This window comes from Micromys minutus (assembly GCF_963924665.1).
Source record: "Micromys minutus genome assembly, chromosome: 9".
NCBI classification, from domain to species: domain Eukaryota; kingdom Metazoa; phylum Chordata; class Mammalia; order Rodentia; family Muridae; genus Micromys; species Micromys minutus.
In genome coordinates, this window is record NC_137978.1 from 59,611,485 (window position 1) to 59,683,573 (window position 72,089).

General features: G+C 36.0%; 1 pseudogene across 1 annotated transcript; it reads right to left on the reverse strand.

Annotated features, from left to right (window-relative positions):
• Nucleotides 1-27,133: 27,133 nt before the first annotated feature.
• LOC308424405 (large ribosomal subunit protein uL29m-like) lies at nt 27,134-27,885 on the reverse strand (annotated as a pseudogene). The gene has a single exon. The product of its transcript is annotated as a large ribosomal subunit protein uL29m-like (transcript).
• Nucleotides 27,886-72,089: the final 44,204 nt, after the last annotated feature.

Sequence of the window (72,089 nt, forward strand, 5' to 3'; positions counted from 1 at the left end):
CATGTAATGGCAAAAAGAATTTTCAATGTTCTCTCATTGTAGGGGACCACCAAGAAACTGAGGTGGGAGAAGATAGTTGGAAAAGGGAGCAGCTTCATAGAAGAAAGTAAAGTGGGAATGGAATAATATTTGAGACGTAAATAAATAATATGACCAATAAATCAAGAAATAAAAGAAATTGGAAATGAAAGAAAATACATACCTAACTATGGATACTGAGGAAATTCAAAGAATCATTATTGGGATGAGAATTGTGTACAGCACTGAGTTCCTGAAATTTTCATGGAACAATTTATGAAGGATGACTTACACCACCAATAAGGAACAAGAATTGACAGAGTATACAATGTTCCCTTCTCCTCTGGGGATCACAGTTTTCTCTGTGACTTGTAAATTCATTCTCACAATTCTTAGACACTTGCAGAGGAGTTCCTCAAAAATCAGAAAAACGATCAAGACATAAAACAAGATAATTCTCACCCATGAAAACCACAAACCTGCAGTTCTTCAGCACACAGTCTCAGAACAAAGCAAGATGGACAGGTTCTAAGTATTCACCCTGCACTTAAGAAGTGTCTATCGTCACAGCCATGACTCCCAATAAATCTTGATCATCAACAAGAGAAAAGAATGTCTGTGACAGAAGTTTAACCCCAGTACTGAGATGCAGAATCTGATAGATGTTTCTTGAAACCTGACTTGGTGGACAAGGTGGATTCTGACTGAGACAGGAAAAAGAAATATATTCAACAAAATATATCAAAGCAATCATCACTGTACCATTTTACCACGTCTGTATGGGGAAATATCATGGAATCTTTCTCATAGTTACCTGATAAGGATTCTTTAAATATTAATTTTGTTATTTTCTTATTTTAAAATGTATTTTCAAAGTATAAAAATATTATTGCCACTTATCATCATACAACATCATACATTGTGTTTTTTTCAGACTCTAAGGTCTAACATTAATGAATCAGTGTGTGAGGACCAATTTCTGAATGTTCTCTTTATGTCTGACAGTTCATACATTTCAGATGAAAATATAACATGTGTTCTGTTACTTAAAAATGTTTATACGGACATATCATTAAAGACACATAAAATTGCTCAAATATTGCTTACGATTCAATAAAAATTCCAGTGGTTCTTAAGAGACTAATATCTAAAAAGCTCCCTGGGAATTAATGTTCAACGGTAAAATTCCTAACTAGGACAGTGATAAAACAGCAGAGTTAAAATATGGACAGATGTAATTAAACCAGCTTTGTACCTATCACCAGAGAAATACAGCAATGTTTTCAGGCAAAGGAAAATAAATTCTTTCATAAATTATTGTGTAACTGTCTTGGAAATAAGAAAATGATTTAAAAAAAAAAAACAGGATAAGTCACATTTAAATACTCAGCAATTTATGAGCATCAGAGTAGGTGGGCTTCTTCATGTTATGTTAGCCTAGGTCAGTAGCCCCTTTCACTTGGGAGTTCCCATGCCTTCTTGGTTGCATTTCCTGTCACTGCTTTGGTGGCTGAAATTTTTCCCCAGTCCTAAGTTTCAAACAACTGCAGATGAAGGGAATTTTTCATTGCTGTGAGACCCAAGACAGTGTCCTCCACTCCGAGTTCCACACCACACAGCTTTCAGACTCTTCCTGACAAGGAGGGAATTCTGATCCCACTCTCTTCTCTCGGTCCCCCTTCTATGATTTCCAGTTACAAAACAAGTTTCAATCAAGGAACCAATCATCCCACCTACTCCAATGTTTCCCTTCCACAGACTGTCCCAACAGTTGTCTCCAGCTGAAAAGCAGTTTCCTTTCCCTGTAAGGCACTGCATTAATCCTGGGGGTTCCTCAAAAAGAGCCAGTGCAAGTTCTTTGAGCGATGCCAATCAGGCTTCTGTAGCATGGCTCTTACTGTGCATCTTACAATGCTTTTTAAAAATACTGAATATTCCAAATCCAAAGAGCGTCCTTTTAATGGTTTTCTAACATGATATGGTTAATTTCCCTGAGCCAATGGCTTGTATCTTCCTCAATTTCCATATGCTTTCTTTACATAACTCCAAGACTGTGTCTACCTGGACCTACTTTATTTACAATCAACATGATTCCTGATTTGATGAAGCTTTCTAAATTTTGTATAAATATTCTAACATAATGCTTAAGCTTACAGTAAACATTTTTCTTCCATTATTCCCAATGTACTCCCAGGATGTTTAGAGTTATAAACTTTGCATGAGTATATGCCTCATATACTATACGAAGCATCTTTATTTAAAGATTTACAGATTCATAATTGTATGGACTCACAAAAAACATTCATATGAAGATAGTATCTTAATAGTGAGTGGAGTTTTTCTTCAGAATCTAACTTCTAATATGTTTAAAATTTTAGCATTCTGTAAATGATTTAAGAATGGAAATTGAAATGTTTCCTTGTGGTATAGTGTTATATTAAGGCACAACAGGGCACGGTACCATAATGATCTGTACTATGTTTGAATGAGTAGCTCTGTTCTGAGTGTTACTGCACTTTTGTTCACTTAAAGGGTATTAATGACTACAGAGCCATGCAGAAAAAGAGCACAGTCTGAATGGATATCTCTGAAATGATGTCATGCTTTCATTTATTTTCTTGTTGACTTTTCTCTCATTCTCCTTTGTATACAGAGAGAGAGAGGGAGAGAGAGAGAGAGAGACAGAGAGAGAGAGAGAGAGAGAGAGAGAGAGAGAGAGAGAGAGAGAGCGCAGACCAATTGCTAAGGATCTGAAAGCCTCTAAAACTTTCTGATTCCAGCCTTTTTTCTCATTTTTATAAGATACTCTGTATTTACATTTGAGATGTTATCCCTTCTACCCCCCTTCTTCCATCCCCACATCCTCCATTTTTTCCCCACAAAGGTACACTCTCTCTTATTCACCCTCTCCACCCCCACTGCCTTCGAATTCCCCTACATTGGGAAAACATGCCCTCCCTGGACCAAAAGCCACTTCTCACATTGATGCCAGACACTGGTATCTTCACTTACATATGCAACTGGATAAACAGTTCTCTCAATGTGTGCTCAAAGGTTGGTGTGTTAGTAAGCCTAGACCCTGAACAAAATCTTCCTATTTTAGTTAACACAAATGAACATCTGTAATACAGTGTGTCTTATGTTTGTGATATTAAACACTGATTTATGATTCAAATTATAATAATGTGGGCAGATTAACTCTGAATGTGAATGAATGTTTCCTGAGTTCTAAGAACAGTGGAATTATATGTTTTCCTATACTCTTAAGCATGCCTATGACAGGGCCATTTCGGGCCCAAGGGGTTGTTACCCAACCATTCAAAATCATTACTAAAAAGTTTATGCTAGAAACTTGCAGAAAATATTCATGACATCCGTATATATTTTATGAGAGACATTACCTGGGAAGTGGAAAATATATTCATATTAGTATCTTAAATGCAAATTGAACACAATTAAGTCAATCTTGTTGAGTCAGTCATTTTTACTTACAGAACAAAGGGAAAGGACTTATTTACCACAGCACAAAGGACTCATAAATAGATGTTTACTAAAGCAGGAAACTGGCATGTGAAAAGAATTATGAATTCTGGATTACCCAAGAAGATTTTATATCTATATATATATATCTATATTTATATCTATCTATATATATATAGATATACTATGAAGAAATGCAGTCATGGTGGATCAGTGAGTCAAATCCATTTTTTAAAGTATAATTTGTCTGAATTGATCCTTGGAATTCTATATAATGCAGTCAGTTAGTTATATTAGGTTTGTTGAGCTGTGTTTTATGTTTGATGTCGGTAGATTCCGTTGCTATGAAAGTGTTACACAAAAAAATATATTCTTGTGGCTTACTGATTGTTTTCATCTTGGAATATCTGAGGCTGAAGTATAAGATATAGAAAACATTTCTGACTCAGAACATCCACCACCAGGAAAAGCAGAGACCCAGACAACACAGGACTGGGAAGAACCAGGTGAGAACGGATTCCGACTAGCCTGGGGGCAGAGAGATCTCAGCGGAGCACAGGGAAAGTGTGCGCCTGCCCGCCCAGCTTGATCCAGGGATCCAGGAACCCAGGGATTCGGGCTCTCTGTTCCCAGCCGACAGCTTCCGGGGTGCACAACAGGCACTCAGAACATCCACCACCAGTAACAGCGGAGATCCAGGAACACAGGACAGGTACAAGGGAAAGACAAGAACCAATCACTGACAACAAGATGGCAAGAGGAAAGCGAAAAAACATACCCCAGGGAAACCAAGACAACCTGGCAACACTAGAACCCAGCTTTCCCATCACAACAAACAGTGGAATGCCAAACACTCCTGAAAAAGAAGACTCAGACACAAAATCCTACCTCAAGATGATGATAGAGATCCTTAAACAAGAACGGGAGGAAAAGCATAAAGAATTAGAAGCTTTTAAAGAGGAAACAAGAAAAGCACTCAAAGAACTCAAAGAACTAGAAGAAAACATAATCAAAAAAATGAAGGAATGGAAGAAGGAATTTAAAATGGAAATGGACACAATAATGAAAAGACTAAAAGAGACAATCCTAGAGGTAGAAATCCTAAAAAAGAAATCAGGAGTCACAGATGCAAACATCTCCAACAGACTACAAGAGATGGAAGAGAGAATCTCAGGGGCAGACAACACATTGAAAACATAGACAAAACAGTCAGAGAAGATGCAAAAACCAAAAAAGCTCCTAACCCAAAATGTGCAGGAGATCCAGGACACAATGAGAAGACCAAACCTAAGGATAATAGGAATAGAAGCGGGGGAAGAATATCAACTAAGAGGTACAGTAAATATCTTCAACAAAATCCTGGAAGAAAACTTCCCTACCCTTAAGAATGAGATGACCACGAGCATAAAAGAAGCCTACAGAACTCCAAATAGGTTGGACCAGAAAAAAAATTCCTAACAACATATAATAGTCGAAACACCAAGTGTCCAAAGCAAAGAAAGAATACTAAAAGCAGTAAGGAGAAAAGGTCATGTAACATATAAAGGCAGAGCAATCAGAATCACACCCGATTTCTCAACAGAGATTATGAAAGCTAGAAGAGCCTGGACAGACATCATGCAGATCCTAAGAGAGCACAGTTGCCAGCCCAAGCTGCTATACCCAGCAAAACTATCAATCACCATAGGTGGCGAGACAAATATATTCTAAGACAAAACTAAATTCACACAATATATGACCACAAACCCAGCATTACAACAAATTATAGGTGGAAAACTCAATACCATGATGGGAACCACCCCATAGTAAAAACAAGAAAACTTATAAGAAAGAAAACCAAAAGAAGAAAGACACACAGGCACAATTCAACCTACTAAAGCAATAATAGCAGGAAACAGCAACCACTATTCCTTGATATCTATTAACATAAATGGACTCAACGCCCCATAAAAAGACATAGGATATCAGAATGGATACATAAACAAAATCCAGCATTTTGCTGCATACAGGAAACTCATCTCAGAGACAAAGACAGACACTATCTCAGAATAAAAGGTTGGGAAAAAACCTCCCAAGCAAATGGCCCTAAGAAGCAAGCTGGAGTAGCCATTCTAATATCGAAAAAGGTAGATTTTCAACCAAAAGTTATCAAAAAAGATAAGGAATGACAGTTTTTACTCATTACAGGGGAAATCTGTCAGGAGGAACTCCCAATCCTTAACATATATGCTCCAAATACAAAAGCACCCACAAAAGAAACCCTACTAAAGCTCAAAAAATACATTGCGCCCCACACAATAATAGTGGGAGACCTCAATACCCCACTCTCACCAATGGACAGATCAGGGAAACAAAAACTGAACAAGGATGCTGTAAAACTAGCAGAGGTTATAAATCAACTGGAATTAATAGATATCTACAGAACATATGATCCTAAAAAAAAAAAAAAAATACACCTTCTTCTCAGAACCTCATGGCACCTTCTCAAAAACTGACCACATAATTGGTCACAAAACGAGCCTTAATAGAGCAAGAACATTGAAATACTCCCATGCATCCTTTCAGATCACCATGTTCTAAGACTGGTCTTTAACAACAATAAAGACAACAAAAAGACCACATACACATGGAAACTAAACAACGCTCTATTAAATGATAAGAGGGTCAAAGAAGAAATAAAGAAAGAAATTATGAATTTTTGAGAATTCAATGAAAGCGAAAACACAACATACCCAAACCTATGGGATGCAATGAAAGCAATACTGAGAGGAAAACTCATAGCTCTGAGTGCTTCCAAACAGAAATTGGAGAGAGCCTACATCAGCAACTTGACAGCACAGCTGAAAGCTCTAGAACAAAAGGAAGCAGATATACCCAAGATGAGTAGATGGCAAGAAATAATCAACTGAAAGGAAGTAAGCAAGAGGCTTTGGAATTCCATAAAAAAAAAACATGATCTTTAAAAAAAAAAAAAGGTTAAAGAAAGAATTCTCTATTGTCAGAAACCAGCTCAGACAATCAATGGGGGTCCTCCAAGACCAGAGCAAGGATTGAAAGAAAAAGAGACATGGTTAGTAAAAGTTGCAACATGACTTCAGCCAGCTTTGAGGTTCAAACCTCGAGGCTAAAGCAAGGCCTTGTTTATTAGTCCTCTTATAAACCACTTTAATTACATGCAGAAAGTTAACATCAGTTCTAAGACAGGGAACAAGCAAGTTAACAATCAAAGATCCTGTAAGTGTCTTTTAGGAGACCAGGTGTAAAGATCAGAGGGAAATGGTAATCAGCGGCTGAGAAAGCATTCAACAAAATTCAACACCCCTTCCTGATAAAAGTCTTGGAAAGACAGGAATCCAAGGCCCATACCTTAACATAGTAAAAATGATATACAGCAAACCAGTAGCAAACATCAACCTAAATGGACAGAAACTTCAAGCAATCCCAATCTCATTAAAATCAGGAACTAGACAAGGCTGATCACCGTACCCCTACCTATTCAATATAGTACTGGAAGTCCTGGCTAGAGCAATCAGACAACAAAAGAATCAAAAGGGACTCACATTGGAAAGGAAGAGGTCAAAACATCACTATTTGAAGATGACATGATAGTATACTTAAGTGACCCTAAAAATTTGACAAGAGAACGTTTACAGCTAAAAAACAACTTCAGCAAAGTGGCTGGCTATAAAATTAACTCAAACAAATCAACCACTTTCCTGTATGCAATGGATAAACAGGCTGAGAAAAAATTAGGGAATCAACACCCTTCACAATAGTCACAAAGAATATAAATAACTTGGGGTGACACTAAGGAAGCAAGTGAAGGATCTGAATGACAAAAACTTCAAGACTTTGAAGAAGGAAATTGAAGAAGATCTCAGAAGATGGAAAGATCTCCCATGCTCATGAATTGGCAGGATCAACTTTGTAAAAATGGCCTTTCTGGCAAAAGTAATCTACATATTCAACGCAATCCCTATCAATATACCAATCAATTCTTCATAGAGTTGGAAAAAGCAATTTGCAAATTCATCTGGAATAACAAAAACTTAGAATAGCAAATGTATTCTCAAGAATAAAAACACTTCTGGGGGAATCACCATCCCTGATCTCAAGCTATGTTACAAGAAAAATTGTGATTAAAAACTGGATAGCATTGTTACAGAGATTGGCAGGTAGATCAATGGAACAGAATTGAAGATCCAGGAATGAATCCACACACCTTCAGGCACTAGATCTTTGACAAAGTAGCTAAAAAGAAACAATGGGAAAAGGACAGCCTCTTCAACAAATGGTGTTAATTCAACTGGCAGTCAGCATGCCTAAGAATGCAAACTGATCTTTTCTTATCTCCTTGTACAAAGCTCAAGTGCATGCGGATCAAAGACCTCCAGATAAAACCAGATACACTGAAACTATTAGAAAAGAAAGTAGGAAAGAGCTTAGAACACATAGGCACAGGGGGGAAATTCTGAACAGAATACAAATGGCATATGCTCTGAGACCAAGAATTGATAAATGGGACCTCATGAAATTATGTAACTCTTTTGGAAATAAGGAGATGATTTAGAAAAAAGGATGAAAGTCACAGTTAAAGACTCATCAATTTATGAGCAGCAGAGTAGGTGGTCTTGTTCAAGTTATATTACCACTAGGCCAGCATTTCATTCCCCTTAGAAGTTCCCACATCTTCTTGGTTACAGTTCCTGACACTGCTCTGGTGACTGAAAATTTTCCGCAGTCCTAAATTGGCAACAACTGCAGATGAAGGGAATTTTTCCATTGCAGTGATACCCAAGGCAGTGTCCTCAACTCCTAGTTCTACACCATGACGCTCTCAGACTCCTTCTGACAAGGAGGGAATTCTGATCCCACTCTCTTCCTGAGGCTCTCAGTCACTCTTCAGAGTTTTCCAGTAAAACACCAGTTTCAATCTAGGAATGATAATCCCAACCTACTCCAAATGTTTCCTTTCCATAGACCGTCCCCTCAGTTGTCCTGAAGCTGAAATGAAGTTTCATTTCCCTTCAAAGCACTGCCTTAATCCTCGTGAAGTCCTCAAAATGTAGCCACTGGAGGTTCTTTGAGGACTGTCAATCAAGCTTCTGTGGCATGGCTCTTACTGTGCATCTTACAATGCTCTTCCAAAAACACTAAATATTCCAGATCCAGCAAGCCTCAGTTTCCATAGTTGTCTAACATGATATGGTTAATTTCCCTGAGACCATGACTTGCATCTTCCCCAATTTCTGTACACTTTCTTTACATAACTCCAAGAGTGTGTCTACCAGGATCTATTTTATCACCATCAACATGATTCCTGATTTGATGAAGCTTTCTGAATTTTGTATAAATATTCTAACATAATGCTTTAACTTGGAGTAAATGTTTTTTTCCATTTTTTTCTATAGCTCCACAATGTATACCAAGGATGTGGAAATTTATAAACTTTGCAAGATATATGCCTCTTATAGTACACAAAACATCTTTATTTAAAGATTACAGGTTTATGACATTTGTATGAACTCACTCAAAACATTAAAATTAAGAGAATATCTTTGCAAAGTTTCTGTAAGGCTAAGGACATCGTCAAGAAAACAAAACGGCAACCAACAGAATGGGAAAAGATCTTTACCAACACCACATCAGATAGAGGCCTAATATCCAAGTTGTACAAGGAACTCAAAAAGCTAGACACCAGAGAATCAAATAACCCTATTAAAAAATGGGGTACAGAGCTAAACAAAACGTTCTCAGTTGAGGAACACCGAATGGCCAAGAAACATCTGAGAAAGTGCTCGACATCCTTAGCCATCAGGAAAATGCAAATCAAAACAACCCTGAGATTCTACCTCACACTTTGGATCTTAGTCAGATTGGCTAAGATCCAAAACTCAGAGGCAGCAGATGCTGGCGAGGCTGCAAAGAAAGAGGAACACTTCTCCACTGTTGGTGGGTTTGCAAGCTAATATTCTGGAAATCTGTCTGGCGATACCTCAGAAAATTGGATATAGTACTACCACTATTATATATAGCTATTCCACTTCTGGGCATATACCCCAGAGACACTTTAATACACAAAAAAGATATATGCACCACAATGTTCATAGCGGCTCTATTTATAATAGCCAGAAGCTGGAAGGAACCCAGATGTCCTTCAGAAGATGAATGGATATAAAAATTGTGGTACATATACACAATGGAATACTACTCAGCCACCAGAAACAATGACTTAACCAAATTCTTAAGAAAATGGCTGCATCTAGAGAATATCATCCTGAGTGAGATAACCCAGTCACAAAAGAACAGACATAATATGCAGTCACTGATATTGGGATGCTAACCCCAGAGGCTTGCACTCCCCCAGAAACAATTCACAGACTGTATGAAGTCCAAGAAATAAAGAAAACAAAACAAAACAAAGAAAATTTACAAAACAAGAAAACTTTATTTCCATGTTACATTTAGTTTTACATGTACTTTAGCTCATTGTAACTATTAAGTTTTCAAGGCATACAATCAAACCTTGAAAAATATCAAGTACTGACTAAAAAATATATTCATATAGTTTTATGTAAAAATTATGTTAAAATATGAAAAAAGTTCTGACAAAAAATGTATAATTTTAAGCAAAAATGTTTAAAATCTGTACATTTATCTTTGTTTAGTAAAATAAAGTTGTTTTAAAAAAAATCTTAACAATGAGTTGTTCAGTTTTTCTTCAGAATCTAAATTCTGATTTGTGTACAATTTTAGCATTCTATAAATGATTTAAGAATGGAGACCTAACTTGTTCCTTGTGGTGAAATGGAAAATTAAGGCACAACAGGGCAGGATATCATAATGATCTGTAATACGTTTGAATGGGTATCATTGTCTGAAAGTTATTTCATTTTTGTTTAATTAATGGGTATTAATGACTTAAGAGCCATTCCAAAAAACGGCACAGTCTGAATGGATATCTCTGAAATGATGTCATGTTTTCATTTATTTTCATGTAGACTTTTCTCTCATTCTCCTTTGTATTCAAGTAAGAGAGAAAGCAGACCAATTGCTGAGGATCTGAAATCCTCAACAAGTTTTCTGTTTCCAGACTTTATATCTCATTTTTATTACATAATCTGTATTTACACTTGAAATGTTATACTTTCAACACCCCCTTCTCCCATGCTCCCTCACCCTACATTTGTCTTCACAAAAGCTCACTCCTTCCTAATCACCATCTTCGCATCATTGCCTTGGCATTCTCTACATTGGGAAAACATGCCCTCCCTGGACCAAAGCCTCTTCTCAAATTAATGCCAGACACTACATATAAAAATGGATCAATAGGTCTCTCAATGTGTGTTCAAAGATTGATGTTTTACTACGCCTGGAACCTGAACAAAATCTTCCCAATTTAGGTAACATATATCATCTCTAATACAGTGTGTATAACTTTTGTGAAGCTAAACACTGACATACAACCCAAATTAATATAATGTGGGAAGACTGAACCTGGAGATGAATGAATGTATTCTGAGTTCTGATACCAGCAGTATTATATGTTTTCCTATACTCTTATGAATGCCTATGACAGGAACATTTCTGGTCCAAGAGGTTGTTACCCAACCATTTCAAATTATTACTAAAAAGTTTATGCTACCGCTTTGAAGAAAATATTCATGACATCAGCATGTTTGATAAGAGACATTCGCTGAGAGGTTGAACATATATTCATATTAGTATCCTTAATGCAAATTTAAAACAATAAAGTTTTTCTTGTTGGATCAGTCATTTTTATTTACAGGACAATGGAGAAGTTGCTCACCACAGCACATGTGACTCAATTGTATCCTAAAACAGGAAACCAGCATGTGAAAATAAATATGGCTTCTGGATTATACAAGGAGACATTATATCTGGAGACATATAAATAAATGAAGTCCTGGTGGCTCAGTGAGTGAAATACACTATTTAAAGTATAATTTGTCTGAATTATTGGAATTCTACGTAATGCGGTCAGTTGTATTACATATGTTGAGCTGTGTTTCCATTTGAAATTGTAATTTCTGTTGCCATGAAAGTGTTACATAAACAATATATTCTTCTGGCTTCCCACTTATGTTAATCTTGGAATATCTGAGAGTAAAGAAGTACAAGTTATAGAAAATGTTCCTATACTGTCACATTTTCAGCATTTCTGCCAGCATTAATAATTGACTTTCTCTAAGATTTGAACACTGAAAGAAGGTTTTGAAAAGTTTTTTTATAATCCAAATGAAAAGAATTCACACCTTTAATACATTTAAAAGTTTTCTATCTTGGTAATATGCTCAAACGAATTTTAAGAAGATATTAATTAGTAAATATTGCCTCACTCACTTAATTTATGTTACTTTATTGTGTGTAACCAATCGGACTGACATTGTAGGAAACCCATGTGTCATGTATGGCATTTAAAAGAATTATCACATGTATGAATTCTATAATGTTTATCAGATTACCTTTTTGAGAAAACCGTTGTTCACATTCACTACATTTGTAAGATTTTTCTTCTATATGAATTCTGTCACGATTGCAAAGATGGCATGGTTAGAAAAAGCATTTGCCTTATTAACGGCATTTGTTAGGTTTCTCTCCTCTATGAATTTTCTGATGAACTCTGAGACAGCTTTGTCTGAAAAATATTTTTTACCATCACTGCATTTGTAAGGTTTCTCTCTTGTATGAATTCTCTAATGAACAAATAGACTATATTTGTGGGTAAATGATTTTTCACATTCATTACATTTGTAATGTTGTTCTCCTGTACAAATTCCATGATGAGTTGTCAGGCACCTTTCATCTACAAAACACTAGTGACATTCGCTACAACTGTGAAGTTTCTCTACTATATGAATTCTCTAATGAACAATTGAGACAGCATTTGTAAGCAAAAAATTTTTACATGCACTGCATTTGTAGGGTTTCTCTCCTATATGAAATCTCTGATGAATATTAAGATAGGCTTAATTGCCAATGCATTTGCCACATCTACTGCATTTGTAAAGTTTCTATCCTGTATGAATTCTCTAATGAATTCTCAGAAAGATTTGTCAGGAAAACATTTGTTATAATCACTGCATTTGTAAGGTCTCTCTCCTGTATGAATTCTCTGATGAATATTAAGATGGGATTGTTGTTGAAAGAATATGCCACATAAACTGAATTTGTAAAGTTTCCCTCCAGTATGGATGGATTCTCTGGTTAATTTTCAGACACCTTTTGTAGGCAAAACAATTTTCATATTCAGAATATTTCTAGGATTTTTCTCCATTATGAATTCTCTGATCAGTAGTATTATGGGATTGTTGACCAAAGCATTTGCTACATTCACTGCATTTGTAAGGTTTCGTTCCTGTATGAATTCTATGAGGAATATTTAGATGTGATGGTTTGACAAAGCATTTGTCACATTCAGTGCATTTGTATGGTTTCTCTCCTGTATGAATTCTATGATTAATTCTCAGCTTTTATCAGCAAAAGATTTGTTACAATCACTGCATTTGTAAGGTTTCTTTCCTGTATGAATTCTCTAATGAATATTAAAATGGGATTTTTTGATAAAGCATTTGTCACATTCACTGCAATTGTAAGGTTTCTCTCCTATATAAATTCTCTGATGAATTCTCAGAAAGCTTTTACCAGCAAAGGAGTTGTTACAATCACTGCATTTGTAAGGTTAATCTCCTGTATGAATTTTCCAATGAATACTAAAATGGGATGGTCGACGAAAACATTTGTCACATTCACTGCATTTGTAAGGTTTCTTTCCTGTATGAATCCTCTGATGAATATTAAGTTTAGATTTTGTGACAAAGCATTTGTCACATTCACTGCATTTGTAAGGTTTCTCTCCTGTATGAATTCTCTGATGAATTCTCAGACGGCTTTTATCAGCAAAGGATTTGTTACAATCACTGCATTTGTAAGGTTTCTCTCCTGTATGAATTCTCTGATGAACACTAAGATGGTATTGCCGGCTAAAGCATTTTTTACATTCATTGCATTTGAAAGGTTTCTCTCCTGTATGAATTCTCTGATGAATTCTCAGACAGCTTTTCTCAGCAAAGGATTTGTTACAATCACTGCATTTGTAAGGTTTCTCTCCTGTATGAATTCTCTGATGAACACTAAGATGGTATTGCTGGTTAAAGCATTTTTTACATTCATTGCATTTGAAAGGTTTCTCTCCTGTATGAATTCTCTGATGAATATTAAGATGGGATTTTTTGACAAAGCATTTGTCACATTCACTGCATTTGTAAGGTTTCTCTCCTGTATGAATTCTCTGATGAATTCTCAGATAGCTTTTATTCACAAAAGATTTGTTACAATCACTGCATTTGTAAAGTTTCTCTCCTGTATGAATTCTCTGATGAATTCTCAGACAGCTTTTATCAGCAAAGTATTTGTTACAATCACTGCATTTGTAGGGTTTCTCTCCTGTATGAATTCTCTGATGAACACTAAGATGGTATTGCCGGCTAAAGCATTTTTTACATTCATTGCATTTGAAAGGTTTCTCTCCTGTATGAATTCTCTGATGAATTCTCAGATAGCTTTTATAAGCAAAGGATTTGTTACAATCACTGCATTTGTAAGGTTTCTCTCCTGTATGAATTCTCTGATGAATATTAAGATTAGATTTTTTGACAAAGCATTTGTCACATTCACTGCATTTGTAAGGTTTCTTTCCTGTATGAATTCTCTAATGAATTCTCAGATAGCTTTTATTAACAAAAGATTTGTTACAATCACTGCATTTGTAAAGTTTCTCTCCTATATGAATTCTCTGATGAATATTAAGATGGTATTTTCTGACAAAGCATTTGTCACATTCACTGCATTTGTAAGGTTTCTCTCCTGTATGACTTCTCTGATGAACACTAAGATGGTATTGCTGGCTAAAGCATTTTTTACATTCATTGCATTTGAAAGGTTTCTCTCCTGTATAAATTTTCTGATGAATATTAAGATGGGATTTTTTGACAAAGCATTTGTCACATTCACTGCATTTGTAAGGTTTCTCTCCTGTATGAATTCTCTGATGAATTCTCAGATAGCTTTTATCAGCAAAGGATTTGTTACAATCACTACATTTGTAAGGTTTCTCTCCCGTATGAATTCTCTGATGAATACTAAGATGGGATTGATAGCTAAAGCATTTTTTACATTCATTGCATTTGAAAGGTTTCTCTCCTGTATGAATTATGTGATGAGTATTAAAATGAGATTGTTGGCCAAAGCATTTGTCACATTCACTGCCTTTGGAAAGTTTCTGTTTTGGATAAAATCTTTGATGCACAGGAAGATTCCACATTTTGTTAAAATATATCTCACATTCATAGCATTTGTAAAGTTTTTCACCATTACTGTATTCTTTCAGAATAAATTCATCATTAGAGAAAAAACTGTTATCAAATTCTGTATTTCTGAGTTTTTTGTTTTCTAAGTGGACTCTTGAATTTACACTAGTGATTGTGCATTCATTTGAAATCTTTATACAGTCTTTATATTTACAAACTTCTCTGGTTTTCCTGGTTTTATGTCTTTTCAGGTTTGAAGAATGCAGAGAGGCATCTTTGTGACTGGTTTTATAAGGTGTTCTTTGGGTGGATTCTAATGTCATTTTGCTAATTTCATCCCATTTAGAAAACTGTTCTTGGATATTCACATGATCACAAAATTTATCTAAGACCTTCCCATATTTTCCAGATACAAGATAATGTTCTGAAAAAAAAGTGTAATTAAAAATGACAGATTAGTGCACTGAGGAAAAAGAGATTCAATAATGGATGTTTGCACAACGTTCAGGTAAACTACACATTCTTAAAACTTTATGTTCTCAAAAGCAGCTTTACTTTTTTATATTTATTATATGGATCCTCAGGAAAACCTTAACTTTGATCCCCATCAACTGAAAGAAATAATATACATTATAATAGTACCTTCAAAACTGTACCTTGCACAAATTATGAAAATAAGTGATGAATCAGTATTGAACATACACAAAGTAGATCTCAGAATAAGATATCTCTACTTTTTTTATTACATGTTGTTCCACAGTGGCACTGAATTGCTAGGATCAGCTAGAAATTCATAATCATAAATGAATCCTATGCATTTGCTTATTTCAGCATTCAAAAAGCTGAAGATAAACTACATGCTTTACCAGTACTAAAATCAGTGACCATGTATTAAAATTTAAATAAATAAGCAAAATTAAACTTTTCAAAAACAACAGATCTATATCCACTTAAAATCTTTTGAATTATAAAAAGTCGTAAGTAAAAAGTTTAATGCTATATTAAAATTAACGTGACCCAACTATTATGTGTCCAGAAGTTTATATAAACACAATGTAGAAAAATTCAATGAAAGACTCAGGAATTCCACAAGAAGTGCATTCTTACCTACAAACAGTAGATTGTTGTAAATCTCTGCCATCACATCCATGTACAATGTCCTCTGAGCAGAACTGAGACATTCCCATTCCTCTTGTGTGAAGTCCACAGCCACATCCTTGAAGGTTAAGGAACCCTGTGATGGAAAAACTACCTGTTGGTTACTGTACAAAATTGCTTTTGTATATTTATAAAATGTGCCAAAGAATAGTATATACTTTGTAATATCTATTAGGATAGGAAAATATAGAAAGACAAATAATTTCTCAGAGTTACATGGATAAGTGTCTAACGTTATGTATTGCTGTCTTCTATAGACAATCTATAGAATGAATTATTATAATGCTCTCATTTATCAAGGCTCTCACTATTACAAATTTTCTATGAATTTCTGAGATATTACCAGCAAATGAAAAATTGCCACCATAACTATATTTGATTTTTTTTTCTTTTTTTCCATACTTTGGATTGTGTAATATCTTTAAAAGTATGCTATTATGAAATTTATTTGCCTACAACCTCATGGTTCTATACAATGGATTGTTATACCGAGTTCTTTAAAATTTAACACTCTTAGGTGAATACTTTTTAGCAGCAGGAATAAACATCACCTATGCATAATTTCAGAGAAATGCTACCAACATTCATTATACAGCAAAAGACACTAACTCTAACAAAATACACTTACTAAAATCATAATTATCACCTTCTACTTACATCTATGAGAATGAATGGTATAATCATCTCAAAAGCTGTAATCCTTTATAAAATGTAACATGCACGTTTGATTTCTGAATACAGTAATGTACCTGTATGTAGTAGTATGATTTGATATCAAACAGAATCCTAGTGTCACATCATAGATGATCAAGTTTTGATCAGGAAAAAATATGCCATCAATTCTACATTGTCTAACTCACTCATATATGGTTAATACCTCAACCATGTAATCAGCTGGGCCTCATAAGACATTATTATATCGTATGTATTTGACATTCTGGGGTCTAGGAAAATGGTAGATCCTTTCCAAAAAAGAAGTAAAATATCAATTGTAGAATTAATAGATGGACCAAATGTTAGAGTTTTTCTTAAAATAGAAAAAGAGTGCAATGTCAGAACATACATTAAACATTCCAAGTAACATATAAACACAAATATGTAGAAAAATTATGTTATTTCAATATATTCACACCAAAGAAGTAAAAAAAAAGTCACTATTAAAGAGAATTAAATTATTTAAGGTTCTATAAAAGCTGGCACCAGCAATACATACATACATAAAACAAAAATTTTATAAGTAACATAATCATTCACAAAAGAATCCTTAGATATGTATTTTAAATGAAGGGCATATGATTATACATTTCAATGAAGCAAAATCAGTTTTTTGATTAAATCTCTTATTAATTGTATGATAATTTTGCCATTTCTTCATAAATATAAAATTTATTATTCCTCATGATATTGACATAACTGAAAATTTCAATGTTTTAATTTTAGCTTTATTATCTTTTCTTTTTTATACGAAAAGATTTGAGGATGAGATGGTCATGTGAACAAATAAGTATTATACACAATTTTTCTGTTTTTCAAGAATTATACTATTCAGGGTATATAGTATTTTTATTAGAAACTGGAATCAAATCAACCTGGGGCAGGAAAAAATTAGTTTAAGACATTTGCTGTGACTTCAATCTCAAGGGTTTGGTGCTCAGCTCAGGAAGCTAGGAGCATAATGTACAGTGTACAGAAAAACCTGCAAATGAACACTTACATACTAAATTATAAAACAATATTCTAAAGAATAATAACAACAATGACAAAAACATGGACACAATCCTTTAGTTTTCTTTCCAATGTACAACATTTTAGAAAAAAGGAAAAAGCAGATGAATCGCACTTTCTTCTAAAGACAAGAAGAAAACAAAATGGGAAAGAAAACTTTCCTAGCCAAAAATACCACAAAACAATCTGGTGTAGCCATTCTAATATCAAAGAAAATTGACTTTCAACCAAAAGTTATTAAAATAGAAATAAAAAAAGAAATCAAAACCTTTTTAGAATTTAATGAAAATGAAAGTACAACATACCCAAACCCAACATACCCAAATTTAATGAAATGAAAGCAGTACTAAGAGGAATACTCATAGTTCTGAGTGCCTCCAAAATGAAAGTGGAGAGAGCATACACTAGTACTTGATAGCATGGCTGAAAGTTCTAGAACAAAAAGAATTACATATTCACAAGAGGAATAGACTGCAGAAAATAATCAAACACAGAGTAAAAATAAACCAAGTAAAAACCAAAAGAACCATTAAAAAAAAAAATCAAAAAAAACGGAAATTGGTTCTTGGAGAAAATCAACAAGATCCATAAACCCTTAGCCAGACTAACTAAAGGGCACAAAGAGAGTATCCAAAATAACAAAATCAGAAATGAAAGGGGAGAAATAACAACAGAAAGTGAGGAAATTCAAGAAATCATCAGATTCCACTACAAAAGCCTATATTCAACAAAACTGAAAAATGGAGGAAATGGACAAATTATTAGACAGATTCCAGATACCAACATTAAATCAGGATGGGATAAACCATCTAAACTATGCCACAACAGCTAAAGAAATAGAAACATCCTCCCAAATAAAAAAAGGGCAGCACCAGAAGGGTTCAGTGTAGAATTCTATCAGACTTCATAGAAGAATGAATACCAATACTCTCCAAACTATTCCAGAAAATAGAAACAGAGAAAATAATACCTGTCTAATTCTTCAAAGCCACAATTACTCTCATTCCCAAAACCACACAAAGACCCTAAAAATGAGAAGTTTAACCAATCTCACTCATGAACATTGATGCACAAATACTCCCTAAAATTCTTGCAAACCAAATCCAAGAATACATCAAAACAATCATTCACCATTATCAATTAGGATTCAACCCTGGGATGCATGGACGGTTCAACATACAGAAATACATCAACATAATTCAACATATAAAAATATCAAGGAAAAAAATCATGATCATCAAATAGACGCTGTAAAAGCATTTGACAAAATTCAGCACCTTCATTTTAAAAGTCTTGGAAAGAGCAGCAATCTAAGGCTCATACTAGACATAGTAAAAGCAATATACAGCAAACCAGTAGCCAACATCAAACTAAACAATAAGAAACTTGAAGCAATACCACTACTATCAGGGACCAGACAAGGCTGCCTACTCTTTTGCTACCTAATCAATATAGTACTGGAAGTCCTGGCCAGAGCAATTACACAACAAAAGAAAGTCAAAGAAAGACAAATTGGAAAGGAAGAAGTCAAACTATCACTATTTACCGATAACATGATAATATACTTATCCTGAGTGAGGTAACCCAGTCAGAAAAGAACAGACATAATAAAAAAAAATACACTGATAATTGGATACTAGCCCCAGAAAGCTATGAATACTCAAGAAACAACTCACAGATTTTATGAAGCTCAAAAAAGAGGAAGGCCTCAGTCCTTCTTTGAAAAGAAAAAAGAAAAAGAATGTGTATTCATCATATGTTGTTATGTAACAAATTTTGTACATTATACTAATATTTTATAAATTAAATAAATTAACAAAGCTAATGACAAAAAATAAATTGGCCATCCATAAAGATTTTGAGCATCATTTACAACAGATCCTCTTTGAGACTTGCAAGTCTTCAGTCCTTGAAAGTTGTATGTCCACACAGTGGAAAGTCCAGTGAAAATATAATGGTGTTATATATGTGAGAGACCTAAACCTTACATTTTCATCATATCACAAGAAAATGAAGATCATAGAAAATAAGCCTTAGGCTGCAGAGATAGCTCAGTGGTTAAAAGCACTGACTCCTTTTCCAGAGGTCCTGAATTCAAATAACAGCAACCACAGGAGGACTCTCAACCATCTTGAATGAGATCCCATGCCCTCTTCTGGTGTGTCCCAAGACAGTTACAGAGTACTTACATATAATTAATAAATGAATGCTTTTTTAAAAAGCCCTTGAGATAACTTTACTAATTATAGTTAATAAAACTATTGAATGCTTTGAAGACAAAGAGATTTTTTTTCAAACAAAAGGGAACAGCACACTGACCTGTTGAGTTTTTACAAGCCTCACACTCATTCTTTTTGATGTTCTTCTCCCAGATTCAAAGATTGGCAGTCTTCTAAATTTCAAAGCAGGGTCTGCGCAGTACAAAGATTAAATTAATAAAGCTTGATTATGGAGTATGCTAAACCACAAAAAATGACATTAATAAAAGAATATGAGGAAACTTGTTAACACTTCTGTAGATATGAAAGCATGGAATCAAATATTTAGCGTGGTAAGGATTATGAGTATAATCTGTCAGCAGGCACCAGGAATTTAAACAGAGCTCATGATTACCTTCTGTTAAACATAATTATTCAGGGTTATTACTGTGAACTTCTCTCCCTGGACATAGAGAAAAGACAAATGACTAGTGGCTACCATGCATGATGCCTGGAATTGAATGGTGACTCATTGGCCATCAAACGAGAATACATTATCTGACCCTTTGACGAGATTCCACTTCATTCTACAAGGTAGATACGGTGTATTGACTTTCCATGTCTGTCCTGTTGTCTTGGAGTACAATGACTCTATGTGCCAATTATCATGTTATTTGAAAAATAATATGTTGTCAAAAGAATTAGTTACAGCAATTTTCATCATCATCTAAGGAGGTTTACAGCCTATCGTATTTCTAAATAAGTCTCCTATCAACATGGCCTTGATTTCTAACTGGCATGCAGATACGGATGCTTTCACCTTAACCCCTTAACATCCACATGAATGCATTAATATGTATAATATTACAATTATAGATTTAATGTCTTTAAATGGAATTTACTGTAAGCCAGTTGTACTCCACATTTCTAATGGTGTGGTATACTCTTATTACAGTTCCAGGAACTGGTAAGTTGGCACATCTATATGTTTCAGACCCACACACAGATTGATAACAGGAGTGGTGTATAACTTCCCAAGAATATAAAAAAAATATGTGTTTTATGATGGTCGGCTTTTACAAACCCTGAGGAAGTGTCAACTGACCAAAAAGACATCACAACTCAAGGGTTGAGAACAAAACTTCTAGGCAATGTGAGAACAAAATCAAGAAGAAGAATGGTAGAAAGTCACTTACAGCTGCTAGGTGTAATATTAATACACGAGTATAGATTCCCTCGTAATATCAAATCTGCTAAAATACTATCACTGTTATAATACTTTCCTGAACATGTATATATCTGCATCTTGGTAGTTTTTCCAGACATATATCAAGTTCCAAACCCATACTAAATATGAATATAGTGAGATTCTTCTAGCCTTGGTGTTATGGATTTCCTCTCTGGCAATAACTGTTATAAGTTCACATGAAAGAATGCCTGATATGGGTTTCCTGGCATACCAATACATGTACATGCACATATATGCACACACATACATATACATACATAAGTTTATGCATAAATAAAACTTAAAAATTGACTCTAAATGTTTAGAAACTATAACTACAGAAAGTCAAGACCACAGCATCAGCAAATATTCAGCCCTATTTGTTTATGACTTTGACTTTATATTTTTCTCTCAGCTATTTATTTTGGCATTTATTAGGTAAATGAATGTTCTCTTGCGATGCCCCTGCCTCAGTAGTTTAGATTGACACTGGGAACTAGCAGATGATAAAGTACTTGAGAAAGTCGTACGAAATAATGAGAATTAATGAGGAAAATAAGGATTTTCTGGGAACAGGTGAACAAGTAAACTTTCAATGATATAACACTAGGCGAGGCAATAAGCAAGTGCTGACACCCAGGCCCTCAGTGCTTCTTCTAAGATTCTATGAGGACTAAAGTATCCAAAACTGAGTTCCCAAATTTCTTTAGAAAATCTCACAATAATTTTTCACAGAGAACTGAGCAGAATACAGAAAAAAGACATGATATACTCTTATCAAATCTGTATTCAAAAGCAATAACCATAAAAATAATCACAAAGAAAATAATAGAAGTCCAGGTCCACCAGTGCACATTGAAAAGTTTATCTCTAATGGATGCAAAGAGTGAACTCCACTTGATTTCATACAAGAGATGAATGACTGCTTCAACAAGAACAAACCAAAGGACTCAAGGCAGAAACTACATACAGTCACTAACAGTAGTATCACAACCATGTTAGCATGTCTTCGAAAAGCCTGAAGCAACATATCACAGTGGATCACTAAGACACTTCTAAGGAATGTTTGAAGAGAAAGTCTAACAAAGATAATAACCAAATCCTAAACTTAACTGTATGAAAATTGAAGAGTGCTGTCATCGTTCTACTGTTTTCAGAAGAGAGACAAGCTTGTGCAAAGCCTCCACACTAACTTACCACAGTGCAGAAGGGCTAACATAGAGCAAGTAAGACTTAGAACATATTCTGTGTTCAAATGAGGATACGAGGAAGGCACGTTTTCCCAAACTACAAAAAACATATTTCTTTAACTCAAGAACTACAAACATCCCAAGAGAATACTCCAATCTGATAATGAACTTAATAAGCTCTAGAAAAATACTAGAAAATACCACTGGGTTTTATATATTCCTAAAGAATAATCTGAGAAGTCAGAAGAATGCTCAGTGTCTAAGAGGATCTGAAATATGTTTGTGTAGATTACAAACTTGCTCTGTAGGATGCTGGTTGTAAGGAGTCTTCAATGGTTCTCTCTAGATGCTGACCCCTTGTGCTGAAACATCAAAATGTGTCGCAATGTACGTTCTGTCTACACCATAGCATGGGGATGCTTTCCGCCTAAGTCAGCCAATCATGGATAGTAAAGGGAAACTGCCAATTCAGAGAGTGCTGAGTAAATATCCAAGAGACAGGGAAGGGAAGGCTGTAAAAGATGGAGGAAGTGGAGTTATGGAATCCCACACTGTTACGGACCAGGCACATGGAATTATGAATATATGAAATCATGGCTGCTCATCCAAACCTGCTTCAGAATATACATGATTCACAAGGATAGGATGAAATCAGGAATAACAAGGGATGGAATAGAGAACGAAGAGGGGGTGAATATCCATGTCCTTTCGGACAGATCATGTGCAAAAGCCATTGGTCTAAAAATGTAAACAGTAGGAGATTTAGATAACATAGATTAAATTAAACTCTAGGAGCTTTGGAAAGTCCCTGGCAGAAAAAACAAAAACAAAAACAAAAAAAAAAAACAAAACAAACAAAAAAAAAAAAAAAAAACAAAGCGAGATAATGATATCATTCTACCATAATCTTTCTCTGTAAATATATTATTATATTATAAATGAAAAAAATAAAGATAATACCTAGTATGTGATAGGAAATTAACTGACAAAAGAAATTTTTATATAATAAAAATTAGAGAAAATATGCAATACAATTAGTGGATAACAGAAGGTTTTTTAGTTCAAGCTGAGGTCAGGACTACAGGAAATAAAATAAGAGACTGCACTGGGAATCTGGCTAAAATCCAGTGAGGAAGGTCACAGGCCCTAGGAGGAAATCCAATGCTGACAATTGCTTCATGTGTAAATGGTCCTTTTCTCCCCAATAGCCAGATGCTGCTGTACTATGAGATAAAGAAACTGTATTTCAAGGGGCAACAGTCATTTCACAGTCTCAAAAGTAATCAAATATTAACACCAACTGACTTCACTGCCTACCATGGGAAATCCGAATCATGACATATAATACTATTCTCAGTAATATTTTCCAGAAACATGTATGAAGTAGAATCTGGCACAATAAAGTTCATGTCCTCTTTCTACTGACAGGTGGGCCACACCCATGCCCTGCTCAATCCCTCAAACATTCCTGGATTCTTTGTTAAAGTCTTATTGTCCTTTACCATCCAGGGCTATTAGATTTGATTTACAACTATGCCAATTCATTTTACCCTATGAGACCAGAGAGTCAGTAACACAGTAAACACAGAGTCCTTTTTCAAACAACAAGAAGGAGGAGCAAGGAAGACTGCAAGAAAAAATATTGTGACCCACAGAATCCAGACTTGAAACTTCTCTAACAACTTGTCTCTGAAAAAAGTTCTTAGTGCACGATCTGAGAATTCCAACACCTGCAAGAAGTCCACATTGCAGAACTAAACAATTCATGAATGTGCATGGGAATAGTGCTTTTCATGAGCCAAGGAGCCACTTATTCTTATGTAAGTGAGAAATCATTATTATTCAAACGATGCTGTCTAATTAATGTCTTAATTTCTACCTAAAAAAATATCTGGTCCTGATCTCCTCTCACAGCAGGCTGGGTTGAACCTTGGAAGGATTCAAAGAAATTCAGGAGGAATGGCTACCTGCGGTGCCTATTAACATATCACTGCAGACACTGCCTGCTAGGCACTTTCTTAACTCCAGGTTCTCTCTTGGCCAGCCTCTCCATCCTCAAGCCCCTAAGCCCCAAATACCCACCCCACCCCCAATTTCATGGCCTGGTTAAGTCTGGACCCAACCAGATAACTCCACTTTTACCTCAGACTGAAGTGCCAAAAATTAGTCGCACCACCAGCCCAAGAACCAGGTATCTTCTTGCAATGCTGCAGGTTGCATGTCTTAGAAAAATAATAAAACTCCATTAGAAACTACAATGGGCTATACTGTAGCCAGCAGCATGTGACCAGAGTAAATCTCTGGGTCACTATATATTTAATACACCTTGCCAACATGCTGGAATTGGTTTTAATCTGGCGACACCCAGGGACAACAGAATCTGCCATATATCCGTACTACATTTTTCATTCATACCTAAAGTGTAACATTAATAACTAAGCCCATGAAGACACATTTCCAAACGCTGTATACAACAAAGGCTGCATATACCTCAGTGTAAAATTAATGGACACTACAACTATACTGAATTAATGTTAATATTACAGTCATATGATGGTGCTTTATAACGAATACTTTCAATCAAACCTGCAGTGGTCTCTCATATGATTCATATACAGAGCTCTCTCCGGATGCCTTTTCAGTCCCCTGGAGAAATGGAAATGAAATGGCAAACAGAGAAACAGGAGAGTTAAGAAAGCATGAATTAATTTGAATACAAGGAGCTTTGTTAAAGCTTTTAGAAATAGAACCCTGGTGCACAAACAACAGCTATGACCAAGAATCTATGAGGTTATTTTAGGAAAATATTCTCGCAATCACATAAAATTAATGAAAACATCGCCATAAACACAATTCACAAGACCTCAAACTTCCCAACAATGCTATAACATTAACAACAGAACTGTGAGAGTGGCTGCAGGAAATGCACCCCTGTGCCACAGCCCTGCTCTGCTCCTGCCCCTTTCCCAGCCCAGCAGCTCCTCTGACCTGGCGGGTTACAGGTCCAACTGCTGAATGTCCTAGGAGGCCAGCACAGCAACTAGAGCTTCAGGAAGTTTTTGGGTACCACAGACACTGAAAACTGGTCTCCCACCATGACTTCCTGACCACGAGACTGCACAGAGGCGTGGAGAAACAGGGAATGGTGGAACTTCCTGTCACTTAGGTCTCTTCCTCCAAAGATCTCCTTTTGGACCCGCCCATTATTCAACAGCTTCCTGTTACATAATTCTTCAAAGCCCACCTACTTCCAGACATTCCGATTAATTAGATTTCCAAATCTTCATAGCTATTTTTGTTGGCTTGAATTTTTGCTTGATTGTTCCCTTGTTTGTTTCTTTGTTATTGTTTTGTTTTTTCTTAAACTCATCTGATCAGGCAGATGTGCCCCTCCCCATGAAGAACCACTCCTCCAACTGTGTTGCCTGCTGCCTTCCACACAACTGCAGCTGTCAGGATGCTCAGGACCTGCTCTGCACAGCTTCCACACAAGATGCTGCCAGTCTAGACCAGAACTGGATGTAATAGGAATCTGTGTCTGGGTTCTGAAGCCTTCAGATACAAGAGAAGCTGCCTAACTTCTCACATTCTGAATCTAGAAGGCTGGGTAAAGATACATAAAAGACAGCAATCCCTCTGATTTCTGATGCTCAGAACAAACACCCAAAACAAATTGAAACTAAGATAGAAGGTCCTCCATCTTACAGGGTACCTTTCACCAGATGTGGATTGTCAAACAGGAATATGAAGAAGGAGGGAAGCAGTGTGTAGCAAGAAAATGCCCTTGAGGGCTCCACCTTGCCTGCCATCACCTCACATCTGTAGCTTTAGTACACCCAGGAAAAGTACACCAACTTTTGTAGAATGTTTATACATGTTTACATATTTCAATTTCCACTTAAAATTTTAAGGCTTAAAGTGGCTCTATAGATAAAATGAGTTTGTGCTTTCCTTGAAATGGACTTATTCTTATTATAGGCATTTTATAATTTTATACAAATGTCTATTGTCTCCAAATATTTTGCTTTCAGTAAGTACTTTCCAGCTCTCCGGTGGGTTGGTGGAATTTCTTTTTAGTGACTAGTAAAAGTTACTGCCTATGCTTTTTACGTTAGGCCTACAAAACTAAATAAATCACTACTGTCCTGGAAGGGTTTGGATTTGTCTGTTGTGACTTGCCGCAGTCAGTCCTACTTTTCCAGTTACAAATTGCTTTTCCAGGAAAAACAATCACCATTTTACTACCAGTATCCACATTCCTTTCATGCTGACAAAACCAGGCGTGGGTATGTCACCTGCACCACACCAGCTAGTGCCTGGCATCTGCACCAGAGGAGGGCATTGGTTCCCCATGACCTGGAGTTACAGATGGTTATGAACTTCTGTTTTTGTGCTGGTTTCTCTGGAAGAGCAACAAGTACTCTTAAACACTGAGCCTTCCCTTCAGCACCCTCACCCTCCCCCTCCCCCACCCCCACTTTAACACTACTGGTGAGAACAGAGCATTTCGAAGTTGACTTTGCTGTTAGCATTGCTCTAGCAACCAGCATTACATCATTACATTTATAAACAGATATCTGGTGACATAAAGCTGCTTAGATGTCAGAACCTGCTCATTGAGAACTGAACCTGAACTCTGCTTGGTTTTTGTAGAAGGACCACTATTTGTGAAGCTAATGAAGATGCCCTGTTATCTAGAATAAATGATGTCACTTGAAAAGAACATTTCTTTATAAGCTTCTTAACAGATAGTCACATCAGAACACAGGCTTTAAGAACAATGGAACTGAACTTCTGGGCCTCATCTTAGACAGTACTTGATTTCCGGTCTTGAGAGACATGTGGGAATTTTTCCTGGAGAATTTTTCTTTCTTTTCCTGTAAATTTCTCTTTCTTGCTTCAGTGTGGGCATGTTTCTCAATTCTCAGTCTGACAAAGTGATCCACGTAAGGTATTGTAAAGTACTACCTCCTGCTGTATCTCTTATTTAGGTACCAGGGTATAGGCCATGGCTTCAGTTTATGCCAGATGACTCTTCCAAATATGTCCCTTCTCCAAGCACCAGGAATTTGTTTTTCTTGATCAGTCTGAAGAAGTCTTAAAGCATCTTCCCTCTCATGGACAACTTTATGTAAGGCATCCATGGAGTCAACAACCTTTTCTAACTGCTCTGGACTTGGCATTGGCAATCTCTGTCACTTGGCCTCCTGCTCTAGAGTTAGAAGCATGCTTCTTTCCTTCAGAAGGACACACCAAAGCTTATGTAAGTCTTTGTTACTTTTGTTCCTCTGCTGCTGGCTGGTCTATGATGCTCCAGATTTGACTTTTTCTTCTCCCCAGTTCTTTGGGTCATCAAAACATTCTTCTAGTCCTTTCCTCAGCATGGGGGTTTGAAATAGTTTACATTGGAGAAAGGATGTAACATGTGGTGTGTTCTTATGCAGCAAACTAAGAGAAGGCCCAGAGTGAGCAGGGGCCTTGGGATTTACTAGGGAACAAGCAGCCTTCAGGAATGCTGAGGCTTTTCTACAAATACCCACTAGACTGGTCGCAGTCATGTTTCTAAAGTAGACCCACTGGGCCTGGGACCAAAGTTTTTAAACCATGGAAATGAACTCAAAGAGGACAAAAACAAAATTATTTGCAGGCAACAAAAATTAGCAAATGCCTGAAGAAAATGAGGGCAAGTTAGGATATAAAAATTGAGTTTACTAGGTGGTTAGAAACAAAAAAAAAAAGTGAAAAGAAAATGCAGTAAGGCAAATGATAATGATTCATAGAGAAGCTGTGGGAGACACATTATAAAACTTGAAGAAAAGTTACAGGAGCTACATTACTCAGTCATAGAAAATGAATTAAAATGATGGTAGGTTAAGGCACAATATTATTTACTACAGGAAAGGTTAGGTGAAAAAGAGAGAGGGAGATATATATATATATATATATATATATATATGTATATATATATATATAGATAGATATATAGATATATAGATATAGATATATGTATATATAAACATATATCTTTATATATATATATATATATATATATATATATATATATATATGTATGTATGTATGTATGTGTGCATAAAGTGAGAGGTGGGGAGAGAAACAGTCTAGATTCTTCTCAAAAAAAAAGAAAACTAGAAAGAGAACTACAATCCACATTGTACTCTTTGGCCATTTGCTCATACTTTGTTTCCTAATTGTTCCCTATAATTCTCCTTGTACACACGTGCACATCTGCATAGGCTGGAGAAAGGAGACTCAAATATTACCCAAATCTCTTTAGAGATTAAAGCTAGGAAATCAACTCTTTTCTAGATCGTAATGAGACCTGGGATTCTCAGGAGACTTCTGAGGTTCAAACCTGATGTGATGATTGTGACAGGTTAAAATGGATTCCAGCTCAGCATGGAGTTGAGAGCTCAGAAACACAAGCCATGACCTGGGGGTCTGTCCTTAAATCACAGGAATCTGAGCCCATGGTCTCTGTTCAGATGGCAGGGCTACTTGTTATCATTGTGGTGAGTTTTGTTCTTTCCCACATTAGACTGATGCAAAGATAAATAGATAAATAAATAAATAAATAAATAAATAAATAAATAAATAAATGTCACCGAGTCTGCATATGGGAATAGATCAAACATAATGGTGATTAGTAATTCAACTGAAATTAGTTATAGAAATACAAGCCATTTTCTCAGATGCATTTATTATTTTCTTTATTTACATTACAAATGTTATCCCCCTTTCCAGATTCCCCTCGACAAGCCCCCTGAGTAGTACTATGTGGTGTAAATGTACCACATTTTCTGTATCCGTTCTTCTATTGAGGGACATCTAGGTTGTTTCCAGCTTCTGGCTGTTATAAATGATGCCGCTATGAACATAGTGGAGCATGTATCCTTGTTACATGTTGGATCATCTTTTGAGTATATGCTCAGGAGTGGTAAAGCTGGGTTCTTAGGTAGAACTATTGTAAATTTTCTGAGAAATCACCATACTGATTGGTAGACCGTCCTGAAACTGTATTTTAATGTTAATTCCACTTCCCTAAGAAGGGCTGCCTAGTCACATGACTCAAAATGGACCTTCCCATTTTAATTAGTAAAATAAAGGATACCCAGTGACTGGGCAGGGCAAGGGAGGTGCAAAGGGCTGAGAGGTCAAAGGAAGTCAGAGGATGGAGGGTGAAAGTTGTGGCAAGATTGAGGTTCCCACGGACCAGCTAGACCCAGATGATATTTATTTGCATTAAATAGTTATGAACTTTAAGGATTTTATAGGTTTAATATTTCATATAGAAGGGCAGTTAGTATCTTTGTCTATTTGATGCAATCTTGTGTAGAGGGTTTGTGGATTGAGAATTGAATATATAAACCCATATGATAAGCTATCGAGCTGTAGAGTTGTATTTATGTGGGCTTTGGGGGTAGAGAAACACTCGGGGCAAAGGCAGAGAACAGGTGGTGGAAAACAGCCAGGGAAGGGAGGTTCCCGGACAAGTTGGACTGGTGGCTGCTCAGAGAGGGCGCCAGAGGTGAGCATGGTTCCGTATCAGGGTCTGGCCTGAGGAGTGAGAACTCAGGGCCGATAAAGAAGAGATAAACCGATATTTTATTTTTTAAATATTTACTGCAACAGGTGTCACAGCAAAGTGTTTAGCAAGAATCGACTAAAAGGTTTATAGCTATCAGCCTAAGACTTAGTTAAAAGGTGTTTATTTTCTGAGTAAGAGGGGGCAAATGCCATTTTGAGTTACGTGGTGTCTCGGCGCGGGAACCTTAAAGAGACAGGCTTTTCTGACAGGTTGTAGTGTCTTGTGGCAAAAAAGCAGGTGACCCAGGTACACACAGAGATAAAGAAAAAGAGAGAGAAAGATATAGAAAAAATTAGTCACTGACTCCAAGAGAGAGTGGTGATTTTTGCAGGTTAAGGTTTCTCATTGGCAGATGGATATTAAGTTAGGTATTAATAATGAAGCTCTGATTCTCCAGACTGAGAGAGAAGACAGACCGAAATACTTTGGCCTAAGGTCCTAGATTTACAGAATTGTTAAGTAAATTCATTAAATTTGGTTCAGAATTGGAAAAGGTGTTTACTTTCTGAGGAGGGGGCAAGCACCATTTTGAGTTACGTGGTGTCTCGGCGCGGGAAACTTCAAGAGACAGCCTTTGCTGACAGGCTGTAGTGTCCTGTGACAAAAAAGCAGATGACCCAGGTACACACAGATATAGAGAAAAAAAGAGAAAGAAAATGAAAGAGAGAGATAGAAAAAGGAGAGGGAAAGATAAAGAGAGAGATGGAGAGAGATAAAAAGAGAGATACAAAGAGAGAAAAAGAGATTAGAAACTATTTGATACATTAAAAAATTATTTTCAAACATTAAAAAGGTTATTTGTTTGTTTTAAGATGGTATACATGATTAAGATACAAATCAAGTTTGTTTTTCTAGTTAGAAGAATAGAGTATAGAAATTACCTGAATCACATGGGAATTTTCACCAGCGGTTCAGAACTAAGATATGTCTCTACACCAGAAGAGTGAATACAGACAGATATTAAGGTCGTATTAATAATGAAGATCTGATTTTCCAGACTGAGAGAGAAGACATATCAAAATACTTTGGGCTAAGGTCCTAGATTTATAGAACTCTTTAGTAAATGTATAAAATATTGGTTCAAAATTAGATGAAGAAAATTGGTCACTGACTCCATGAGAGAGAGAGAGAGAGAGAGAGAGAGAGAGAGAGAGAGAGAGAGAGAGAGAGAGAGAGAGAGAGAGAGAGAGAGAGAGAGAGAGAGAGTTGTGATTTTTGCAGGTTAAAGTTTCTCATTGATAGAGACCTGTGTCACAGAGAATATATATATAGAAATATATTAGGGAACTATTATTAATTAAAGATCTGATACTCGAGATTGAGAGCTAGACAGATGAAAATATAGTCTTGGTTTACACATTGCTTACTTATTGATTTGTAAGTGATAGTAGTTGTTTTGTGAATTATCCCATTAAGGCCACGTGGCTCATCAGATGCAGGCTAGCATGACTTCATAATAATTATCTTAATTGTTTACATTGTTTCAAAATAGATATGATGTTGAGTTTTGTGTTAATATTGTTTCTGTGGGAGAAAATACAAGATGCAAGATACATTAGTTGCCAACTAAAGGACACGCTATTTTGGGTAAAAGGTTTGTCTTTGCGTTTTAAAAAAGTGTGATTTGGTTTTATGTGCCTTCCACAGTTATTTGGATTAGATCTGATAGAGGTAGACCACCTGAAAAACTAAATTTAAAAAGATCAAACAAAATATTTATTGATACTAAAATATTTTCTGTTGAGTTTTTATGAGTTTCAGAATGTACAACTATGATAATGCATGTCATCAGAATGCTGAACTGGCCTGATTCTAGACATCAGAGACTACAGTAACCAACAGTTTGGCTTTCCCTCTTGAGGCCTGTCCAGATTCATCATTTCCCTCCCCCTTTTAAAATTCTCAACGCCCATATATTCAGCTTGAAAAAGCCTAAGATGAGTCGTTGCCCAACTCCCTGGACTGGGATGGGGGGGAGGGTGAAAGTGGTTATTGAAAGGTAGTTTTTATAAGAAATTTAGAAATGGTCATAATCATACAGGGAGAAACTAGCCAGAATTGATTATACAGTCATAATCCTATTTTGATAAGCTAAAGTCATATCTTCATTGGTAAGAATCTTTCTAATTGATACAAAGTTAAAGTTATAATCTTTACAGTACTAAAGGTTGATATGATACAGATTTAAAGTTGAAGCACTGTGTTTAGTTGGTTAAACAATCTACTTGAGGGCTAGATAAAAAGCTCATGGTTCTGAATCATTAAAAGAATGCCTTTTAAAAAGACAATTTCAATTTAAGATAGCCAAGAGTATACTGTCAAGGCTTAGCAATTCGGAGATGAGATAATCTTCAAAGGCGTCAGAAGTCCACAGAAGATATTTATACACATTTTTAAATTAAAGATCATTTGACTAGAGACCTGTCTGCTCCTGACAGCATCCCTTCTTATATTCTAAGAAGAAATTGAGCATCAATAGAGTTGCTCTAGTTGGGGCGATACAGCCACCTGGCAAGAATTGCAATACTTTTGGTGGTCAGAAGAAAGGGACACTTTTGCAGAATAGTCAACTGATAATCTTTGCCAAGCCAAAATTATTAGTCCTTCAGATTTCTTCATTAAAAAGGTCTGTCAGATATGATCCTGGGCCAGAAGGCTGAAGACTGATGCTCCAGTGTTTTGAGAGATGTGGGACTGTCCTAGTGATCAGCAGCAGTCTCTGTATATTGGCTAGTTTTGGAAGCTGTGTTTTGTGCTTCTCATTATCAGGTGATATTGGTCATTCTGAGATTTCTGATGTTGTTGAAGACTAAAAGCCTCTTAGCCAGACCACCTATTTGGCATTAAGGAAGTTAATATCAATCTCAAAAGGTGATTTTCAGACGACATACAATCTAAAACTGAAATATAAGTCAGATATAAAATTATTCTCTTTCAAGATAGATAAAAGGGTGCTTTATTTAATAGACAAAATTGGTAGGCTAGAAGTTAAGGCTGTCTAATACATTATAAATTGTAAAATGGTAATAGTTATATATTCATCTTATAGTTGAGGGGGGGAAAGGCTTTTTACCTGGACAAAAAGAAGGAAATGTAGATTGCCCTGAAGGTGTTTGTATTTTAATGTTAATTCCACTTCCCCAAGAAGGGCTGCCAAGTCACATGATCCCAACTAAACCTTCCCATTTTAATTAGTAAAATAAAAGCCAGAGACTGGGGGAGTGAGAGAGATGGAGAGGGCTGAGAGGTCAGAGGAGGTCAGAAGAAGGAGGCTGAAGGTCGTGGCAAGATGGAGGATCCCAACGACCAGCTAAATCCAGGTGATATTGATTGGCATTAAATTGCTATGAACATTAAAGATTTTATAGGTCTAATATCTCATATAGAACTCAATGTATATGAAGAAGTCAAGCTGGTGCCTCCAAGAACATTGACTCATATGTTCCAGTGTCCTTGTTAGGGAAAGGTGCTTTGCAAGCAATGCAAAGAGAGATATATACTCAGAAAGCATGAGAAAGCCTTTGATCTACAATCTCTCCTTCCTGCAAAACAGACAAAGTCAATGATGTCATGAATTCATTGGAAATAACCAATCAATGACTGATTGGACTAAAATACCAAAGGCACATGTGTAAAATGTTATAGGTCTGTGTGCACATGTGTGTATGGACATGAGTATAGTGGGAGCTTTTGTGGACACTGCAGTGTGATAAAAAATAACAAGATTTCTATATAGTTTTAAGCATAGGCCATTCATAGGAGCAAGCTTTCATGTAAATGTAAGAATAATCAAGGTGATTAAACTGCTATGTGGCTAGCTTTTTAAATTTATTTATTTTATAATGTATTATTATAGTTCACAAAATTTGTTACATAATGATATATGTCGAATACTAATTTTTTTTCACCATTTTCCCCCCCTAAGGAGGACTGAGGCTTCCACATTTTGGCCTTCCTTCTTTTGGAACTTGATATGGTCTGAGAGTTGTTTCTTGAGGATTCAGAGCTTTCTAGGGCTAATATCCAATGATCACTGACTGCACATCATGTGTGTTCATTTGTGACTGGGTTACCTCACTCAAATGATATTCTCTAGTTTCATCCATTTGCCTAAGAATTTCATAAAGTCATTGTTTCTAATGGCTGAGTAGTGCTCCATTGTGTAAATGTACCACCATTCCTTTATCCATTCCATTACTGAAAAACATCTGGGTTCTTTCCAGCTTCTGGCTATTATAAATAAGACTGCAATGAACATGGTGGAGCAAGTGTTCTTATTATATGTTGGATCCTATTTGGGGTATATGCCCAGAAGTGGGATAGCTAGATTTTCAGGTAGTACTATGTCCAATTTTCTGAGGAACTGACAGACTGATTTCCAGAGTGGCTGTACCAGCTTACAACCCCACCAACAGTGAAGAAGTATTCCTCTTCCTCCATGTCCATGCTAGCATCTGCTGTCATCTAAGTTTTTGATCTTAGCCATTCTGACAACAACATTCTCAGGGTTGTTCGATTTGTATTTCCCTGATGACTAAGGATGTTAAGCATTTCTTTCGGTGCTTCTTGGCCATTCTATATTCCTCAGTTGAGAATTCTTTGTTTAGCTCTTTACCCCATTTTTAATAGGACTGTTTGATTCTCTGGTGTCTAGCTTCTTGAGTTCTTTGTATATATTAGATATTAGACCTCTATCAGATGTTCGATTAGTAGAGATCTTTTCCCAGTCTGTTGGCTGCTTTTTTTTTTTTTTTTTTTCCTTGACAATGTCCTTAGCCTTAGAGAAGCCTTGCAATCTCATAAGGTCCCATTTATCATGTCTTGATCTTAAAGCATAGGCCATTGGTGTTCTGTTCAGGAAATTTTCTCCTGTGCCAAGTGTTCTAAGCTATCCCTCACTTTCTCTTTTAATACGTTCAGTGTACCTGGGTTTATCTGGAGGCTTTTGATCCACTTGCACTTGAGCTTTGTACGAGGAGATAAGAAAGGACCAATTTGCATTCTTCTGCATGCTGACTACCAGTTGAACCAACACCACTTGTTGAGGAGGCTGTCCTTTATCCATTGAATGTTTTTAGCTCATTGTTAAAGTGACCATATGTGTGAGGGTTTATTTCTGGGTCAATTCTGTTCCATTGATCTACCTGCCTATCCCTGAACCAATACCATTCAGATATTTACACAATTGCTTTGTAATATAGCTTGAGGTCAGGGATGGTGATACCCCCAGTTTTCTTGTACTTGAATATTGATTTCACTATCCTAGGATTTTTGTTATTCCAGATGAATTTGCCAATTGCTATCTCCACATCTATGAAGAACCGAGTTGGACTTTTTATGAAGATTGCATTGAATCTGTAAATAGCTTATGGTAAGATGGCCATTTTTAGAATGTTGATCCTTCCAATCAATGCACAAGGGCGATCTGTCCATCTTCTGAGATCTACTTTAATTTCCTTCTTCAGAGATTTGAAGTTCTTGTCTTACATAACTTTTTACTTGCTTAGTTAGGGTCACATCAAGGAATTTCATATTGTTTGTGTCTATTGTGCAGGGTATCTTTTACCTAATATCTATAATGTCAGTTTTTCTTAAAAAAAAAGGTGCCCTGAGGTGCTAAAAAGAAAGTATATTCTTTTTAGGATGAAATGTTCTATACATGTCTGTTAATTCCAATTGGTTCATAACCTCTGCTAGTTTCGATGTGTCTCCGTCAAGTTTCTGCATCTATGATCTGTCCATTGATAAAAGTGGGGTATTGAAGACTCCGACTACTATTGTGTGTGGTGAAATATATGCTTTCAGATTTAGTGGGTTTCTTTTATGAATATGGGTGTACTTGTATTTGGAGCATAGATGTTCTGGATTGAGAATTCATCTTGATATATTTTTCCTTTGATGAGTAAAAAATGTCCTTCCTTATTTTTTGATAACTTTTGGCTAAAAATCTATTTTATTGGATATTAGAATGGCTTCTCCAGCTTTTTTCTTGGGGCCAATTGCTTGGAAGTTTTTTTTTCCAGCCCTTTACTCTGAGGTAGTATCTGTCATTGTCTCTGAGATGAGTTTCCTAGATGCAGCAAAATGCTGTATCCTGTTTATGTATCCAGTCTGTTAGTCTATGTCTCTTTATTGGGGAATTGACAATAAAAATATTCTGCTAGCATTGTGTTCTCTGGCAATATAGCAAATACCATTTGAAAACACACAAACACACCCGCATACTCTGAGAAGGAATGTCACTTCAACCTTTGTGTAGTATTCATGCAGGCCAGAGGAGGAGATTAGATCCCACTGTTTGGATTATCACTGTGATGTAGACTAGTCTGACCTCAAATGAAGAGGAATACACCTGCCCCAATGTTGTGAATGCTGAGAATATACCAGAAGCACCTGCCTAATTCATGTCTGTAGAGTCCTGCAATATAATCACACTTCAGATACCTAAACAACATAATTTACATTTTAAAACACATCTTTTGAACAAGTAGCTGGGTGCTCAGGATTGCTGCAGGAGGGCTCTACATTCTAAGTAGAGGGGTGATTCAACCAGTTCTGCCCATCGTCTACCCTGGGAGATGCAGACCAGCACTCCACAGCTCAACCAACCTTGCAGCCTGGAAGCACACACTTCCAGCCCAAGGCCAGACCCAGCTCAGCTGCATCAGGACTGGGTACAGCCACCGCAACTCACAGCCTACCAAGAGAGCCGAACACCCAGAAACAATCTCCCTCTAGAAACCACAGTCCCAGAGACCCACAAGAGAGACAACCATAAGCAAGAGATAACAAGAACACCTAGCATAACTAGATGGCAAGAGAAAAGAATAAGAACCCAAGAAATGGAAACAAAGGCAACCTGACATCATTAGAACCCAGTTCTTCCACCACTGCAAATAGCAAATATTCCAACTCACCAAAAAACAAGATTTACACTTAAAATCATACTTCATGATGATGATGGAGACCTTCAAGAAGCACATGAATATCTCCCTTAAACAATTACCAGAGAACTAGGAGAAATCACTCAAAGAACTACAGAAAAAACACAACCAAACAGGTGGAAGAATTGAAAATGGAGATAGAAGCATTAAAGAAATCATAAAAAAAGAGATAACCCTGGAGATAGAAGACCTAAGAAAGAAATCAGGAGTTATAGAAGTGAGCATCACCAACAGACTACAAGGGATGGAAGAGAGGATCTCAGGGGCAGAAAACAACATAGAAAACATAGACAAAACAGTCAGAGAAAATGCAAAAACCAAAAAGCTCCTGACACAAAACGTCCAGGAGATCCAGGACACAATGAGAAGACCAAAGATCATATGTGTAGAAGAGAGCTAAAACTTCCAACTGAAAGGCCCATTAAATATCTTCAACAAATTATAGAGAAGAAATTTCCTAACTTTAAAAAAAAAAAAAAGAGATAACCAAGAACATGCAAGAAGCCTACAGAACCTCAAATAGACTGGAATAGAAAAGAAATTCTTCCCAACCAATAATAGTCAAAACAACAAATGCTCAAAACAAAGAAAGAATACTAAAAGCAGTAGGAGAAAAAGGACAGGTAAGATATAAAGACAGACTGATCGAAATTACACCAGACTTTTATTAAATAGAGACTAAGAAAGCTAGAAGATCATGCATTGACATTATACAGACCTTAAGGGAACACAAGTTCCAGCCCAGGTTACCATAACCAGCAAAACTCCAAGTCAGCATATATGGAGAAACCAAGATAATCCAGGACAAAAACAAATTTACACAATACCTGTCAGCAAACCCAATTTTACAAAGGATAATAGATATAAAACGCCACCATAAAGAAAGAAACTTTATCCTAGAAAAATCAAGAAACTAAAACTCTTGCAATAAACCCAAAGAAGAAAAAAACACAAGTATAACTCTACATCTAACAACAAAAATATCAGGGAACAACAATCATTCTTCCTTAATATCCCTTAACATCAATGGACTCAATTCTACAATAAAAAGACATAGACTATCAGATTGGATATATAAACAGGATCCAGCATTTGGGTGCATATAGGAAACTCATCTCAGCAACAAAGACAGGCACTACCTCAGAGTAAAATGTTGGAAAAAAATTTTCCAAGCAAAGAATCGCAAGAAACAAGCTGGAGTAGTCACCTAAATATTGAATAAAATAAAATTTCAACCAAAAGTCATCAAAAAAGACAAGGAAAAACACTACTTACTCATCAAAGGAAAAATCTATCAAGATGAACTCTCAAGACTGAACATCTTCCTCATTTTAGTTAACACAAATCAACATCTGTAATACAGTGTCTCTAACTTTTTTGTGTGTGTGTCTAACTTTTGTGATATTAAATACTGACATACAATTTAAACTTTTATAATGTGGAAAGACTAACCCTGGAGATGAATGAATGCTTTCTGAGTTCTATGACCAGTGGAAGTACATGTTTGTAAAAGGGACTCATAAACAGTTGTTTTCCTAAAATAGGAAACCAGCATACAAAAAGAAATATTTCTTTTGGATTCTCCAATGAGACTTAATATATGGAGATACATTTATAGTATAAAGAAAATGAAGTCTGGGAGGTTTGGTGAGTCAAATACACTTTTTAAAGTATAATTTGTCTCAATTTGATCATTTGAATTCAATATAATAATGTCATTTTTATTACATAAGTTGAGCTCTGTTTCCCTTTGAAGTTGGTAACTTCTGTTGTTATAAAAGTGATACACAAAACTATATTCTTCTGGCTTCCCATTTGTCTTCATCTTTGAATATTTGAGGGTGAAGAATAAAAGTTTAATGACAACTTTCCTTTATCATATTTTAAGTTTCTCCCAGCACTAATAACTGACATTCACTAAGATTTGAACATTGCATGAAGGTATTGACAAGTTTTTTTCAATAATCATACAAATTCTCTATTGTGAAGGCTTAAGTGTTGCAAAAAATACACCCTGACTGAAACATGTGCCACATTTTTCCCAGCAGAAATACTTCAAAAACAAAATATTTTTAAATGTTTTCTCTGACCTGAAATGAAGTCATGGGTATTTTTGCATACATTATATCTTTTAAGATTGTAGCCTGTATTTATTCTGTTATATTCTAAGAGATAGGCCAAAAGAAAAGAATTCACACCTTCAATACACTTAAAAGTTGTCTCTCCTGTAAACAGTCTCTAATGAATTTTAAAAAAGATATTTGTTAGGAAAAACTGTTTCATTCACTTAATTTATAATGTTTCTCTACTGTATGTAATCTGTCAGACTGACATTGTAAGGTAACTCATTTGCCATGTACATAAGTTTTATCTATCTCAGACGAACTTTGTGGGTAAAGGATTTGTCATGTTCACTAGATTTCTATGTATTCTCTCAGGTAAATTCTCTGACGATGCTGCAAAGCATATTTACACTTTCAGCATTTGTCACAGTCATTTCATTTGTAAGGTTTCTCTCCTGTATGAATTTTCTGATGATTCCGAAGATGGGATTGTCTGCCAAAGCATTTGTCACATTCATTGCATTTGTAAGGTTTCTCTCCAGTATGAATTCTCTGATGAATTCTCAGAGAACTTTTATCAGCAAAACATTTGTCACATTCACTGCATTTGTGAGGTTTCTCTCCTGTATGATTTCTCTGATGAATACTAAGATGGGATTGTTGGCCAAAGGATTTATCACATTCACTGCATTTGTAATGTTTCTCTCCTGAATGAATTCTCTGATGAATACTAAGATGGGATTGTTGGACAAAGCATTTGTCACATTCACTACATTTGTAAGGTTTCTCACCTGTATGAATTCTCTGATGAATACTAAGATTGAATCTTTTTGTAAAGCATTTGTCACATTCATTGCATTTGTAAGGTTTTTCTCCTGTATGAATACTTTGATGAATACTAAAATGGAATTGTTGGTCACAGCATTTGTCACATTCACTGCATTTGGAAGACTTATGTCCTTTATGAATTTTCTGATGCAAATCAAGATTCCATTTTTCGGAAGAACATATCTCACATACACAACATTTGTAGAATTTCTTGCCAGTATGGTTTTCTTTCAGCCTCAGTTTATGATTAGAGAGAACATCCTTATCAAATTCTGTATTTTTGTGTTCTTTGTTCTCTATGTGGATTCCTGAATTTACACTAGTGAGAGTGCGTTCATTTGAAATCTTTATACAGTCTTTATAATTGCAAACGTCTCTGGTTTTCCCAGTTTTATGTCTTTTCGAGTTTGAGGATTGAAGGGAGGCATCTTGGTGATTAGTTTTACAAGGTGTTCTTTGGGTGGATTCAAGAGTCATTTTCCTAATTTCATTCCATTTAGAAAACTGTTCTTGGACACTCACATGGTCATGGAATTTATACAAGACCTTCCCATGCTTTCCAGATATGAGATGATTTTCTGAAAGAAAAAAAAAAAGTACAATTAAGGATAACAAGGATTACTATACTCGGGAGAAAAAAAATATTCAATAATGGATGTTTGCTGAAGTTTCAGGCAAAGTAGACATTCTAAAGATTTATGCTCTCAAAAGCAGTTTTTTTTTTTCATAATTATTACTTGGATCCTCAGAAGAACCTTAATTCTCAACCCCATCAACTGAAAGGAATAATAATACACTTTATAATAGTATCTTAAAAACTGTACCTTGCACAAATTAGGAAAAATAAGTGTTCTATCACTATTGAATATACATAAATTAGATCTCTAATACCATACCTCCATTTTTTAATTACACTCTGATTCAGAGTGGCACAGTATAGGTATGGTCAGCTAGAAATTCATGATCATAAATCAATCATGTACATATGCTTGCTTCAGCATCCAAAAAGCTGAAGATAAAGAACATGCTTTATCAGTACCAAACTCAGAGACCACATATCAAAATTTAAATAAATAAGAAAAATTAACATTCCCAAAACCAATAGATCTGTATCCACTTGAAACCTTTTGCATTATTCAAAATCATAAATAAGTAAAGAATTTAATGTAATAGTCAAATTAACGTACCCCAACTATTATGTGTCCAGAAATATAATTCTTTGTTCTGGACATTATTTTTTTACAACTTGGATTTTAACATTTAAAGCTACATAAAAAGTATGGAGAGTTCTTGGAGAATATACCACTGGCTACTCTTCCAAAGAAAGCAGAGAAATGTAAAGGAAAAAGCATGGAAAATTTATCATTCTAACCTGAACATCCCTTAAGCTAGTGGTTGGCAGACATTTCAGAGAGTTTACATAAACACAGTGTAGGAAAACTGAAAGATTCAGCAATTCCACAAGAAGTGCATTCTTACCCACAAACAATAGATTGTTGTAATTCTCCAACATCACATCCATGTACAGTGTCCTCTAAGCAGAACTGAGACATTCCCATTCCTCTAGTGTGAAGTCCACAGCCACATCCTTGAAGGTTAAGAGACCCTGTAATGAAAAACTACCTATTGGTTACTGTACAAAACTGCTTTCCAACATTAATCAAAAGTGCCAAGGAATAGGAGATATTTTGTGATACAAATTCGAAAAGGAAAATGCTGAAAAACAAATAATTCTTCCAAGTTTCATAGATATGTGTCTAAAGTTATATATTGCTGTTCTTCTATAGACAATCTATAGAATGACTTACTATAATTCCCTAATTTTTCAAGGATCTGACCATCATGAATTTTCTGTGGTTTTCTGAGATGTTACCAGTAAATGAAAGATTTGCCACCATCACTACATTTTATTCTTTTCTCTCTTTTTTTGCATACTTTGGATTGTATAATATCTTTCAAAGTGTTCTATTATGAAATTTATTTGCCTACAACCTCATGGTTCTACACAATGGATTTTTCTACCGAGCCCTTTAAAACCCAATACTCTTGGGTGAACACTATTAGCAGGAGGAATAAACAGCACATATGCATAATTTCAGACAAAGGCTACCAACATTCATTATACAGCAAAAGACACTAACTCTAACAAAATACACTTAATAAAATAGTCCTAGATTGCCTTGGATTTACATCTCTGAGAATGAATGGTATAATCATCTCAAAAGCTGCAATCTTTTACAGAATATAACATGCACATCTGATTTCTGAATACAGTAATGTACCTGTATGTAGCTGTATGATTTGATATTAAACAGACTCATGTCACATCACAGATGGTCAAGTTATGACCAGGAAAAATATGCAATCAATTCTACAAGATCTACCTAACTCAAATATGAACAATACCTCAATCCTGTGACTAGCTGGGCCTCATATGACTGTATTATAACATATGTATTTGATATTATAAGGTCTAGGTAAAATGTTAGAAACTTTCCATAAGAAACAAGTAGAATAATAATTGGAGAATTAATGAATGGACCAAATGTTAGAGTTTTTTTCTTTAAACAGAAATGGTGTGCAATGTCAGGACATACATTCAAAGTGACATGTAGAACAACATTCTTAGAAAAATTATGTTATTTGAGTGTATTCACAACCAAGAAGTAAACAAAAACAATCACTATTACAGAGAATTACATTATGAAAGGTTCTATAAATGCTGGCTTAAGCAATACATAAAATAAGTTTTCATAAATCATATGATTTTTCACAAAAGAATCCATAAATGTGTATATTTGAAAAAAGGCCATAGTTTCATTCAGAATCTGTAGATTGTCCTTAACCTGTTTGTATTTTAATGTTCATTCCACTTCCCCAAGAAGGTCTGCCCAGTCAGGAGGTTCCAACTGAACCTTCCCCTTTTAATTAGTAAAATAAAGGAAAGCCACTGACTGGTTGGGGTCAGGGGGTGGAGAGAAGGGAGGCCTAAAAGGTCAAAGGACAAGAGAGGTCACACTTCGGGAGGCAGAAGAAGTAAGACTACAGAGGGGAAAGATCATGGCAACATGGAGCTTCCAAGGACCCGCTAGACCCAGGTGATATTTATTGGTGTTAAAAAGCTATGAACATTGAGAATTTTATAGGTCTAGCATCTTATATGAAGGGCAGTTTGTATCTTTGTCTATTTGATGTAATCCTGTTGTGTAGAGGGTTTATGGATTGAGAGTTGAATATATAAACCTGTATGAAAAGCTATCTGGCTGTAGAGTTGTGATTGTGCAGGATTTTGGGGAACAGAAATACCCCCAGGACAGAGGCAGAGAACAGGAGGTAGGAAACTGCCAATAGAAGGGAGTTGTAGGGACAAGTTGGCCATGTTGGTGGCTCAGACTGGGTGCCAAGGAGCTTGTAGCTCCAAACTAAAACCAGGCTTGAGGAGTGAGAACTCACGGTCAGTAAAAAGATAAACTTTTTAATTTAATATTTACTGCAACAGCCCCCAGAAAGAAGTTTACAGGATTTTTGATTATTGGCTTGCTTGTTCCTTGAAGCAGAAATGAAGTTATCTTTTTGCCTGTACTTAAAGTGGTTTAAAAGAGAACTGAATAAAAAAAAGACTTTGCTCAGCCTCAGAAGTGGCTGGAGTCATGTTATAGTTTTGTATAATTGTCTTTGTTTTCTTTCAGTCATCCTCCTGCCTTGGGAAACCTATTGTTTAACCGAGCTGGTCTTGGTCAAGTGATACCCAAAGTGAAGCCTCCAGTACGCAGGATACACTGAAGGGCAGTGCGGGAAAGGAAGCATGCTCAGAGGAAAGTTTGGGCCAGCTGTGAATAAACCTGTAAAAGAGTAGAAGGTATAGCTCAAATGTCTTTTGTGTATGTGTTTATAGATATGCTAAAAATCTAGAGGAGCAAAGATAATTCTCATAGGTGATTTAAGTCTTTGTACAGAGATTAGAAATAGTCGAACTGGACAAGAGAGAGAGAATGAGTTTCAGAAAAACAGTCCTCTCCCTTGACTGGGATGATTTGGTGAAAGAGAAGGAAAATGAACGGAAACTGTTGCAGAGCTCTCCTAGGGGCAGGAGAGGTCAGGATACATCCCGACTCTGATTCCCACTGGAGAAATGTTTAGTTTGGTTCTGAGTCCCTTAGGAAGGATATCAGGTTCCCCTTGGCACATCTAGTTCTCTTCTCACTCTTGTGTATTGTTTGTCTATTGGAGCGTCAATCTGTCCTGTGTCAGTTTGTGTCTGTGTTTTCATGTCAATGCTTATGTGTTGATTTGTGTTTCATGGTCAAAAGAAAAAAAATGGTTAAAACATTGTTTGTTCACCCCTTGATTGAGTTTTAAATCACGTCAAAAACAGGGACAAATAAAAGGTAAAAATAAAAAGTTTCCATTGGCATTTGGAGACCTGTACCAGAAATCAATAGTCTAGCTCAACTGGAGACCTTCAAGGAGCTGATTGTCTGCACAAGCAACTCTTAAAGGTGCCTGCAGCTTCTCAGCTTAGAGATGTTCTGCTCTTTCTTCCAGGAAAACCTAGGACTTAGTTTGAGTTCAGCAGGTGACAAGGTGCTCCATTCTTGAAATCATAGCTAGGAAAAGTAAGAATTTTGTCTGGTTCAATATATAGACTGTGTGTTCACTTCATGTTTGTTTTTGACTGGTCTTAAATGTAGAAATATGCTCTACATGTCTTGGTTGTACATTATTGGCTTATAAGCAAGAGGATACGATTAAAAATTTGTAATACCAGTAACAAAAAGTTAATTTAAAACTACTAACTTGGTTGGAGCCATTCTAGACAATAATACATGGCATGAGCAAACTAAGGAACCAATTATACATAATTAAACTATTGAATGGTATAAATGAAAAAGGGATTTTTCAAAGAAAAGTGAACAGCACACTGACCTGTAGAGTTTTCCCCAGAGACACACTCATTCTTTTTGTTGTTCTTCTACCAGATTTGAATATTGAAAGTCTTCTAAATTTCACAACAGGGTTTCAACATTACAAAGATTAAATTAATGAAACTTTATTATAGACTATGCTAAACCACATAAAAGGACATTAAAACCAAATATGAGGAAACTTGTCAACATTTCTACTGAATTGAGAGCAGGGAGTGACATGTTCAGTGTGGTAAGGAATATGAGTATAATCTGAGGTCTCTTTCTAACATCAGCAGGCACCAGGAAGAAACACAGAGCACATGATTACCTGCTATAAAACATAGTCATTCAGGGTTAATCCTGAACACTTAACTGGGTCTAGTGTCCAGAATAACTAGTGGCTACCAAGAATAATGCCTAGAATTAAATGATGATTCCTTGGCCATCACAGTATAATACATTAGCTGATCCTTTGATGAGATTCCACTTCATTCTACCAGGCAGATACAGTATATCTATTTTCCATGTGTGTCCTGTTGCCATGGAGTACAAAGATTCTATCTGCCAATTATCATGTTATTTGCAAAATAATATGTTGTCTTCAGATTTAGTTACTGCCATTTTCATCATCATCTAAGAAGACTTTTGATAGTTCATGAGATAAAACTTTTATTTCCAACTTACTTCTCCTATCAATATGGCCTTCATTTCTAACTCCCATGCACAGATTCGGATGCATTGACTTGACCCTTTGATGAGATTCCACATCATTCTACCAAGCAGATAGATACAGTTTATCTATTTTCTAAGTGTCTCCTGTTGTCTTGGAGTACAAAGATTCTATCTGACAATTATCATGTTATTTGCAAAATAATTAGTTGTCAAAAGATTTATTACAGCAATTTTCATCATCATCTAAGAAGGCTTGCAGCTGTTAATAAGATAAATATTTTATTTCTAATTTATGTCTCCTATCAATATGGCCTTGATTTCTAACTCCCATGCACATATACGGATGCAGTGACTTGACCCCTTAACATGTACACAAATGCATTAATATGCAAAATATTACAATTCTAGCTAGAATGTCTTTAAATGGAATTTACTTATACTAAAACTTTAAGCCAATTGTTCTTCACACTTCTAATGGTGTGGTAAACTCTTATTACAGTTCCAGGAACTGGTAAGTTGTCACATCTACATGTTTCAGACCCACACACAGATAGATAACAGGAGTGGTGTATAACTTCCCAAGAATCTAAAAACTATGTGTTTTATGATGGTCTGGTACAAAGCCTGTGAAAGTGTCAATTGAGCACAAAGACATCACAACTCAAGAATTGAGAATGAGACTTCTAGGCAATGTGAGAACAAAATCAAGAAGAAGAATGGTAGAAAGTCACTTACAGCTGCTAGGTATAATATTAATACAGGAGGAAGATCAGACATGATAGGATACACCCAACTCCCCTGAAATGAGATAGGAAAGGAAAGCCACTTAAGGGAAAGAAAGACAGTACAGGAAGGAGAGAAAAGTAAAAGAATACAGTAGAGTTCATGGAGAGCAGTACACTCCAGCTGAAAGAGTAGAAAAACAGAGAGCGAGGCGTAAACAGTTTCTTTCACTTGGAGAGTTTTACAGAGATTGAAAAGAGAATATGCTAGGCAAGGGCAAAGACAAAATGAGCCAGAGAACGAGAAGGAGACAATTAGAAAAGTTTGGTACAGTTAATTTAAGGCTAAGCAAAGCAATTCAGTGTCTGAGAAAAGAACCAGAAATTTCAGCTGGAAGAGATGTCAGAGCAGGAACAGGCAGGTGAGTTGAACAGGCCAGTTAAGAGTTGAAAAAGAACAAGAAAGGGTGAGCACAGTCAGCAGACAATTACAGACGCTGAAAGCACTCTAGGCTTAAATAAGATTGAATGAAGGCTAGAAGCTTACAGGACTAGGCCTAGATTAATAGTCAGTGGCAGGGAGCCTTCCAGACAACAACTGCAACAGGAGAATAAATGTCACATTTATAGCCCTGTGGAAAATCTAACATTGCTCATTATAAAAGCTCTCTATAATATAAGAAGAAAAGAAACACACCTCAGAATACTAAGGCAAAGAGACACTAAAGAAAAGCAAACAGTACAGAAAAGGTCAACAGTAATTATTCCACCGTAATCAGGAAAATTTCAGCAATGACAGGAAAACATGTAGAGGACAGAACAGGAGATTCAGAAAGCAAGTGGGCCCTCTACATAAAAACAACTCTGATCAAATCATTCACTCTGTCAACACATATCTTGGTCTCACTGGTAGTGGCATTCATAGTGACAAAAAGTTCTATGCAATGGAGCCAGGGGACAGAGTTATCAATGACCATACAGAGATTTACAATCTGTGAGCTACAGTCTCCATCTATCCAGCAAAGCATGACTCCTGGTATCATAGTGGCAATAAAATCTGTGGGTAACAGAAGGTTTTCTGGTACAAGCTGAAGTTGTCTTTATTGATCATCGAGCTGCAAGCTCCACATGGATCTCTTTACAGAATTATAAGTTGCTTGTAAGTTTTGTATATGGCAGGATGAAAGAAGAAAAAGACAGCTCTGGCAAGATTCACACTCCAGGATGTTGAGGTTCTGGAACCTTCCATTCTGGCTCTTTGTTTAACTATTCCTCAACTACATTGAGGCTGTATCTTCTAAAGACTAACTTCTAAAACTTTTCATATATATCTAGCTTGCCTATACAGCCTTTCAGACGGTCATAATCTAGATGTCAGCGAAGCAGTGAACTTTCTCAACATAGAGTGACTGGAAGACAAATGATACCACCTAGTCCTCCTTTGCACAAGACAGTTTTCCTGCATCTCTTTGGGCCCCAATAGAGAATTCTTCAACATAATTCAGCTAGAAGCAGACAACAGATCATTGTTCCAGTCCCTTATGTTGACGTGGATGCATCTGATTATTTTATGAATTACAGATAGGTTGTCATCTTAAGGAAAATTTTACAAATGTTGTAGTATTAGACTGGGAGAAAACTAGAGAGCATAGACTCAGGAATCTTTACCTTCCTTTTCTCTATCCTTCCTTCTTAGGGGGAAAAAAAGGTGAACAGAAGCAAAAAACAGCGATATAGTATTATCATAGAAATTAGAATACTAAACAAACAGGGATAGGTTAAAATTTATTATGGAATACACATAATATAACTAACAGACAATATGAAACCAGAAAAGAAAGAATATTCCAAAAAAGTGTGTATGCTATAGTCCTACTCAGAAGGAATTTCCAGGATGAATAAAAAGAAATAGATCTGGGAGGGAGAGACAAGGGAGAGGAAAAAAGGGGGGGCAGTTCAGATATGGGAGGAGATGGAGTAGAAGTACAGAGGGTCAGGAATTTGACGGGTGTGTAGCAATGGAGGAGGTGAACTGGTGGTACACACTAGGCTGTCCCAGATGCTAGGGATCAAGTGTTACCCAGGACCCAACAGGGAGGACATTAGCCTAAACAGCCAACAAAGGGGAGACCATATTTAGTAGCTAATCATGGTTTTGGTTGAGAGATGACACCCATCCACTTCAAAAGTATTAACCCAGAATTCCTCCTGTCAAAAGCAAATGCAGGGAAAAATTGTAGAGCAGGAACCGAAGAAAAGGCCATCTTGAGACTGTCCACCATCACATCTGCAGACACTAAACCTAGACACTACTCCTGATGCCAAGAAATGATTACCAACAGGAGCCAGGTATAGCTGTCCACTGAAAGGATCTACTAGAGCCTGATCAATATGGATGTATTGACAGACAAACAGGATTGAGCAGAGGGCCCCCATTGGAGAAGTAGGGGCAATAATTGTAGGAGCTGAAGGTGTTTGCAACCAAATAAGAAGCACAACAATATCAACCAACCAGAACACCAAAAACTACCAGAAACTAAACCAGCAACCAAAGAGTACCCATGGGAGAACCCATGGCTCCATCAGGATATATAGTAAACATCACTGGGAGGGGAGTCCCTTGGTCCTGTGGAGGCTTGATGACCTAGAGTAGGAGAATGCCAGGGTGCTGAGGCAGGAGTGGGTGAGTGTGTGGAAGAGCACCCTCATAGAAACATGTGAAGGGGCAGAGGATATAGGGCTTATAAAGGAAATTCTAGAAAGGAGGATGACAATTAAAATGTACTAAACTGAGAGGCCGCATATCAAAATGTAAATAAATAAGCAAAATTAAAATTCTTAAAACCAATAGTTCTATATCCACTTAAAACGTTTTTCATTATTAAAAATCACAAATAATTGAAGGGTTTGATGTAATAGTCATATTTTTGTGCCCCAAATATTATGTATCTATAAATATAATTTTTTGTTTTGAACATTGTATTTTTTTTTACAACTTGGATGTTAATATTTAAAGCTACATAAGAGGTATGGAGAGTTCTTGGAGAATATACCACTGGTTACTCTTCCAACGAAAGCAGAGAAATGTAAAGAAAAAAGCATGAAAAATTTATCATCCTAACCTGAACAACCCTTATGCTAGTGTTTTCCAGACATTTCAGAGAATTTACATAAATACAATGCAGGAAAATTTAAAGACTCAGGAATTCCACAAGAAGTGCATTCTTACCCACAAACAATAGATTGTTGTAAATCTCCAACATCACATCCATGTACAGTGTCCTCTGAGCAGAACCGAGACATTCTCATTCCTCTAGTGTGAAATCCATAGCCACATTCTTGAAGGTTAAGAGACCCTGTAATGGAAAACTACCTATTTGTGACTGTACAAAACTGCATTGACATACATTAGTCAAACGTGCCAACAAGCAGGAAATACCTTGTGATACAGATTAGGAAAAAAATATTGAAGAACAAATATTTTCTCAATGTTTCATGGATGTGTCAGTTGCTGCTCTTCCATAGACATTCTATATAACTTACTATATTGCTCTCATTTATAAAGACTCTCACCATCATGAATTTTCTGTGGTTTTCTGAGACGTTACCAGCAATTGAAAGATTTGCTACCATCACTACATTTCAATTTTCTTCCGTGTGTGTGTGTGTGTGTGTGTGTGTGTGTGTGTGTGTGTGTGTCCTTTGGATTGTATAATATCTCTAAAAGTGATCTATTATTAAAATTGTTTGCCTATAACCCCATGGTTCTACACAATGGATTTTCATACTGAGTTCTTTAAAATGCAATATAATTCAGTAAACACTTCTGGCAGGAGGAATAAACAGCACATATGCATAATTTCAGACAAAGGCTACCAACATTCATTATACAGCAACAGACACTAACTCTGACAAAATACACTTACCAAAATCATCATAGATTGTCTTGTATTTACATCTCTGGGAATGAATGGTATAATCATCTCAAAAGCTGCTATCTTTTATAGAATATAACATGTACATGTGATTAATGAATACAGTAATGGACCTGTATGTAGCTGTATGTTTGATATCAGTCTTATCACAGATGGTCAAGTTATGATCAGAAAAATATGCTATCAATTCTACATTGTCTACCTCACTCGATTATGTATAATAGCTCAACCATGTTGGCAGATGGGCCTCATATGACTGTATTATAACATATGTATTTAACATTCTGAGGTCTATGTAAAATGCTAGAGACTTTCCATAAGAAACAAGTAGAATATTAATTAGAGAATTAATGTATGGACCAAATGTGAAGCTTTTTCGTTAAACATAACTAAAGTGCAATGTCAGGATATACATTAAACATTCCAAGTGACACGTACAATCAAATACTTAGGAAAGTTATGTTATTTAAGTATATTCACAAACAAGAAGTTTAAAAAAAATCACTATTACAGAGAATTAAATTATTTAACATTCTATAAAAGCTGTCTCAAGAAATGCATAAAATAAAAATTTCATAAATAACTTATGATCTTTCACAAAAAAATCCATAGATATGTATGTGTAAATGAAAGACATGTGATAATGCATTTCGATAAAGTAGAATCTGTTTCTTAACACTTTTTTTAAATTGGGAGATAATTATGCTAATTCCTCATAAATATAGAATATATTATTCCTTATGTGACTGATTTAATTGAAAATTTGAAAGTTGTACTTTTAGCTTTATAATCTTTTCTTTTTCAAACAACCTCATGTGAGTATCAGAATGGTCATGTGCAGAGGTAAGTGTTGGGTACAATTTTTTCTTTGTTTTTCAAAAATTGTAATACTCAGGTTATATAATATTGCTATTAGAAATGGTGGCACTATGGTGGATGACTACCCAAGGTACTTCAATTGATCAGTGGTCTATGAGTAAAGAAACACTACAGGCATTTGAACAGGTCCAGGAGCAGCTGGAGGCTCAGCCTATAGAGGAGTCCACCAACTCTTAGAATTCTCTGGAATTTGTCATATAAAAAATCTGGCAAATGGACATTGTTCGTACATCTCAGAACAATTGAGATTATTCAGCCAATGGGTGCTTTGCAGCATGAAATCCCATTGCCTTACCTGTTGCCTAAAGAATAGCCTATCATAGTGATCAATCTAAAGGATTACTTTTTCCAAATTCCTCTAAATGAACATGATAAGGAAAGGTTTGCTTTCCCAGAACCTATCTTTAATAGAGGTTACCCATTAAAAAGATATTATTGTAAAATCCTGCCACATGGAATGTTAAATAGCCCTATTTTATGTCAATGTTTTTAAAACAGACATTGAATATGATTTGTAAACAATTTCTCCAATCCACTATTTATCATTATATAGATGACATGCTATTGGCTGTTTAAGATATAAATATCCTAGGAAGAATTTTTTGATGATGTAGAAACAAAAAAAAAAAAAAAAAACAAAACAAAAAAACAAAACCCTTACCTTGCTGGCGATTGCAAATTTACTCTAAAACAATACAAAAAGGAGTTTCTATTAATTATCTAGGATATAGACTAAGTCCACAAAAAGTTAGGCCACAAAGGAGAAGGCAATTACTGACGCTTAATGACCTTCAGAAGTTACTGTAGATATTTACTGGCTATGGCCTTCCATTGGCTCAACCATTCAGCAACTAAGCAATTTAATTCCAACCTTACAAAGTAATATTTATTTTATTATCAGCTGAGGCTGAGAGTTAGCTCTGGTAGGAAAAAAATTGCAGGATATACAACTAGATTGCATTGATCCAAAGATCCAATGGAATATGTACTTATCTTGCCTTCTACTTATGTCCCTATAGGTGTCATGCGCCCATGCTTCCGGCCGGTACAAACAGGCGTGCAACAAACAAACAGATTCTTCTGTGGACAACCTTTATTGTACAGCACTCTAAGCTGGGGACTCCCTACCCGGGTCTACTGTATAGGCGACCTCTCACGTGCAGTCTTCCGCGTGCGATCTCTCTGCCCAGTCTCTCTCCACGTGGGATCTCCCACAATCTCTACTATCGGGTCTCTCTCCACGTGGTATCTCTCTGCCATCCCTCCACGTGGGGTTTCCCGCAATCTATCCACTATCTCCCACGTGGGAGAGAAATGCACTGCTTATAAATGCCTAAGAGACTTGTGTTGCCACCTGATTGGTGCATCCTCCTGTAGCTCAATCACGTGCCCTGAGATTGGGCTGTGACTTATGTGGTTGCCAAGCAACAGGAGGGGAAAGGTTTTTGTAGGCTGAACAATGGGCGGGAAGCTGGTGCCAGCGGCTTCCTACACTATAGGAATTCTCATGCAGAGAGAAAATTATATATTAGGATGAATATTTTAACCACATAAACACAATAAGAAATTGAAAACTTATATTGAGAAGGTGTTTGAATTGATAGTAAAATAAAAAATGAGACTTCTACAATTAGAATGGGTCCACCTCCTTATTAGCACATAATTAACATTGTCAAAGACCATGCAGTAATTTCTTGGAGAGATTAACAACAGATACACTAAGAGCAAGGTACATCAGTTAATAAAAAGAACTAATTGGATTCTCCCTCATCTAATAAAAGGAATTCCAATATCTGGAGTCCCTACATGTTACACTGTTGCTAATAAATCAGGAAAGGGAATATAAATCAGAAGATGTAAGTAAGGTAGCTGAGAGTCACTCTAAGTCAGTTCAGAAATCTGAATTATTTGCAATACTCTTGGGTATTGTCAGATTTTTAAAAGTCTCTTAATATAGTAACTGGCTCTCAATATGCAAAAGACATTGTTTTACATGGAGAGATGCTGAACATATTCGGGATGATTCTGAATTGAATTCACTGTTTATTCACCCACAACAAATGAAAAGAAATAGGAGTGAGCCACTATAACTAGTAGTAAGATCCCGTACAGGTTTACCAGGCACTCTGGAACAATGTACTGATGAGATTAACCAGCTACTGATAAGAAGTGAATGAAAAGTTTTGAAATTCCATAAAAAAAAAAAACCCAATGTAAACAATAAAGGTTTAAAAAAGGATTAATCACATTGGCAAAAAAGCCAAGGAAAATGTGAGGCAATGTCCTACTTGCTCATGAAAAAAACCAAACTCATTAACTACAGCAATTAAGTCTAAGTGTACCCAAGAAACATCATCTATTTTACCAAGTTTGGTAAACTGAAATATGTGAATCACAGTATAGACAGATATTCAGGACTTCAACAGGCAGTTGCCTTAGCATCAGAAAAGGCTGATTCTGTAATTACACATTTGTTAGAAGTTATGGCCATTGTGGTTATGCCCATAAAAATCAAAACCGACAATGGTCTGGCATATGTCTGAGATGAAGCAGTTTTTTTTTTTCATATTATAAGATAGGTTACAGGCATGTCACAGAATTCTACAGGACTAGTAATTGTGGAGAGATGTAATCAAACTCTAAAGGAGATAATAAAAAGGAAAAAGGAAGCAACAAAATTCCTTAGAAATAGATTACATAGGGCTTTATTAACCTTAAACATTTCAAAAACTAATGAATAAAACACTTCAGCTGCTGAAATACACTGAATTGTGCGTGGGGGGTGGGGGAGGAACTAGTGAACTCAACCAACCTGTTTATATTAAGAATATTCTGGGGCCCAGTTTCATCAGGACTGGCATCCTGCCCCGTTTGCTAGAGATCTGGAAGAGCCAAAGGAGGGCTCTCACTCCTGAGCAAAGGGTCTAGTGCACATTCCCTCCCCACTGTCTATCCCGGGAGAGGCCACTTGGAACTCTCAGGGTGCATGTGGCGGTGCTGCCTGGAAACAGACACCTCCAGCCCAAGGTCAGAGCCTGCCTGCCCAGTTGCATCAGACAGAGCACTGCCATAGATACTCACAGACTACCCAGAGAGCCAAACTCCCACGAACAATCTCCCTCTGGAGACCACAAGCCCACAGACCCACAGGAGATACAAACTCCAGTAAGAGACAACAAGATCATGTAGCCTCATGATATGGACGTGAGAATCTCAGGAGCAGAGGATGCCATAGAACTCATTGATACAAACAGAGAAAATGCAAAAACCAAAAAGGTTCTAACTCAAAACATCCAGGAAATTCAGGACACAATGAGAAGACAAAACATAAAATAATCAGTGCAGAAGAAAGTGAAGAGTCTGAATTAAAAGGCCCATTAAATATCTTCAACAGAATTATAGAAGAAAACTTCCCTAACCTAAAGAGATGACCATGAACATACAAGAAGCCTAAAGAACCCCAAACACATTGAACCAGAAAAGAAACTCCTCCTCACACATATTAGTCAAAATAACAAATGTTCAAAACAAAGGATGAATCCTAAAAGCAGAAAGGGGAAAAGGACAGGTAACATATAATGGCAGACTGATCAGTATTACACCAGATTCTTTGAATGGTTCTTTTTTCCTTCTATTTGGTCAATTTCTGCTCTGAGTTTGCCGTCTACTCCTCTTGGGTGTACCTGCTTTCTTTTGTTCTAGAGCTTTCAACTGTGCTGTCAAGCTGTTAGTGTATGGTCTCTCCAGCTTTTTTTTTTTTTTTTTTTTTTGGAAAGCACTCAGAGCTATGAGTTTTCCTCTCAGTACTGCTTTCAGTACATCCCATAGGTTTGGGTATGTTGTGCTTTCGTTTTCATTAAATTCTAGAAAATTCTTAATTTCTTTCTTTCTTTCTTCTTTGACCATGCGGTCGTTTAATAGGGCATTGTTTAGTTTCCAAGTGTATATGGGCTTTTTGTTGTCTTTGTTGTTATCAAAGACCAGCCTTAGTCCATGGTGATCTGATACTATGCCTGGGAGTATTTCAATTTTCTTATATCTACTGAGGCTTGTTTTGTGACTGATTGTATGGTCAGTTTTGGAGAAGGTGCCGTGAGGTGCTGAGAAGAAGGTGTATTCTTTTGTTTTATGATGAAATGTTCTGTAGATGTCTATTAATTCCAATTGGTTCATAACCTCTGCTAGTTTCACTGGGCCCTTGTTCAGTTTCTGCTTCATGATCTGTCCATTGATGAGAGTGAGGTGTTGAGGTCTCCCACTATTATTCTGTAAAGTGCAATGCATTTTTTGAACTTTAGTAGGATTTCTTTTATGTATATGGGTACTCTTGTATTTAGAGCACATATGTTAAGGATTGAGAGTTCCTCCTGATAAATTTTCCCAGTAATGAGTAAAAAGTGTCCTTCCTTATCTTTATTGATAACTTTTGGTTAAAAAATCTTTAACCAAAAAATCTTTAATACTTTATTCAATATTAGAATGGCTATTCGAGCTTGGTTCTTTGGGCCATTTGCTTGGAAAGTTTTTCCCCAACCTTTTATTCTGAGATAGTGTGTGTCTTTGTCTCTGAGATGAGTTTCATGTATGCAGCAAAATGCTGGCTTCTGTTGATGTATCCAGTCTGATAGCCTATGTCTTTTTATTGGGGGAATTGAGTCAAGAGCTGGTTCTTTGAGAAAATTAACAAGATTGATAAACCCTTAGCCAGACTAACTAGAGGGCAAAGAGAAAGTATCCAAATTAACAAAATCAGAAAGGAAAGTGAAGACATAACAAATGAAACTGAGGAAATTCAAGAAATCAACAGATCCTACTACAAAAGCCTATACTCAACAAACATGGAAAATCTGGATGAAATGGATGAATTCCTAGGTAGATACCAGATACCAAAGTTAAACCAGGACCAGGTAAACCATCTAAATAATCCCATAACACCTAAAGAAATAGAAACAGTCATCAAAAGCCTCCCAACCAAAAAAATCTCAGGTCCAGATGGGTTCAGTGCAGAATTCTATCAGACATTCATTGACGACCTAATACGAATACTCCCAAACTATTTCACAAAATAGAGTCAGATGGAACACTACTTTACTCATTTTTCAAGGCCACAATAACCTTCATTTCTAAAACACACAAAACCCCTACAAGGAAAAAGAACTTCAGAGCAATCACACTTATGCACATTGATGCAAAAATACTCAACAAAATGCTTGCAAACTGAATCCAAGACACATCAAAACAATCATTCATCATGACCAAGTAAGTTTCATTCCTGGGATGCCAGGATGGTTTAATATACATAAATTCATCAACATAATCCACCATATAAACAAACTCAAAGAAAAAAAACCACATGGTCATCTCACTAGATGCTGAGAAAGCATTTGACAAAATTCAACACCGCTTCATGTTAAAGTCTTGGAAAGAACAGGAATCCAAGGCCCATACTTAAACATAATAAAAGCAATATACAGCAAACCAATAGCCAACATCAAACTTAACTGTAAGAAACTTGAAGCAATCCCACTAAAATCAGAGACTAGACAAAGCTGCCCACTCTCGCCCTACCTATTCAAGATAGTACTGGAAGTCCTGGCCAGAGCAATTTTAGACAGTAAAAGGAAATCAAAGAGATACAAATGAGAAAGGAAGAAGTAAAAACATCACTATTTGCAGATGACATGATATTGTACGAAAGGGACCCCAAAAATTTCACCAGAGAACTTATACAGTTGAAAAACAAGTTCAGCAAAGTGGCTAGATATAAAATTAACTCAAACAAATTAGTAGCCTTCCTCTACTCAAAGGACAAACATGCTGAGAAAGAAATTAGGAAAAAGATACCCTTCACAATAGTCACAAACAATATGAAATACCTTGGTGTGTCTCTACCTAAGCAAGTGAAGAACCTGTACGACAAGAACTTCAACACTTTGAAGAAGGAAATGGAGAAAGATTTCAAAAAATGGAAAGATCTTCCATGCCCATGGATTCGAAGGATCAACACTGTAAAAATGTCCATCTTACCAAAAGCAATCTATAGATTCAATGCAATCCCCATCGAAATTCCAACACAATTCTTCATAGAGTTGGAAAAAGCAATGTGCAACTTTATCTGGAATAACAAAAGACCTAGAATAGCAAAATCCACCCTCAACAACAAGAAAACATCTGCAGGAATCACCATCCCTGACCTCAAGCTATTTTACAAGGTAATTGTGTTAAAAACTGAATGGTATTGGTACAGAGATAGGCACGTGGATCAACGGAATAGAAGATGCAGAAATGAACCCTCATATATATGGTCACTTGATTTTTGACAAAAGAGCTGTAAACATTCAATGGAAAAAGGACAGCCTCTTCAACAAATGGTGTTGGTTCAACTGGCACTCAGCATGCAGAAGAATGAAAATAGACCCTTTCTTATCTCCTTGTACAAAGCTCAAGTCCAACTGGATCAAAGATTTCCACATTAAACCACATACACTGAAACCATTAGAAGAGAAAGTAAGGAAAACCTTAGAACACGTAGGCACAGGAGAAAATCTCCTGAACAGAACACCAATGGCTCATGCTCTAAGGTCAAAGATGGACAAATTGGACTTAATGAGATTGCAAAGTTTCTGCAAGGCTAAGGACACTGTCAAGAAAACAAAATGGCAGCCAACAGAGTGGGAAAAGATCTTTACCACCCCACATCTGATGGAGTCCTAATATCCAAGGTATACAAAGAACTCAAGAAGTTAGACACCAGAGAATCAAACAATCCTATTAAAAAATGGGGTACAGAGCTAAACAAAAACTTCTCAATTGAGGAAAATTGAATGGCTGAGAAGCATCTAAGGAAGTGCTCAACATCCTTAGTCATCAGGGAAATGCAAATCAAAACAACCCTGAGATTCCATCTCACACCAGTCAGAATAGCTAAGATCAAAAATTCATATGACAGCAGAGGATGTGGAGAAAGAGGAACACTTCTCCACTGTTGGTAGAGTTGTTAACTGGTACAACTACTCTGGAAATCAGTCTGGTGGTTCCTCAGAAAATTAGACATAGTACTACCTGAAGAACCAGTTATTCCACTTCTGGGCATATACCCCAGAGAAGCTCCAACATACAACAAAGACACATGCACTACAATGTTAATAACAGCCCTATTTATAATAGCCAGAACTTAGAAAGAACCCAGATGTCCTTCAGTAGATGAATGGATACAAAAATTGTGGTATATTTACACATTGGAGTACTATTCAGCTATCAGAAACAATGACTTTATGAAATTCCTAAGAAAAGGAATGTATCTAGAGAATATCATTCTGACTGAGATAACCCAGTCACAAAAGAAGAGACATAATAGGCAGTTACTAATAATCGGATACTAACCCCAGGAAGCTCTAAACACCCCAGAAACAACTCACAGGCTATATGAAGCTCAAGAAAAACAAAGGCCAAAAAAATGAAAGCTTCAGTCCTTCTTAGGAAAAAATAAATAAATGTATAGCACCCTTTCAGAGTATGGTACACCTGGAACTCAAATCATTAATAATCCAAGAGCTAAGATAATAGCCTTGTGGTAATTTTTGGTACTCACAGATCATTATGCTTAATATATACCCAACAAGAAATCTGTTTTCATGTTACATTCTGTCCTACATGTACTTCATGCTTATGGTAACTAGTGGGATTTCTATGCATGCTATCAAACCTCTAAAAAAAATTAAGTACTGACAAAATTATTCATATAATGTTATGCCAAAATGCCTTTAAAATGTGTAAATGTATCCTTCTTTTTTTTAAAATAAAGCGGTAAGGAAAAAAAATAAATATCTAAAAATATTTTTTTAAAAAGAATTACACCAGATATTTCAACAGAGACTATAAGAGCTACAAGACCCTAGGCTGACATCATACAGACTGTAAAACAAAACGAGTTTCAGCCCAGGTTACTATATCTAGCTAAACTCTCAATTACCATAGGTGGAGAAACCAAGATATTCCAAGACCGGGCCAAACTGAAACAGTATCTGTCCAAAAATCCAGCCCTACAACGTATAATAGATGAAAAACTCCACCTGAAAGTGGGAAACGTCACCCTAGGAAAATTAAGAAACTAATCTTCTTGCAACAAACACCAAAGAAAAAAAAACACATAAATATAATTCTACCTCTATCAACAAAAATAGCAGGAAACAGCAATCACTATTCCTTAATATCCCTTCATATCAATGAACTCAATTAACCAGTAAAAAGATATAGACTATCTAACTGGATAAACAGGATCCAGCATTTGGCTGCATATAGGAAACTCATCTGAGCAACAAACACAGGCACTGCTTCAGAGTAAAAGGTTGGGAAAAAACATCCCAAGCAAATAGTCCAAAGAAACAAGCTTGAGTAGCCATCCTAACATCGAATAAAATAGTTTTTCAACCAAAAATTCAAAAGAGGCAAGGAAGGACACTTTTTACTCATCAAAGGGGGAAAAAAATCTATCAAGATAAACTTTCAATCCTGAACATTTATGCTCCAAATACAAGGGCACCCACATTTATAAAAGAAACTCTACTAAAGCTCAAACCATATGTTGTACCACACACAATGATAGTGGGAGACTTCAACACCCCACTCTCATAAATAGACAGATCATGGAAGCAGAAACTGAACAGAGACACAGTAAAACTAACAGAAGTTATGAACCAATTGAATTTAACAGACAATTATAGAATAATTCATCCTAAAAAAAAAGACTATATCTTATTCTAGGCACCTGAAAGCACCTTAACAAAAATTGACCATATAGTCGGTCACAATAAAGGTCTAAACACATACAAAAATATCAAAATAATCCCAAGCATCCTATCAGATCACCATAGACTAAGGCGAGTCTTCAATAACTACAAAAACAATGAAAACCCACATACACATGGAAGATAAACAATGGTCTACTCAATAATTGCTTGGTAAAGGAAGAAATAAAAATATCAAAGACTTTTAGGAATTTAACAAAAATGAAGGCACAACACACCCAAACTTATAGGATACCATGAAATCAGTATTAAGAGGGCCTCCAAAAAGAAACTGGAGAGAGCATACACTAACTAACATCTTGACAGCACGCCTAAAAGCTGTAGAACAAAAACAAGATGAATACACAGTAGGAAATAATCGAACTTAGAGCTGAAATCAACCAAATAGAAACAAAAAGAACTATACGAAGAATAAACAAAACCAAGGGCTGGTTCTTTGAAACAATCAACAAGACCAAAAAACCCTTAGCCAGAAACTCAGGTGACAGCAGATGCTGCCAAGGATGTAAAGAAAAAGGAACAATAGTCCACTGTTGGTGAGATTGTAAACTGGCACAAAAACTTTGGAAATCAGTCTGGCGCTTCCTCAGAAAGTTGGACATTACTACTTGAGGACTCTGCTATACCTGTCTTGGGCATATACCCAAAAGAAGCTCAAACATTTAACAAGAACACATGTTCCACCATGTTCACAGCAGCCTTATTTATAATAGCCAGAGGCTGGAAAGAACCCAGATGTCCTTCAACAGAGGAATGGATACAGGAATTGTGGTATATATACTCAATGGAGTACTAAACAGCTATTAGAAACAATGACTTCATGAAATTCCTAGGCAAATGGAATGAACTTTAAGCTATCATCCTGAGTGAGGTAACACAGTCACAAAAGGACACTCATGGTACATACTCACTTATAATTGGATAGTAGCCCAAAAATTTCAGAATACCCAAGAATCAATTCATAGAACTTATAAAGTTCAAAGAAGAATGAAGGCCAGAAGGTGGATGCCTCAGTCCTTCTTAGAAGGGACAATAAAATGCTCATGGGAGGAAATAAAGGGACAAATAGAGGAGCAGGGATTGGTGAAAAGATCATCCAGAGACTACCTCACCTGGCGATATAACCCATATGCAGCCACTACACCCAAGCACTATTGCTGATGCCAAGTAGTGCTTACTGGCAGTAATCTGACACGGATGCCTCTTCAGAGGCTCTGCCAAAGCCATACTGTTACAGAGGAAGATGCTTGCAGCTAACCATCAAACTGAACATGGGGACCCCAATGATGAAGCTAGAGAAAGGGCTGAGGGAGCTGAAAGGGTAGGCAACCCCAGAGAAAGAACAAAATGATCAATTAACAAAACCCACTATAGCTCCCAGGGACTAAAACACCAACCACTGAATTCACACAGAGAGACACATGGCCCCAGGTACATATGAAACAAAGAATAGCATTTTCTGGCATCAATGGGAGAAGAGGCCTTTGGTCCAGCGAAGGCTTATTTTCCCAAGCACCTTCATGGAGGCAAAGAGAGGGGGAGGGAGAATGAAACTGGGGGAAGAGGACAACAACTGAAAAATAAAGACAGAGAATATCCCATAAAAATATAGCTGAAAATAAAAAGAATTCTCCAAATATTTCAAGGAAAATCTAGAAATCTACATTTAATAAACTTATAATACACTACGAGTATAAAAAATTTAATATTTCGCTAACATACAGAGATAAGAATAGAATGGTGGCTTTATCACTGGCATGTACTGTTCAGTAAATTAAAATTTCCCTAATATTTTTTCATATATAGAAAGTCAATCACATGGACATTATAACAATCTTGAAAAGAGTAAATCTTAAATATTAAAAAATATTAAAATAGTATTTAAAATAGTTTCATGAAGAATCAATTATAGAAACAGAATGTAAGAAACAAATACGTACCATTTTATTTCCATATATTTTCAATGGACATTGTTATTTTATCTGAGGTTTATCTGTTTGCAGAGCATATATTTTTAAGCTATCTGTTGCCAACTGTATTCAGAAAAAGGCATCAGATGTCCTTAGGGAGCACTTTTAGTTAACATAACTTGAGTCTAACCACTTTTAATCATGGGGCAATAAAAAACCAAAGTGCAAATGGGACTAAATTATTGGGATGAGGATTGTGCACAGCATTGAGGTCCTGAAATTTTCATGGAACAAAATATGAAGGATGACTTATACCACCAACAAGGAACAAGAAGAATTGACAGAGTATCATACAATGTTCCCTCCTCCCCTGGGGATCACAGTTTTCTCTATGACTTGTAAAATTCATTCATATAATGCTTAGAAACTTCCAGAGGGGTTCCTCAGAAACCAGAGGGAAGAGCAAGAAATAAAACAAGATAGTAATTCTCACCCATGAAAACCACAAACCTGCAGTTCTTCAGCACACAGTCTCAGAACAAAGCAAGATGGACAGGTTCTAAGTATTCACCCTGCACTTAAGAAGTGTCCATAGTCACAGCCATGACTCGTAATAAATCTTGATCATCAACAAGATAAAAGAGTGTCTGTGACAGAAGTGTTCTTGCACCACTTTAACCCCAATACTGAGAAGCAGAGGCAGACAGATGCTTCTTGAAACCTGACTTGGGTTACAAGATGACTTCTGACTGAGACAGGAAAAAGGATCTTATTCAACAAAATAAAACAAAAGCAATCAACAGTGCACCATCTTAGCCATGGCTGAATAAGGAAAACAACCTTTTTTTTTTTTCTTTTGGATGTAGACAAAGAGGGAATTTTTCTCATCAGGATTCTTTAAATTTTGATATCTTAATATAAAATGTATTTTCAAACAATGAACATGACAATGCCGCTTATCGTCACACAGCATCATACATTGTGTATTTTTTCAGACTCTAAGGTCTAACATTGATGAATCAGTGTGTGAGGACACATTTCTGAATGCTGTGTTGATATCTGACAGTTCACACATTTTATAGGAAATTTAATATAAAGTATTCTGTTGCTTATTCAATGTTTATACAATCATAACATTAAAGACATCAAAAACAAAAAACAAATATCGCTAAAATATCACTTGGGAATAAAATAAAATTCCAGTGGTTATTAAGGGACTAATATCTTTAAAAAAAAACTCCCTGAGAATGAATATTGTTCAAGGGCAAAGATTTTAATGAGGACAGTGATAAAACTGCAGAGTTAGAAAACATGGATGGATATGAATTATACCAGCTTTGTATCAACCACCAGGGAAATAAAACAATGTTTGAAAAAGGACAAGTACATCCTCTTAAATTATTATGTAAATATCCTGGAAATAACAAGATGAATATTAAAAAAAAAAACACAATAAGTCAAACTTACATAACCAGTACCTTAACAACATAGTTAAGAAATGCACAGTAGAATTTAAGGTCAATGTTCTCATGAGCAGCAGGGTAAGTGGTCTCAATCATGGTCTATTCCTGACTGCCCACCAGCCCAGCAGCTCCTTTCAGGGGAATTTCCACAGCTTCTTGATTGCATTTCCTATCACTGCTTTGATGGCTGAATAATTTCCCCAGTCCTACATTGGCAACAACTGCAGATGAAGGGAATTTTCCATTGCTGTGGTACCAAGGCAGTGTCCTCCACTCCGAGTTCCACACCGCACAGCTTTCAGACTCTTCCTGACAAGGAGGGAATTCTGATCCCACTCTCTTCTGGGAGGTTCTCAGTCCCTCTTCTGAATTTTCCAGTCACAAAACCAGCTTCAACCAAGGAACAAATCTCCCCACCTACTCCAAATGTTTCTCTCCCACAGACTGCCCCATCACTTGTCCTGCAGTTGAAAAGAAGTTTCCATTCCCTGTTAGGCAGTGCCTTAACTCTGGTGGGGTCCTCAAAATGAAGCCACTGGGAGTTCTTTGAGTGATGCCAATCAGGATTCTGTAGCATGGCTCTTACTGTGCATCTTACAAAAATACTGACTATTCCAAATCCAGCGAACCTCAGTTTCCATCATTTTCTAACATGATATGGTTAATTTCCCAGAGCCAACGACTTTCACCTTCCTCAGTTTCCATACGCTTTCTTTGATTTAACAACAACAGTCAGTCTACCTGGACCTATTTTATGCACCCTCACTATATGCTTTTTCTATGATAGACAAGAAGTATTTATAAATGCTTCAGAGATGTGTAAAATGTTAGCATTCTATAAATCACTTAAGAATGGAATTCTAATTTGTTCCCTGTGGTAAATTGGAGGATTAAGGGACAACATGACAGAACACTAAAATGTTCTGTAATGTGTGTCAAAGGGTAGAATTGTTCTTACAGTTATTGGAGATTTGTTCAATTAATGGTTGTTAAAGACTTCAGAGCCATGCGGAGACACAGCACTGTCTGAATGGATATTCCTTAAAACAATGAAGCCATATTTTCATTTATTTTCTTGTAGAATTTTCTCTCATACTCCTTTGTATTAAAAAAAAAAAAAAAAAAAAAAAGCAGACTAATTGCTGAGGATCTGAAAATCTCTCCAAGTTTTCTGTTTCCATACTTTTTACCTTAACCTAGTACAACTACGGCAGCAAGCTTTACATTGAAGAGAATCTTTCCTATTTTAGTTAACACAAATCAATACATCTAATATAATGTTACTAACTTTTGTGATGCTAAAACTGGCATTCAATTCAAATTATTCTAATGTGGGCAGACTAACCCTGGAGATGAAGGAATGCTTTCTGAGTTCTAAGACAACTGGAATTATGTTTTCCTATGACAGGGTCATCTCTGGCCCAAGGGGTTGTTACACACCTACTGAAAATCACTGCTATTAAGTTTATTTTACAGGATTACAAAAAATATTCATGATGTCAGCATATGTTTTATGAGCAACATTTCCTGGGAAGATGCAGCATACATTCATCTAAGGATCCCAATTGCCAAGGGAAAAAAATCAACCATGTCAAAATTGTTAAATGATTCAACTTTATTTAAAGGACAATGGGGAAGGAGCTGGTAACCTTAGTACAAGGGACTCACAGTCAGTTGCTATTCTTAAACATAAAGCCAGCATTTAATAAGAATTATGAATACTGGATTCTCAAAGGAGACTTCACATTTGTAGACATACTTATAGTCTAAAGAACATGCAGTCTTGGGGGATCACTTTGTTCAATTACACTTTCTTTTAAGTATAACTTTTCTGATTTGGATCATTGGAATTCAATATACAAATGCTGCCACTTTTATTAGATATTTTGAGGTGCGGTTTCCTTTTGAAATAGAAAATATCTCTTGCCATGAAAGTGATACAGAACACAATATTCTTCAGGCTTCCCACTTGTCTTCATCTTAGAATGCTTGATGGTGAACAAGTAACAGTTTAATGAAAACTTTTTCTACATTGTCACATTTTCAGAGTTTCTTTCAGCATAAATAGTTGACATACTCTAAAATATAACACTGCATGAAGGTTTTCAATAATTTTTCATAATCATACCAATTCTCAAGTGGAGTCTCAAGTGTTGCAAGAAATACACCCTTGACTGAAACATATACCACATTTTTCCGAGCGGAAATACTTTAACCCCAAAACATTTTAAAATGTTTTCTCTGACCTGAAATGAAGTCATGGATATTTCTACATATATTATATCTCTTAAGATTGTTGCCTGTATGTATTCTGCTACAAACTAAGAGATGGACAAGAGAAAGGGATTCACAGCTTCAATACATTAGAATACTTTCCCTCCTATAAGTATTCTCTAATAAATTTTAAGAAGGTATTTGTTGGTAAAAAATTGTGTCACTCACTTAATTTATAATGTTTCTCTACTGTGTATAATCTATCAGGCTGACATTGTAGGTAATGTATTTGTCATGTACATGACATTTGAAAGTTTTCTCTCATGTATGAATTCTCTCATGCCTTATGAGACCAAATTTTTGGATAAAGCATTTGTCACATTCACTGCATTTGTAAGGTTTCTCTCCTGTATGGATTCTCTGATGAACCCTCAGACTACCTTTGTGGGTAAATGATTTTTCACATTCACTACATTTGTAAGGTTTCTCTCCTGTATGAATTCTCATATGAATTTTGAGACTGCTTTTTTCAGCAAAGCATTTGTCACATTCACTACATTTGTAAGGTTTCTCTCCTCTATGAAGTCTCTCGTGATTACTAAGATGGGATTGTTGGGTAAAGCATTTGTCACATTCACTGCATTTGTAAGGTTTCTCTCCTGTATGAATTCTTTGATGTAAATGAAGTCGGCATTTTCTTGTAAAGCACTTGTCACATTCACTGCATTTGTAAGGTTTCTCTCCTGTATGATTTCTCTGATGAATTCTCAGATTACCTTTGTGGATAAATGATTTTTCACATTCACTACATTTGTAAGGTTTCTCTCCTGTATGAATTCTCTGATGCAAATGAAGATTCCATTTCCTGGTAAAGCATTTCTCACATTCACTACATTTGTAAAGGTTCGTACCATTATTCTTTTGTTTCAGAATCACCTTGTGATTAGACAAAAAACCCTTATCCAATTCTGTATTTTTGTATTCTTTGTTCTCTATGTAGGTTCCTGAATTTACACTAATTACAGAACATTCATTTGAACACTTTACACAGTCTTTATATTTGCAGGCTACTCTGGTTTTCCCAGTTTTGTGTCTTGTCAGGGTTGAGGATTGAACGGAGGCATCTCGGTGATTAGTTTTATCAGGTGTACTGTGGGTGGATTCAAGAATCATTTTGCTAATCTCATCCCACTTAGAAAACTTCTCTTGGATATCCACATGCTCATGGACAATGCACTCTGTGTCTTGATCCAAGACCTTCCCATGTTTTCCACATAATAGGTGATTTTCTGAAAAAAAGTGCAATTAGTAATGACAGGAATTACTGCACCGGGGAGAAAGAGATTCAATAATGGATGTTTGCTGAAGTTTCAGGTAAATTAGACCTGCTCAAGGAATTATGCTCTCAAAAGCAGTATTTCTTTTTCATAATAATTACTTGGATCCTCAGAAGTACCACAATTCTGATCTTCATCAACTGAAAAGAATGCTAACAAACTTCAAAATATTATCTTAAAAACTGTACCTTGCAGAAGCAAGGAAAAATAAGTGTTCAATCAGTTTTGAACATAGACAAAGTAGATTTCTGAGTAACGTAGCTCTAATTTTTTTATTACAATTTGATTAACTGTGATGTAGTAAATCTTTCGTCAACTAGAAATTCATGAGCATAAATGAATTCTATGATTTTGCTTGTTTCATCATCCAAAAAGCTGAAGGTAAAGAACATGATGTATCAGTACTAAACTCAGAGACCACATTTCAAAATGGAAATAAATGAGCAAAAGTAAAATTTTCCAAACCAACACCACTATATCCACTTAAAAACTTTGCATTATTAAAAATCATAAGTAAAGAGTTTAATGAACAGTAAAATTAACATGCTGCAATTATTATGTGTCCAGGAATATGATTACTTGTTCTGAACATTATATTTTTTTCAACTTGGAAGCTTGCTTTTAAATCTTGATAAGATATCTGAGAATATCTCAAAGAATGTAGCACTGATTACTCTTCCAAAGAAAGCAGAGAAGTGTAAATGAAATAGCATGAAAAACTTATCATTCTAACCTGAATGTCTCTTAAGCTAGTGGTTTACAGAGAGTTTACATAAACACAACGTAGGAAAATTTAAAGATTCAGGAATTCCACATAAGTGCATTCTTACCCACAAACAGTAGATTGTTGTAATTCTCCAGCATCACATCCACGTACAATGCCTGCTGAGCAAAACTGAGACATTCCCATTCCTCTAGAGGGAAGTCCAGAGCCACATCCTTGAAGGTTAAGAGACCCTGTAATAGAAAACTACCCATTTGCTACTGTAAAAACTGCTATCTTATATTAATAAAAAGTGCTAAAGCATAAGAGATACATTGTGATACAGATTAGGAAAGAAAAATATTGAAGAACAAATATTTTCTCACAGTTTCATGGATATGTGTCAAAAGTTATGCATTGCTTTTATCCTACAGACAATCTATAGAATGACTTACTGTAATGCTCTCGTTTATCAAGGCTCTTACATTTCATTACTTGTCTATAGTGTTATAAGAACTTAGCAGCAAAGGAAATATTTGCCACTATCACTACATTTTCAGTTTTTTACAGTTTGGGCTTTATAATATCTTTTAATGGCCTTTATTATAAAATTTTTTGCCTGCAACCTCAAGGTACTATACAATAGCTTTTTATACACAGTTCACTAAAAATCCAACAATCTCCGGTGAACACTTCTGGCAGGAGGAATAAACTGCATATATGCATAATTTCAGACAAATATTACCAACATACATTATACAGCAAAATACATTAACTCTAATAAAATATACCTCCTAAAATAGTCAGAGATTCCCTTATATTTACATCTGTCTGCGAACGAATGCTAAAATCATCTCAAAAGCTGCAATCTTTTACAGAATATAACATGCACATTTGATTTCTGAATACAGTAATTGACCTGTATGTAGTAGTATGGTTTGATATCAAACAGACTCCTAATGTCACATCACAGATGATCAAGGTTTGATCAGGAAAAATATGCTATCAATTCTACAATGTCTTCCTCATTCAAATATGGAAAATGCACAATTGTGTGAGCAGATGGGCCTCATGACAGGATTATAACATATGCATCAACATTCTGAAGAATAGGTCAAATGCTAGAAACTTTCCATAAGAAACTAGGAGAATATGAAATGGAGAATTAATGGGTGATCCAAATGTTAGAGTTTTTTTCTTTAACCAGAAAAAGTGTGCAACATCAGGACATGTATTAATCTTTGCAAGTGACACAGAGAATCAAATACTTAGGAAAATTATTTTATATAAGTATATTCCCAACCAAGAAGTAAAAAATCACTGTTACAGAGAACTAAATTATTTAACGCTCTATAAAAACAGGAACAAGCAATACATATAATAAAAATTTCATTAATTCCATATGATCTTTCACAACAGAAAACTTAGATACGTATGTTTAAATGAATTACATATGTGATAATATATTTCAATGAAGTAGAATCATTTTCTTGGATTATATCTTTTTTAATTGAGGGATAATTATGCCAATTCTTCATAAATATGGAATACATTATTCCTCATGGGACTGACTTAATTGAAAATTTCAGTATTGTCATTTTAGCTTTATTTTTTTCCCCTTTGGAATATAACCGCATTTCAGTATCAGAATGGTCAGGTGCACAGATAATTGTTATCTACAATTCTTTCTTTGCTTTTCAAAAACTGTAATAGTTGGTTATATTAACTCTATTACAATATAATATATAAACCTGGGGCATAAAAAAATGACTAAGTCACTTGCTGTGACTTCACTCTCCAGGGCTTGGTACTAAACTCAGGGACCTAGGGGCATAATGTATCATCCATTGTATATAAAGCCATGTAAATGAATACTTACATACTTAAAGAGAAAAATGTTGTAAATAACAAAATAAAAAGAGAAACAAAAACAATGGTCACAACCCTTCAGTTTTTCCCTATGTAAAACATCATTTTGGGGCCACCTAGAACAGCGGAGAACTAGGGACACAGGCATGGTGATACTGGGCTGTCAGTAACCAAAGGGCATAGAGGGCCAGGCAGAAAACCAGAAAAATGGGCCCGTGCGGCCCACAGTGGGGCCGAACCTCTGGCATAGGAACTCGGTTTCTGCCCAGAACGAACCTGGGCGCGGACCAAATGTTCAGGCCCTTTGCCACCTGGAACAGCAGAGGTCCGGGGACGCAGGCCTGGCGATACTACACTGTGAGTAACCAAGGCACGGAGAGGGTTAAGCAGAGCACGTGGAAAACGTGCCCCTTCGGCCCATGGTGGGGCCAGACCTTTGGCATAGGGACTCAGGATCCACCCAGAAAGGCCCGGGTCACAGACTAGACACACAGGCTCACATCACAGTAAGGCACAGGCCTTTGTCAGTGGGAGCCAGAATCTGCCCAGGAAAGAGAGTGCTTGAAGTTCAATTCTACAGACCCTCTTATGCCTGGACAAGGTTGCCTGGCACACAGGCCCAGGGGAGCACATCGGGAGTTCTCAGAGAGCCGAAAGTACTGTGCTATCCGGAAAAGGGTCCGTTTTGGCCTAGAGTAAGAGCCAGGTTCCTGCCAGTAGTAGTCAGGACCTGTGGGCATAGGGCTGAGCTACCAGAGCAGCTTCACAAGAGCTCCCACATCACTGCTACCAGAACTCACTGTTTGCCCACTAAAAGCCAAACACTCCAGAAAAAGAAGACTCAGACTGGAAATCATACCTCAAGATGATGATGGAGATCTTTGAGAAGTGTGTGAATATCTCCATTAAACAAGTATGGAAGGCCAACCATAAACAAATAGAAGCTTTTAAAGAAGAAACACAAAAATCACTCAAAGAACTCAAAGAACTATAGGAAAACACAACCAAAGAGATGAAGGAATTGAAAATGGAAAGAGAAACAAGAAAGAAAACACAAAAAGAGACAACCCTGGCTATAGAAAACCTAAAAAAGAAATGAGGAGTCACAGATGCAAGCATCTCCAACAGACTACAATATATGGAAGAGAGAATCACAGGGGCCAAAGACAATACTGAAAACAGACAAATCATTCAGAGAAGATGCAAAAACCAAAAAGCTCCTAACCCAAGTGTCAGCCCAAGTTGCTATACCCAGCAAAACTCTCAATCATTATAGATGAAGAGACCAAGATATTCTAGAACAAAACTAACTTTCCATAATATCTGACCACAAATTCAGCCCTACAAAGAATAATAGATGGAAAACCCAACAAAAGAAGGGAAACTACATCCTGGAAAAAGCAAGAAAATAACTAAGTAAGAAAACCAAAAGTAGAAAGACACACAGACATAATTCTACCTCTAAAAGTAAAAACAGCAGGAAAGAGCAACCACTATTTTTTAATATCTGTTAACATAGATGGGCTCAATTCCCCAATAAAGAGGCACAGACTATCAGACTGGATACATAAACAAAATGCAGCATTTTGCTGCATACAGAAAACTCATCTCAGAGACAAAGACAGACACTATCTCAGAGTAAAAGACTGGGGAAAAACTTTCCAAGCAAATGACCCCAAGAAACAAGCTCGAGTAGCAATTCTAATATCGAATAAAGTAGATTTTCAACCAAAAGTTTTCCAAAAAGGTAAGGAAGGACACTTTTTACTCATTTCAGGGAAAACTTATCAGGATCGGTCACAAAACAAGCCTCAATAGATATAAGAAGATTGAAATACTCCCATACATCCTATTAGATCACAATGAACTAAGGCTGGTCTTTAATAACAACCAAAACAACAAAAAGCCTGTATACACATGGAAACTGAATAATGGTCTACTCAACAATAGTATGGCCAAAGAAGAAATTTTAAAAAAATTAAGATTTTCTAGAATATAAGGAAAATGAAAGCACAACATATCCAAACCTGTGGAATACAATGAAAGCAGTACTAAGAGGAAAACTCATATCTCTGAGTGCCTCTAAAAAGAAACTGGAGAGAGCATACATTAGCAACTAGACAGCACAGTTGAAAGTCCTAGAACAAAAAGAAGCAGATACACCCAAGATGAGTAGATGGCAAGAAATAATCAAACTCAGAGCAGAAATTAACCAAATAGAAAAAAAAAAAAGTACCATTCAAAGAATCAACAAAAACAAGAGCTGGTTCTTTGAGAAAATTAACAAAATTGATAAACCCTTAGCCAGACTAACTAGAGGGCAAAGAGAGATTATCCAAATTAACAAAATCAGAAATGAAAGTAGAGACATAACAACTGAAACTGAGGAAATTCAAGAAATCAACAGAGCCTACTAAAAAAGGCTATACTCAACAAAACTGGAAAATCTGGAGGAAATGGATAAATTCCTAGGCAGATACCAGATACCAAAGTTAACCCAGGACCAGGTAAACCATCTAAATAATCCCATAACACCTAAAGAAATAGAAGCAGTCATGTCATCAAAAGCCTCCCAACCAAAAAAATCCCAGGTCCAGATGGATTCAGTGCAGAATTCTATCAGACATTTATTGGTGACTGAATACCAATACTCTCCAAATTATTCCACAACATAGAGTCAGATAAAACACTACCAAACTCATTTTTCTTTTTTTTTTTTTTTTACTCAATTTTAAAAAACAGAGATAAATGTAAAAATTTTCCGCATTTTTGCACAAAAGTATACAAATACATTTGTAAGGTTGTAATTAAGTATTTGTGGGTGCATATATATACACATATGTATATATGTAACAATAATATAGGAAAAGAGGCTATTAATTTGCCAACTCATTTTTCGAGGC